We start from the raw sequence: 54,504 nt of genomic DNA, 5'->3' as shown, positions 1-54,504 counted from the left end.
CATAATGTATCTTTAACAAACTGTTTTTCTATGGTAAAAGACAACTTTAAAATCATCCACTGACAGTGAATGAAAGTAACGATACGTTTGTATTTTTTTGCTAAAATATCGGGGAGCCACGGTGGCTAAGTGGGTAAGATGCTGGCTCGCTAGCCTGGAGGTCGCGGGTTCGATCCCTGCATTGGCCGAGAAAGTTCATCGGGATTTTCCGACGTGGTTTTCCCTTGTCAGTCGTGTCTAGTCGTTCGGATAGGACGAAAAAGCCCATGTATACATTGGCGTGCACGTAAAAGATCCCTTGGCATTTGGAATTCGATATAAGAGTAGGCCATAGTGCCGCTGCCCGGGCAAAATTTCCCTCATAGCACACTGTATGGCGTATTCCCGTCTTCATTAGCCCAGTTCGGAGCAGAACAGTAGAACATTAAAGCACCATTTCATTTCCATTCGGGAGTCTACGTCTGCCAATGTACTTTGGCTGTCTACAACCCTGTTAAAACGCAGTAATCAATCTCTACCCTGGATGACCGCCATATTTAAATTTTAATGTTTTATTTTGTTGTACGATTCTACCCCGTTTTATTTATTTACAACACTAAATAATCATTTTCAATGTCATTAAATATGAAAATAGAAGCCGAATAAATACCTCGCAACATGAGTTATATAAACTTTGTGTTTTTGACTGAAATATTCAATGCATAAGAATTAAAATAGCGGTGCACTAGGTTCATGCCCGACCTCCAGCGGTGTTAATTGTATGTAGGCAGCGTAAGATTCGTATGCATATCATAAAACTGGCGATAATTTCGAGAATCTGCATGTATGAATTAGTAGAAAATACATTTAACTGTGCAAAACATAGGCAGTCAAACGTAGCCTTAAAAAATGAATCAACCTTTAAAAGGCCTTATAAATAAATAACAATGACGTCATAATATAGGGTGTGGATATTTACGATCTTATTACTATGTCTCATTCATATAGTATGGAACCCTATAACTACCATTTATAATTTCTACTTTTCGCCTCTTCAGAACACGAAAGTCGAAAAGTCAAAAAGTAGAAGTTACGACAAAATGTGAGGCGACAAGACGGTATACAAGCCAAAATCAACTCGAAATTAAGAAATAACACACCGCGATAATAGCGGCCCCCCGTTTTTTCTTAATTTCTACTTTTCGACTTGCATTTTGGCTTGTATACCGTCTTGTCGACTTTCGACTTAGTCATATTTTTGCATTTATTGATGTCAGTAAGAATGCGCCAACACGCTATACAAGCCAAAATGTAACTCGAAAAGTAGAAATTAGGAAATTAACACACTGCGCTATTAGCGACCTATGATCTGTCGTACTGTCGACATTTGAATACGCGCAATTCCCGTTAACAAAAATGTCTGTATGCGCGTATTCAAATGTGACCTGGGAGGCAGAGACTACAACAACTTCCTAGGCGAAAAGTAGAAAAGTCGAAAAGTCGACAGTACGACAGATCATAGGTCGCTAATAGCGCAGCGTGTTAATAGTTAAGTTGTTGTAGTCTCTGCCTTCCAGGTCACATTTGAATACGCGCAATTCCCGTTAACAAAAATGTCTGTATGCGCGTATTCAAATGTGACCTGGAAGGCAGAGACTACAACAACTTCCTAGGCGAGAAGTAGAAAAGTCGAAAAGTCGACAGTACGACAGATCATAGGTCGCTAATAGCGCAGTGTGTTAATTTCCTAATTTCTACTTTTCGAGTTACATTTTGGCTTGTATAGCGTGTTGGCGCCTTCTTACTGACATCAATAAATACAAAAATATGACTAAGTCGAAAGTCGACAAGACGGTATACAAGCCAAAATGCAAGTCGAAAAGTAGAAATTAAGAAAAAACGGGGGGCCGCTATTATCGCGGTGTGTTATTTCTTAATTTCCTATTTTCGAGTTAATTTTGCTTGTATACCGTCTTGTCGCCTCACATTTTGTCGTAACTTCTACTTTTTGACTTTTCGACTTTCGTGTTCTGAAGAGGCGAAAAGTAGAAATTATGAATGGTAGTTATAGGCTTCCATAATATAGCGATTACAAACCCTGATATTATACAGTACTGACATGGAGCAGTATGTCACTGGCTCACTGAAATAGTCGGGAATAGAGAGAGAGAGAGAGAGAGAGAGAGAGAGAGAGATAGATGGATTTAACGTCCACTCGACGCAAACTAGGTCATTTCGGGACTTACAAATGGTTCAATTTTTTTTCAATAATTCGCTTGCGTCTTTAGCAGTGGGAGGAAACCGGAGGACCCGAAGAAAACCCACGAGTTGGACAGGCGACCCTACTCCTTGTCACGTACAACCGGGGAATCGAAACCCGGCAAGTTGACTCAATGACAGACCGTATGATACAACGCGCGCGCTATCCCCATCGGCCATCCCCGATGGGGATAGCATCTACAGCGTTCCATGTTTTCAAATTTAATAGGACCACTAGACCCCCGTCGTGACCTAGTTGTATTTTCTGTGCCTCGTGAATTGCCACTACAACGCTTCAGATGTGCGATTTACGAGTACACAAGCCTGTCAGAGCCACAGTGGCTAATTGGGTAGGGTAGCACGCTGGCTCGCTAGCCTGGAGGTCGCGTGTTCGCTCCCTGTATTGGCCGAGAAAGTTCATCGGGGTTTTCCGGCGTGGTTTCTCCTTGTCATTGGTGCAGAACGGAGTGTCTGACAAGGGCAGCTGTCTAGCCGTTCGGATGGGACGAAAAACCGAGGACCCGTGTATACATTGACGTGCACGTAAAAGATCCCTTGGCAGCACACTGTATGGCGTATACCCGTCTTCATTAACCCAGTAGGAGCAGAACAGTTGGGCGTTAAACCCCATTTCATTTCATCACACAAGCCTGTCGTTTCATTTATGAAACTGGATCATAGAATAATATTAAAGGGGATAGGCCTATGACGCAAATCTTTGGAACCTTAAAATAGACGAAAGTGGGTCTAAAAGCACACATTAATGTAACATGAATGTTTAAACATTCAGTTATGTTCGGTTAAATACGTGAGCAGTCCAAATTTATCGCCAGTCGTTCACACGCGCTTAGTCTATTCTACACGGGATATTTATTATCATTTTGTCGTTTGTGAATCAGCCATTATCTTGTAAGATATGTTTTCTTTGTTCATTACAAATGGCACCCGAAACCATAGAATACACGACTCGTGTACTGATTTTAAAATAATTATAATGTCTTAAATATTGGATCTCTAGATCCCTTATTTTCACGGCAAGCTAACAACATCACTATTGATTGAAATGAGCCAATATTGAATTTCAATTCGTGTTTTTAAATTTCCAATTGTATGGCAAATAGAGTTGGGGGTTTAACCCCTTTAATACACAATGTCCTCTATTCAGGGCAGTATTTGTTAGAAGGGGATTTTATTAAATTTATTGCCAAAACTCTAATCCTAATTAATATAATGTCAATATAGTATTTTGAACAAGGAAGTTTCTGTTATCTGGTATCCCGTCTAGTTAATCATATTCATTTTCTGACAAGTCACACAAGTATGATCATTTTACAAAATATTACTTCTGCATGGAATTTCCAGAGTTTTATTTGTCAAACTGTATGACCAGTTATTTTTGACGATCTAATCTCCGAACAGGAAGTAATGCATTTCCTTTCGTTCTATATGTACCAGGGTGTTCGATCCCTGCATTGGCCGAGAAAGTTCATCCAGATTATCCGGCGTGGTTTCCCCTTGTCAGTGATGCTGGACGGAGGGCCTGACAAGGACAGCTGTCTAGTCATTCGGATGGGACGAAAAACCGAGATCCCGTGTACACATTGGCGTGCATGTAAAAGATCCATTGGCAGTTGGAATTCGATATAAGAGTAGGCCGTGGTGCCGCTGCCCGTTAAAAATTTCCCTCATAGCACACTGTATGGCGTATGCCCGTCTTCATTAGCCCAGTTTTGGAGCAGAACAGTAGGACACTAAACCCCATTTCATTTCATTTCATTTCATATGTGTACCATGAGTCAAAGATGACGTTATCGCCGACATTTTGAATTGTGGCATCATATCAAATAGCATCTCTCCAAGAATAGAGCTAGATCTATTTGTTAAGGCCAACTCAATTTTCGTCATAAATCAGGTTAGGGCACGTGTAAGCGTTATGGTTAGGTCCAGGTTTAGGTTTGGGGTTGAGATTAACGCTAGCCCTGTTTACATCACGTGACCTTTGACCAAACTTGAAGTTGGTCTTATCAAATAGATCTAACCAAGAATAACAAGACAGTCAAGTGTAAAAAAAAAAAAATTTCATTGTTCCAAAAGTCATGTGACAAATAGTATATGCTATAGATATAGTATATGTCATTAATCACTCTATTATAGCGAGACCTACTCCTTGTCACGTACACCGGGGAATCGAAAACAGTTGACTCAATCACAGACCTTATGATATAGCGCGCATTGCCCCCCCCCCTTCTATTATATCGTCTCTTTATAGTAATGTTGATTATCAGTCAGTTTTCATGCATCCATTCTCCAACCTCGTGGGTTCTCTCCGGATCCACTCTCTCTCTCTCTCTCTCTCTCTCTCTCTCTCTCTCGTGCAATTATTCATTTCATTTTTCAATACCGAATGTACAAGATTAAAAACTGACTTTTAAAATCAGAAAAAAAGGGCTACATAACTTTTTATTTTAAGATTTTGGGCGTGTATGTACTTCAATAAGTATGTTACGATGACATATTAAACATTCTTCTGTGTAATGGTAGAAAGAGGTTATATGAATAGGCTACTTATCTAGAGTAAAATATCATTGAAATTATTATAAGTCGTCTTCTCAATAACCATTTAAAAAGGACAAAGAAAACAGATAAGATATAACATATATAGGAATTGAAAATATCTATTGAAAGTTTGTGAAATTTATTAGAAATAGTTTGGCAAGTGCGTAAGTCTAAAACCCTTTATCTGATAGATCCGTTACCGTACGATAAAACTTAAAGTAGCTAAGTCTCTAACTCAATATCATCCAGAGTCTTCGACATTTAAAACACGAATTGTTTGTCAATTTAAATCAACATTGATGTTGTGATCTTACGGGGAAAAGATGGGCTTTTGATATCCAATATTTAAGAAAAAATAAACATTTTACCATTGGTACACGAGTCGTGTATCATAATGGACTCGCAGAAAGAGGCTAGGCATATTCCACAAGTCATGTCAAACGGTGACCTCATAATCTTATCTGGAGAGCATGCGCAATAAATACTATCGGTGTAGACTGGAATAACCAGACGCTAGAGATTGCCATTCGATTGAGACTTCTGGCGTATTTCGCCAAACATAACTGATTTAAAATTAGGGTAAAAATAGAAACGATTGAATATAAATCAGTTTATATACATTCAGATTACATTATTATATGCATTGCGACCCATTTGTGTCAATTTCTAGGTCCCGAATATTAGCGATTTAGCTCCTTTAAATGAAATGATATGGGGTTTAAAGCCTGACTGCACTGCCCCATACAGACACGTCATACAATATGTTATGAGGGAATTTTTCCTCGGACAGCGGTGCTACGGTGTACTCTTATATCGAATTCCAACTGCCAGGAAATCTTTTACGTGTTTACATCTCGTGACGAAATCTGTAGGTAACCTTGTTAAATAGACAAATCCCTGTATGCAGTATGCCCGTGTTTAGGGTTTAGTGCAAGAAATTGACAAGCCTTGCGCTATATTTATTTATTTAGAAAAAATTTGGAAAAATCAACGAATGGGGGGGGGGGGAGCAAAGAGTGAGTGATGGTGTTTAACGTCTACGCGATACAAATTGGGTCATTTCGAGACTCACATATGGTTCAATTTTTTCAATTATTCGCTTGCGCTTTGGGGTTTTTAACTGTGGGAGGAAACCAGAGAACCCGGAGAAACCACATGAGGTTGGGCAGGCGACCCAACTCCTTGTCATGTACAACCGAGGAATCGAAACCACCCCAGTTGACTCAATGGCAGGCCTTATTATCTAATGCAAACGCACACGCGGTAACCACTCGACACCCCCCCCCCCCCCGCCCCCGTCGACGCATAATGTGTCAATTAAAGTCGTCGATATCTAATTCTATTAACATTGAGATATTTTTGTTTTGTTTAAAATTTCAGCGCTAGTACCGCGGAAATCACCAAATACAGTGCAATCAACCAAACCGAAATCCGGTGTAAGCAAAGCCTCTACGCTGCCATCCAGTTTAACCAAAATTCCGCAAAGTGAACCAGTTATATCAAACCCTAGTTTGTCCGATATCGACTGGAGTACACCATGTTCAGAGGGTGAGAATTTTTTTTTTTTTTTAAATGACGCGATACAAGTGCTCTTTTTTTTTCGTTGTAAAAGCAGCATGCCATCGACGTATTTCGAAGGTGGGGCATGAAATATCGACTTACCTAGTCTAATTAACCTTATAATCAGATTATAAATTCATTTTGTGTACTTACAATACATGGATTTGACATCTGATTTTCTGAGATTTGTCCATCATTACGACACGTACGCGTCATAGTCTACACCGGGGTTTCAGAAGCCAAGCAAATGCTCATGCAAAGTGGTTTGTTCCTGGCAGGCTAGAGGTTCCATATCCGAAAATCACACGTGTTTGTGGCACACAACAGAGGGGTATTTGGGGTGGTGGGGAGGGGGGCATCCCCGAGCTTACTCCAGACAGGCAAATGGGCTTAATTTCTCGCCAAGTGGGCCGAGGTTTTTTTTCCTTGGGAAAATGGGTCGGTTTGCCGGAGTCTCTTATACGTTCAATCAAACCAAAAGTTTGTATTGTCAAGTATTGAGTGAAAATACTCCGTGCTCATGAGGTAACACTTGCGCATCGTAGCTTAGTCCAGATAGGGATTTTTTTTTTTTTTTTTTTTTGCTGAGTAGGCTGTTTTCTCGTACACATTCAATCAAACCAAAAGTTCGCATTGTCAAGTATTGAGTGAAATTACTCCATGCTCGGAAACTCCTGCACACCGTAGCTACATTGTCCAGTACATATAAGTAGAAAGTGAACATCTTACATTACATGTAAATGATGATGATCGCTGGCAGTCTTTTGTACTTTATATTGGAAATACGAATTTTGAGATTACGCGAGCGCATTTTCCATTGTTATTGTGTCGAATTTTGCTTCAAGGAATGGGTGTTCGGTCCCTGCATTGGCCGAGAAAGTTCATCCAGATTTTCCGGCGTGCGTCAGTGATGCAGGACGGAGGGCCTGGCAAGGACAGCTGTCTAGTCCTTCGGATGAGACGAAAAATCGAGATCCCGTGTATACATTGGCATGCACGTAAAAGATCCCTTGGCAGTTGGAATTCGATATAAGAGTAGGCGATAGTGCCGCTGCCCGGGCAAAATTTCCCTCATAGCACACTGTAAGGCGTATGCCCGTCTTCTTTAACCCGGTCCGAGCAAAATAGTAGGACGTTAAACCCCATTTCATTTAATTTCTCTTGAATAACATAACGCTTAAACCAACAAGGCAACACTTTAGATCCTACTAATCATTGTTAGTCATTGTTATCGTTAAGACATTCGTTATTCGTTATTCAATTAATCGATTGCTAATTGTTCCCGGTTATTCGATTATTCATATAATTTTTTTCGATTAATTCATCTGTTGTAGGATATTTTAAAATGGAAGAAGAAAAGGATAAAGGGGTATGTATTATCTCGAACAGTCGTCGTCATTCTATCGCTTACTAACCTCTGTCATCTCTTTAAATATCCGGGGGTGTTGGTTGTATCATAAGGTCTGTCAATAAGTCAAGTAACTTGGTTTTGATTCCGCCATTGCACGTGGCAAGGAGTAAGGTCGCCTGTCCAACTCCGTGGGTTTTCTAAAGGTTTTCCAGTTTCCTCCCACTGCTAAAGACCCTATGCGCAAGCGAATTAATGAACTAAATTTGAACCATATGTTAGTCACAAAATGACCTAATTTGTGTCGAGTGGACGTTAAACCCAATTTCTCTCCCTCTCTCTGCCTCTTTTAATATCCGTTTTGAGGCTGTTGGACCAGTCAATTGGTCTTCGTTCGCCAGTCCTGCAAAACGGATCGTAAACAACCATCTAGGAGAAATAAGTCACTCTTAATTCGCTTATTGACAGAATAACAAAAGCCATTACAATAAAATACTTTAACATATATATTTTAGACTTTTGAGAACGTTCTGATTTTGTCCTTTAATCTAATCTATTTAAAGCCTAGCCGTCATTTTAACAACACTGTCATGGAATTAATTAGTTTTTTCCAGGCACTAAACATGCTGGGGGTTGGATGGCCGAATGGTTAGCACGTGCGCGATGTATCATAAGATCTGTCATTGAGTCAACGGACGTGGTTTCGATTCGACGTTGGTACATGACAAGGCGTAGGGTCGCCTGTCCAACCTCATGGGTTTTCTCCGGGTCCTTCGGTTTTTTCCCACTGCTAAAGACCCCTACGTGCAAGCGAATTATTGAAATAAAATTGAACCATGTCCCGAAATTACCTAGTTTGTGTCGAGTGGACGTTAAACCCCATTTTTCTGGATGATAGAGTCTATGTACGTAGATGACTATAGGCTGGATGTCTGAGACTAACATGTTATTCATTATTTCGTTCCAGGCACTAAAAATTCTAAAGAAAGGCTTAAAAAAGATCAAATCCAGACTACACTCAGACAAACAAGCGGTTACTATTGACAACCCGGAAAATTTTTATGAAGTCAGCGACGGCGACGACGATTACGCCAACGATGACGGCTTCGATCTAGGCCGTGTTGAAAACGAATCGTTTTACGATTATCCAGACCTGTCTAAAATGGATCTGACAAATAAAAAGGGCATATCTAAACCAATAATGGACACCACGACCAAAAAACAATTTTCAGAATATACGGTCGAGGAATTAAGTGATGTATTTAGAACTTGCGGTATGACGAACTTGTCGAAAATTTGCCAAAGAGAATTATTTGATGGTAAATTATTCTCCATGCTATCGAAGCAGGAGCTCCAATCAGATCCTTTAAATCTTAAATCAAAAGATCTTTTCAAATTAGAACAGATTAAAAAGGGCTGGCGACCAAGTCATTCCTAGTCGGTTCTTACCCTAAAGAAAAAGTCAGTCGTAGCCGTTTCTGTGGCTTGAGACAAAGTCATTCGTGGTCGTTTCTGTCTCTAAGAGACAAAGCCTTTCTTATGAGTTTTCTATCAAGCCAATTATGGAAATACAAATGACCTAGATTGTGTTGAGTGAAAGGGATATCCTGTCTCTGTTGTACTTTCAAGAGACCTTGTGTATGTTTGACGATTAGAGACGCCATTTCAGTACCATGAATAGTGGCATAATTTCATTACCATGAATAATGTCATACTTTCAGTATCATGAATAGTGGCATAATTTCAGTATCATGAATAGTGTCATAATTTTAGTACAATGAATAGTGACGTAATTTGTGTACCATGTATAGTGGCATAATTTCATTACAATGAATAGTGGCGTAATTTCAGTACCATGAATAGTGTCATAATTTTAGTACAATGAATAGTGACGTAATTTCTGTACCATGTATAGTGGCATAATTTCATTACAATGAATAGTGGCGTAATTTCAGTACCATGAATAGTGGCATAATTTTATAACAATGAATAGTGGCATAATTTCATTACAATGAATAGTGGCGAAATTTCAGTACCATGAATAATGTCATAATTTCCGTACAATGAATATGGCATAATTTCATTACAATGCATAGTTGTTATAATTTCAGTACTATAATAGTGGTGAAATTTTAGTACCATGAATAATGTCATAATTTCAGTACAATGCATAGTTGTTATAATTTCAGTACTATAATAGTGGCATAATTTCAGTACAATGCATAGTTGTTATAATTTAAGTACTTATAATAGTGGCATAATTTCAGTACAATGCATAGTTGTTATAATTTCAGTACTATAATAGTGGCATAATTTCAGTACAATGAATAGCAAAACTACCAATTGTTATTTGTTATTTATTACATTTCTGTCACATCCAACTACAATTAAGAATATTATCCTACCTGGCGTGGGTACGAATCATCTCTTTTAAATCGAAACGTTAAAAACTGGCCTTGCACGACACTTTAAAACTGAATAGGGTTGAAGTCATTGGCTTAGTGGGTAAGACGATGGCTCGCTACCCTGGAGGTCACGTGTTCGATCCCTGCTTTGGCGGAGAAAGTTCATCGGGATTGTCCGGCGCGGTTTCCTCTTGTCAGTGATGCAGGACGGAGGGCTTGACAAGGATAATTGTAAAAGATCCCTTGGCAGTTGGAATTCGATATAAGAGTAGGCGATAGTGCCGCTTCCCGGGCAAAATTTCCGTTATAGCACAATGTATGGTGTATGCCCGTCCTCATTAGCTCTGTCGGAGCAGAACAGTAGGACGTTAAACCCCATTTCATTTCATAACGGCATGAAGGCGGAGCTAAATCTATGTCGCGTACAACAGCCATAATGCACCCGAATTGCGAATGGCCTGTCATAGTTTGTTCCCAACACAGCTTAATTAACTTTACTAACATTGTCCGCAGATAAACGAAAGTTGTGTCACTACATTGGGCTGGGTATGTTTAATTACTATATTATTAACTTATTACATGCATTGAGTTTGCCAGGCGAAACCAAGGGCGTCTAATAGTAGCTAAACACAGACACATCAGTACATCTCAATACAATGTGTTTAGCTACGTTGCTATGAATAGTGGTGTACAATGAATAACGATATAATTTCATTACAACAAATATCGATGTATTTTCAGGACATTAAATAACGATATAATTTCAGTACAATGAATAGCCATGTAATTTCAGTACAATGAATAGCGATGTAATTTCAGTACAACGAATAGCGATGTAATTTCAGTACAACGAATAGCGATGTAATTTCAGTACAATGAATAGCGATGTAATTTCAGTACAATGAATAGCGATGTAATTTCAGTACAATGAATAGCGATGTAATTTCAGTACAATGAATAGTAATGTAATTTCAGTATTATTATTATTATTATAAGTATAAATAATAAAAAGTAATTTCAGTACAATGAAAGTTGTTTTAATTTCAGTATAACTATCAAAGGGGCATTATGTAAGATTTAGATAAAGATCTGTCCATTCTATACTATTTCAAAATAGATAATGCAAAATGAATATATTGAAAATTTCATTCAAATTACTTTATTTTGAGCGAAGTTATTAATGATTGCATTTTTGATTTGACAAGATGTTTGCATTGATTGTAAGGACAGTACTGGTCAATAGAGTCTAAGCCTCGCTTCTCCATTTTTAAATTAAATCATTAAATGGCCGAACTGTTATAATCTACTTAAAATCGGAGTCATTCGGTGACATCAAGGGTTGATTATGGTTTTGTCATGTTAATAAATGTCTAGTTATTAATTGTTGGACCAAGAACTGGTTGCTAGCCGCTACTTGTCTTGTTCCACACTAATCAGCAGTGAATATTCGCTAGGCCGCTACAATCACTGATAAGGATGGCATCGTTAAACCCCATTTCTCTCTCTCTCTTGCAACGAGGATACCTTCATAATCCGTTGTGCATTAGGAATATTATATAGTATAGGGGTGTCATCCTATAACGCACACTAGGATACTCTTATCCCACAGCAATAGATAACGATACGTTGTCGTCAGGGGGTGGTTTTGTCACTGGAGCGTCTAAAAATTAACGGGAAATATTACTTGTTAAGAGAGAGAGAGAGAGAGAGAGAGAGATGGGGTTTAACGTCCACTCGACACAAACTAGTTCATTTCGGGGGTAACATATGGTTTAATTTTATTTCAATAATTCGCTTGCGCGTAGGGGTCTTTAGCAGTGGCGGGAAACCCGAGGACCCGGAGAAAACCTACGAGGTTGGACAGGCGACCCTACTGCTTGTCTCGTACAACCGGAGATTCGAAACTACTTGTTAAGAACAATTCACATTTATTACGGGTGCTGGTATATAAAGTATGGTGGATGATTGGTATCATGTCGTGATGTCGTGGTATCGCCCTTCATAAGGCGACAAGCTGACATCACGACATTTTAACCCAACATCATGCCGTAATGTCGTGGTATCGCCGTTCATAAGGCGAAAACCGCGTAATATTTTGCCATTTGCGAGGGGGGGGGGGCGCAAAAACTGAAGGGGACGCAAAAAAACCCAAACCATGACACCAATCTCGTCATTGCGTCCCACTCATTTAGACCCTGACATTATATACCCCAACGGCACTAACCCTGATCATCAGTGTTAAAGGGACAATAACACTCTTGCTGGCTTGACAGTTCCAGAAAATAAAAAATAGCCGTATTCTAAGTACTAGATGTTTAAGTGTCCTACCTGTTGTGTAAATTATCCATTACATCCTATTTTACTTGTCGAGAGGGTACGAAAATATTTTTAAATCCAAGTCACATTTGAAAAGGTTTACGTTAGGCTTTTCAATCATTAAGTTGAATTTTTCCAATTTTTTAAATTAGGTGTGTTAAGATGAAGTTTGTATCATCAATTAATTGGAATATTGTAAAATAGTACAATTTGTTGACGAGAATAAAGATTGGGACATATTATTCAGTTACAACAAGAGTGGTATTGAGCCTTTAAGTAACTTTTAATCCTCTTAGTTTCTAAATCTATGATTTCAGGAAACCGACCTTAATGTAGCGGATCTTACTAATTAAATGTTGAGTAAGGGACCTTGATATAAGAACTAAATATCTCAATAATTATACATGAACTCTGCAGGAAAAGGCTTTTCGAGGAGGTGTATATGACAAATAATGAGATATATCCATTTGACAAATTTAAATGTCGTGTCAGTTTTGGGAAAGTTGTAATTATATGACTAGATGGTTATTGCAATTTGTTTAAACATGAAACCACAGAACCGTCTGACAAATTTAAATGTTGTTTCAGTTTTGGAAAAGTTGTAATTATATTAATAGATGGTTATTCCAATTTGTTTAAACATGAAACCACAGTACCGGGTCTGATAAATGAAATGGGGTTTTCCGCGCCAACCGGACTTATGACGACGGGTGAACGCTATTCAGTTGGAAATCCGTTTCCGCCTACTTTCATCGAATTCCAATGACCAAGGCATTTTTAGTGCACCTCGTGAACCACTGTTAAGAGGCCTGAAATGAAATGGGGTTTAACGTCCCACAGTTCAGCACCGACGAGACTAATAAAGACAGATATACGCCATGCGATACGCTGGGGAATATTTGCCCGGACAGAGGCGCTATACGGTATACTCTTTGTGCGAATGGGGAGGGGGTGGCCGAATGGTTAGCGCGTGCGCGCTGTATCATACGGTCTGTCATTGAGTCAAATGGCAGGGGTTTCGATTCCCCGGTTGTACGTGACAAGGAGTAGGGTCGCCTGTCCAACCTCGTGGGTTTTTTCAACGGTTTTCTCCCACTGCTAAAGACCCCTACGCGCAAGCGAATTATTGAAATAAGATTAAACCATGTGTTAGTCCCGAAATGACCTAGTTTGTGTCGAGGGGACGTTAAGTTAAATACTCTCTCTCTCTCCGGTATATGGATGTAGGCACTCGAGGAATCAACACAATTTAGAGGGTCCCAAGAAAATTTAGAGGGTTCTGACAAAATTTAGAGGGTCCCATCTCTCTCTCTCTCTCTCTCTCTCCCTCTCTCTCTCTCTCTCTCTCCCTCCTGTGACAAAATTAGTTCTTTAATCAGGCGAGGATGACAAGACTAGTTTCAGGTTCATACAATACTTTTTATTCTGCTATAAACATATTTACAATGCTCGTACTACAATACTTAAGTTACAGGTGTTTCATCTAGTACCAGTCTTGTTTCCAGCTCGGCTCTCTGGGCTGGCTTTTCCTCGTTCCGTCTCGTGCCGAGCCGAGGCGCCCATGGCCTCCGCTCTCGTGTCCTGTCCGGACCTCTCTCTGGGCCGGATTGTCCATAAAACATTTAGTTTGAATTTATATATTACTGGGCCGGATCGAGGTCCAGCCTTGAATTTAGAAACCACACTCATGTACCGTGACCTGATTGGTCAGTATCAGTCTGGGGTGGGTGGATGCTCGAACGGACAGATAGTTGTTGACCAATCCGCGATGGCCAGGTATAATATTTCTGATTCAATTATGGCCGGAGATTACAGCTTTTCATTATGTAATAAACAGATTAAACTTCATGTACAGGTTGCTTTATCATTCCAAGACCTTGCGTAACTCAGTTAATGACATTCGCACAGCTGTTCGCCGTGTCAAGTCAGTGCCAGCTGTTTTAATGACTTCAGTTAATGACATTCGCACAGCTGTTCGCCGTGTCAAGTCAGTGCCAGCTGTTAATCGTCTTCTGTTAATCTGATAAGATTGCTCATGTAAGGAAGGTGTAAATTGATATTTCCTCAATTGTGTAACAATCCCCTCTTTTTGCGGATACATTCCTCGGTTTTCGTCCGAAGGACTATACGTTGTCACATACCAGACTCTCCTTCCTACACCACTGACGAGGGGGAACCACGCCGGAAAAACCCGATGAACTTTTTCAACCATCGCAGGAATCGAGCACGGGACCACCAGATTATCAAACCAATATCACCCCCGCTTTCCTGCCAAAATCGTGTTTGAGTGATGAAATTCGTGATTATAATTATAAACAACGTATTTATATGTCTGTAAATAATGTATTACAAAAAATGGATTTATATAAGCTCTGGCTTGATTTCAGATCCAATAATTAAATATTGCATCTTTATAATATGTAAATATTAATCGATTAAATATTGTTATGAAAAAGGGAATGTTCGGGCTAACCTTTTCAGGTTTTGCGAATTGGGGAATTTGGGGAATTGCTCCCACTGAATCCTATCCTATTAAGTGAATTGAACGTGTATCGTAGCAGGTTTTGTATTGTGCAGCGCAGTGTCCACGGGTTTGTAACGTCGGTGTTTAATGTAAATGTAATGGTCGGTGTGTAGGCGTTTCCGAGGGTGCGGAAAAAAGGGAGGTCGGTGAGTGACTTTTCGCTGACGTTTTTTACGTTCGGTCGTACACACGCGGGTTCTCCCCCACTAAATCCGCTATTTGGAAAATTTTTGGACATGGTGTTTTATAAAAAGGCGGAAACTGAACGTTAACAATGTCGGGCTCCATGCTGTAAAGAGAAATCCCCACTTATGACGTCATTTAAATGGGATTCCCAAAACTTTTCAGAGATTTTTCTGTACATGTGGTTCTACAAAAAAAAATCCCGCTCGGAAACGCTGCGATTTTCCGCTGGCGAAAACGCGTAGGATGGAAAGTACGTACGTAGCTAAATCTATTTGTTAAGGGAAGCTCAATTTGTATCAAGGTCGCTGCACACAATTATGTTGGCGAGATTGTAGGCTAGAGTAAGCATTGGGGCTAGGTCCAGGGTTAGGGGTAGGGTTGGGATTAGCGCTAGCCCTGTTTACATCTCTTGACCTATGACGAAAAATAGAGCTGGTCTTATCATTTAACACTAACCCATAAAAGATACAGAAATCAGGAGCCTTTGGGAAATCGTTATGACAGAATAGTTTATTCGGTCCACCACATTACCAATTATTCCCGAATGATACATCGTATTTTCCGGCTTTTATAATTAGTAACACTAACGTCATTGATTAGTAATTACAACGTCACAACGACACAGATTGAACTATAAACATCCGGTCACATAATGGAATTCCCCTGTCGTTGTAAAGAGACGTTACGCAATGGGCACATCCACTTACATGATGAAATGGCTTGAAAATAAACATGCATATCGGCTACCAATCTGTGAAATGGACAATATAAGATGTGAGAGAGAGAGAGAGAGAGAGAGATGGGGTTTAACGTCCACTCGACACAAACTAGGTCATTTCGGGACTAACATATGGTTTAATTTTATTTCAATAATTCGCTTGCGCGTAGGGGTCTTTAGCAGTGGGAGGAAACCGGAGGACCCGGAGAAAACCCACGAGGTTGGACAGGCGACCCTACTCCTTGTCACGTACAACCGGGGATTCGAAACCACGCCAGTTGACTCAATGACAGACTTTATGATAATTGTGCACACAGATACGTTTTTCTATACGAATAAGCCTACTAGAAGGCCTACAATATGTATTCTGTAATATATATTTTATACAGTTCCTGTAAGAAATCCACAGCATGACATGGGCCTTAGTAACTGTACGAAATGATGATGTCACATATGTTTGTAGTTTAAAGCCAAATAGAGAGAGAGAGAAATGGGGTTTAACGTCCACTCGACACAAACTAGGTCATTTCGGTATATAGAAGTAGCATCACTATGTGGAATATAAATATAACATCACTATGTGGAATATAAATATAACATCACTATGTGGCATATAAAAATAACATTACTATGTGGTATAAAAATATAACATCACTATGTGGTATATAAATATAACATCACTATGTGGCATATAAAAATAGCATCACAAGTAGCATATAAAAATAACATCACTATGTGGCATATAAAATAGCATCACTATTTGGCATATAAATATAACATCACTATAGATACGGCCTGTCATTTAGTCAACGGGCGTGGTTTCGAATCCCCGGTTGTACGTGACAAGGAGAAGTACGCCTGTCCAACCTCGTGGGTTTTCTCCGGGTTCTCCGGTTTCCTCCCACTGCTAAAGACCCCTACGAGCAATCGAATTATTGAAATAAAATTAAACCAATATAAGTCCCGAAATGACCTAGTTTGTGTGGACGTTAAACACCGTCTCTCTCTCTCTCTCCCTCTCTCTCTCTCTCTCTCCAAGGTCCTGGGTTAGTGATGTACCTTAATATATGGCATAGATAAAAGAGGTTAGGGTTGCAGCAATATAGGATCCCGAACTTTCATACGGGGCCCAACCTGGCCCATCATGTGCAGCCTGATATTGTAATAATTTAATATTTTAAGCACATTTCATTTTCTGGTCGGTGGAAATACCATATATATAATATAACACCCATAAGGTGCCCACATCATATTTCTGGGCAAACCTGACAAACTATAACCTTCCCGTATATACGAACCGTGGGCCTAATATTTTGCATGTAGCCTATGCATGGGGCCCATACGAACGTTTTTTGCATAAATGTCTGGCTAGATCATCCATCGCAGCACATTTAGTGCCCATATATGCGTTCTAAAAAGTGTTTGATATATGGATCTTTAATACAGGCCCCGAAATTATGTATTATAATTTAGAATAAAATGGGAAACCCCGACAAAAGATTCTAATCCTACCCACGCTACTATAGATACCTACATTTGTTCTATTTAGGATCAAGTAACTAACAGTGTATTTTTTTTTATTAATTTATAACAACAATTTTTTTATAAAAACAAAAAACAAAAATTACTTGGCATACTTCCGGGCCCTTAGATAAGTGTTCCAACTGTCCCACTTCCTCCCCTCTCATGTCACGGGCCCTGGGACATGCAGAACTGTGCCATATCTGCCAGCCGTCGTCTGAACAGAGATGTCATCGGACAAACATTGTGGTCTACATCCAGAGCATCCCTTGAGTTATCCATACTATAAATAGTAACACAAACGTCACGTTGAAATTGATTGGATATTGGCTCGACCTTTCTATTTAATAAACATCCGGTAGCCGGGGTTATGGAATTCCCTCCTTGGTTGACAGCATCGTTGTGCAATCCACCCACAACAATTTTAGTGATGAAATTATTACAGCTCTTGATAAAAGATATGCGCAAATACTACTAGACAGCAGCAAGGTAATGTATTTATTTTACTTTATCATTGTTGGGCATGAAAATATAGCATTGATTGAATTGACGTTGATACTTAATTTGCTTAATGCAACAGCAATAGGCCTGTATACAGTCACTCACAGTGTCTCTCAGTAGCCTGAGTAGGCCTGTATAGTGTATATAAGCTTATTCTTTTTCCAAATGAGAGTAACGTACGGTGGCTCAGTGAGTAAAAAGTTGGCTTGGAAGTCCTGTGTTTGATTCATTTGTTTGCAGACTATTGGGATTTTCTGTTCTCCCTTGTTGTCAGTGGTGCAGGAGAGCTAGCTAGGGTTGCCATGGCAAAGGACAATTAATAGTTATTCAGATGGGACAGAAAACTGATCAAGGTCCCGTGTACACAATAGTGTGCTCGTAAAAGAAGCCTTGCCAGTTGGAATTTGATATAAGAGTAGACTGTAGAGCCGCTACCCTTCGTATAGCACACTGGTGTATGCCCATCTTTGTTAGCCCAGTTGGAGCAATTACAGTAAGACGTTAAACCCCACTACATTTCATTTGTTTTTCAAAATTTCAGTATACATGTATTGTACCGTGCTTTTAAAAAATAACATGTCACTGTTCTGTGTCTGTCCTATAGTTTGTCAAATTTTTGTAATTAAACATGCATTATGCAAGAGCTAAATCTGTCTATTGCAGGTCTTTCTTTAGGCCTGAAATTTATCTAAATTATTAATTAGACACTAATTAACCTATCCAGACCATAATCAACTCTCTATTCAGCTTACTGTTTTCGAGACACAAGAGCTGCAGTGACTCAGTCCCGGCTTCGATCCCGGTGTTGGTCAAGAATGTTCCTCAGGCATTTTCTAGTGCTGGCACGATATATCGTTGAATTGATGTATCGCAATTCACCTTCTCCTGATTTGTGTATTGAATCGCGAGATGCTGAATTGTTTTTATACGCCGACATTTTCATTCCACAATTTGTTTGTGGACTCTCTACAGGTCACAATTCTTGTCCGATTTTGACGAAACTTGAAATATAGGTTTATCCCCAAAAGATCTCAGCTGCTTTCGATATTGGCATGTATAGGATTGAAACTTCATGGATTATGGCCCCTGTTTGTACGGAAATCATGTTTTGAGCTTGTGGACACTATAGAGGTCACAATTTTTATCCGATTTTGTTAAAACTTAAAATGTAAGTTTATATCCCAAAGATCTCAGTTCCTTTTGATATTCGCGAATATCGGGCCGTAAATTCCTGAACTATGGCCCTTGATTGTACGGAAAATCAGGTTTTTAGCTTGTGGACCCTATAGAGGTCATAATTTTTATCTGATTTAAAAAAACGTATTATTATATCACCGTTACACCCTAAGGAAGGTTGAGTTCAAATTTCGTGAAAATCAGACCAAAATTGCCGGACAAAACGGCTGCCACTTGTACGCGAATAGTGTAAAAATATGGTTTATCAAGGTTGTGGACCCTGTAGAGGTTGCAATTTTAATTCGATTTTGATGAAACTTGAAATGCATGTTTATAACCTAAAGATCTTGCTTCCTTTCAATATTATGGCATATTCGATCCTAACTTCCTGAATTATGGCCCCTGATTATACGAAAAATCGCCTTTTTTAGCTTGTGGTCTCTCTGAAGATCACCGTTATTATCTGATTTTAAAAATTGTTGAATATATCCCCGTAACACCATAATAAAGGTTGAGTTCAAATTTCCTGAAAATCAAACCAAAACTGTCGGACAAAATGGCCACCACTTGTACGTGAAAGGTGTAAAAATATGGTATATCAAGGTTGTGGACCCTGTAGAGGTCACAATTTTAATCCGATTTTGATGAAACTTGAAATGCATGTTTATAACCCAAAGAGGTTCCTTTCGATATTTGCGCATATCGAATTGTAACTTCATGAATTATGGCCCTTGATTGTAGGAAAAATCACTTTCTTTTTAGCTTGTTCTCTATCCATCTCTCGAAAATGTGGGCGTATCCTGGCCTGGCAGCCGCTGGTTTATGATTCTTTTTTGTTGCTTCAGTAAGTAACATGTCACACTTAATTATCCATGTCAAACATTATCCATAGGTACACAAACATTCTTAAATTGTTTTGTTCCTTATTTTGATCTGTCAAGCCACAAGCCTTGGACAATAATTACAATTTGTGACCCCAATAACATATCAAATTCATTTAGCCTGTTGTTTTCTTGGTAAATATTGACCTGGTTATGAATCGCTATACGTATATATTGTATCGTGACTACAGTCGCAATACCCAATACTAGCATTTTCCAGCATGGATACAGGTACAGCGTCTAGTTGTTGTGATGAAGCGTTAGCAGTTGGAATTCAAAATAAGATTAGGCTGTAGCGCCAATGTCTGGGAAAAAATTACCTCATTATAATATGTACACAACGAAATGACATGCAGACGGCATGATAGGATGCACAAAGTGATAATTATATTATTATTCTATTTTTACAGGTAGATTAGGATCAGCCCCTATTAGGGGTCAAATTAAAACATTTCTAAATAAAATGACAACAGAATCAGAGATGGAGTTAATCTCAGAAATAAAAGAAGAGAAATTTATGAAAAATTTCATCAAAGGAGGAAATGATACCAATCTACAAGAACAGAAGGATGAGGTGAACTGGGTATTTGTATATAGTTATTGTCCAATGCCTTTCTTAGAAAACCATCAAAATGCGTTTGTGTCTGTCTGTCCATCAAAAGAGAGAGAGAGAGAGAGAGAAATGGGGTTTAACGTCCACTCGACACAAACTAGGTCATTTCGGGACTAACATATGATTTAATTTTATTTTAATAATTCGCTTGTGCGTAGGGGTCTTTAACAGTGGGAGGAAACCGGAGGACCCAGAGAAAACTCACGAGGTTGGACAGGCGACCCTACTCCTTGTCACGTACAACCGAGGATTCGAAACCATGCCAGTCGACTCAATGACAGACTTTATGATACAGCGCGCGCACACTAACCATTCAGCCACCCAACCCCCCTTCTGTCCATCAAACATACCTTCTGGAACAAAATGAAATGGGGTTTAACGTCCTACTGTTCTGCTCCTATACTGGGCTAATAAAGACGGGCTTACGCCATACAGTGTGCTATGAGGGAAATTTTGCCAGGACATCGGCATTAGGGCCTACTCTTATTTCAAATTCCAACTGTCAAGGATTCTTGTACGTGCACGTCAATGTGTGCACAGGATCTCAGTTTTTTGTCCCATCCGAATTACTATATCTTGCTTGCCCCTTGCCAGGTCCTCCATCATGTACCATTGACAAACGGGGCCCAAGTCGGGAAATCCCGATGAACTTTCTCGGCCAACACCTGGATCGAACACGAAACCTCCAGGCTAGCGAGCCAACGACTTACTCACTGAGCCACTGTGGCGCCCATCTGGAAATTTTAGAATTCAGATGGTTTTGTTTACATTTTAAGGTGTGACTTTTTGTCCAACCAACAAGTAAATCCAGAAAAACGCTAGATTTGATGGTTGGGGTCATAGGGGAGATGTGGCCTTTAGCCGACTTATTGACTTTTACCGGAAACAAAATATAAAAAATGTGTAACAAATTTCTCACTTTATGATGTTTTTTGTCAACAGGTGTCGGCACTACAATCATTCTATGAAGGCGGAGATACAGAAAGACTGACTGTATTATCTGCCCCTGATGACGAAGGTCAAGGTTTATTCTTTTTACAGGTAGATATAAATTTTTTATGTTGTTGATTACAGAAATGAAATGAAATGGGATTTAACGTCCTACTATTCTGCACCGACTTGGCTAATGAAGACGGGCTTACGCCATATAGTGTGCTATGAGGGAAATTTTGATCGACAGCGGCACTGCGGCCTACTCTTATATCAAATTCCAACTGCCGAGGGATCTTTTCAGTGCACACCAATGTGTACAAAGGACCTAAGTTTTTCGTCCCATCTGAACGACTATACATTATCCCTTGCCAGGTCATCTGCCTTGCATCACCGACAAGGGGGAATCACTCCGGAAAATCTGGACTAGAGAGGGAGAGAGAAATGAGGTTTAACGTCCACTCGACACAAACTAGGTCATTTTGGGACTAACATGGTTTAATTTCTTTTTCAATAATTTGCTTATGCGTAGGGGTCTTTAGCAGTGGGAAGAAACCGGAGAACCCTGAGAAAACCCACGAGGTTGGACAGGCGACCCTACTCCTTGTCACATACAACCGGGGCTTCTAAACCATGCCAGTTGACTAAATGACAGGTCTTATGATACAGCGTGCACGTGCTAAACATTCGGCCATCCAACCCCCCCAAATCTGGACGAACACCTCAGAAAATATAAGTAGTTGTTCTGTATGTGCAAATGTGTACAGGTAGTGCATGTAAAAAAAACCACCTTGCCGTGGGAATTAAAAATTATGAGTATATCGTTAGATGATAATGCTGCTGTCAATCCAAAATTTTCCAGTATACATATAACTTTAGAAAAACAATATTTGTCTCAAACTCGAAGTAAAAGTATTTTGTTAACAACATACATTACAGCTCTATTCTATATCTTTGAGAGTGGTGAGCTAGGTTTTTCAGATGCCTATGGATTTTTTTTAACTTATTTTGTAGACACTGATTTCAATGCAAGAACAAGACAGTCCAATTACCCTGGACATTTTAGTTCCAGCAGATGTCAGTGAATCAGAGGAACCAGAAAATGCAAGGGCAGTAACTCCTCCTCTTCCAGCTTGTGGTGTCAACTTCTCACGGTCAAATTCAGGTATTTTATATCATTAACTTCATGATGCCAAAAAACAGAAAAACATTTTTGGGACTTAAACTTTGAGTCTGCATATAATAGAACATAGGGTTGTTCAACACTATGTTAAAGACCATCTTCAATAGAATGCTTTATCTCGCTTTAACTACGTACATCTTATCAAGGCCTTCACGTAATATCCTGCATATTCCAGCACTAATTTCGATTGGGTACAAGCCCAACTTGTGAGCCTATCAGATTCCTTGATCGTTGCGAATACCAAGTCTCACACTTTTAAGCTAAAATGTCTGAATGTGATAATAGAGTTGCAAAGTTCAAGGTTCGTTCAATATCACGGTTTCCGTGGAGGTCGCTATATCACAACCTCTGTTTGGACGCTACTGCTCACGTGTCTGTAGATAACGTAGCTATAAGTTCGGGAATTGTGAAGTAATCTAGCAACGTCCAGATGTTGTAAAACTCACAGTCGTTGCTTCCGGAACATGGGTAAAGACATTCTTTCATCAATAGAATAGAATAGAAAGCACATTGAATTTTTAAAACGAAAACAATGATATGTGTAGGCAGAATATCGCTCATTATTTTTTGCCCGGTTGGAGCAGAAAAGTAGAATATTAAACCACATTTCATTCATTTATTCCTTGTTTCTTACAGAAAAACCCTAGCCCCTATAGATAAATCAAAAAGAGTGATAGGAAATTCTTCTTTCTTGCATTGGCGATTGAATCAGAAATAACCATATTGATCTCAAAATGACTGAAGTATTATGCCCGAGATAGTTCAGAAAAGTCGGCCAAATCATTTCGTTAACGAGATGTTAAATCAAGTTTCATTCCGAGCTGCTAGTTGTCTCCACTTGGATAATCAGGCATGAAACAGAGGAAGATACTGACTTGTTTTTTATACCATGTGTTGAACTGAGAGAACAAGATTGATGTTGAAATGGGCTTTATCCATCTTTCCTTCACCCTTTCTGTTTCTGGCAGATCTTCCATAAACTCCAAGATATCTTTTTGCAACTTTGTATACATATATGTACCTATTATATTACGTGTGCCTTTTATTAAAGATACAAAATGGGAGGTAAAAACTAGATAATGTAAAGGCAATTTGCTGAAAATTTCATTCAAATTGATCCACTATGAACCGAGAACAAAGCTATTAAATTTCCGCCTAGCCTTGATCATCATTACTAAAGTCAGTACAATAAACAGCACAGTCTCGATTATCCATTTAATCGTTAAATCATGAAGGAAAGTTATGCAGTAAATCGGCTCACAATCCACTAAAGATCGCAGCCCAGCAATGCCATCTAGAGTTGATTATGGTCTGGATAGGTTAATTAATTTCTAATTAATAATTTAGATAACATTTCAGGCCTAAAGAAAGACCTGCAATAGACAAATTTAGCTCTTGCATAATGTATGTTTAATTAGATATTTGTTGGATTTAATAATTGTAGGTTTCCATGGAAATAAATTTTACTTGATTCAAGATTCAATATGTTCTATGGCTTTATAGTAGGCCTATTGTCATTATTATCTTTGGCTGTTGATCATTTTTAACTTTACTGTTTGTTTTCATCCATTTTAGGTCAGAAGTGGATTGGATCATTAAAAATAGACCACTTATCTCCCCTTACACTTCAGATATCACTACCACCATCTTACCCATCCCATGATGCACCAGTATTTACTCTCTCTTCTAATTGGTTGAGTTCTGTTCAACTATCTGCGTTGTGTCGGAAGTTGGACAGTCTGTGGGAAGAAAACAGCAACATGATTATTTTGTTTACGTGGATAGATTGGCTTGAGAATAATATTTTAAGGTTCAGTAGCTTTTTATATTTTTACATAAATGGGTAATGTGTATAATGGGTAATCGATCCGATTTTCAACACTAATAATAAAAGATTATATTATTATATTATTCATTCAGTTTCTCTACTTTCAGTTTTCTGGGTATAAAAGATTATATTATTATTTTAATCAGTCCGTTTCTCTACTTTCAGTTTTCTGGGTATAAAAGATAGTATATTAATGATGCCATTTGATGATGATGAGAACCGCGATCCAAGGGCATTACCAGAATCAGATGATTTTGGTCATAATATTATATCTATTTTACAGTAAGTTGACACTGTCTTGTCATCAGTATGTTTATCTCATAGGTTTTACGTGTAATTAGAAATTCCAGAAAATAAAAAAAAAATCGGATTGCAGTACTTGATTGGATTGATCGATTTGTTTTTTTTATACAGCCACATTTTTATCCGATTTTAAAAAAGTTTAAATGTATCGCCATTACATCCTAAACACGGTTTAGTTGGAAATTCATAAATATTGGATCGAAACTGCCCTACAAAATGGCTGCCCCTTGTACGCAATTAGTGTAAAAGTATGTAATACTTTTGCTGAAACTTAAAATATGTTTATATGCCGAAGAAGTAGGTTCCTTGCATATCGGACCGTAACTTCCTGGATTATGGCGGCTGATTGAACAAAAAATCGCTTTTTTTTTTTAGCTTGTTCTCTGTCCATCTCTTGCACAATGTGGACGTATCATGCATGGCAACCGCTTGTTTGATTAGTTTTATACAATAAAATATTTAGTTCCAAATATTCAGTGTAAGTCAGCTTAGGCCTATTGTCGCACTCCCAAACGGACTTCGACCACTGTTTGTTTCACACGCAGCCATACTGATCAAACATTAAATTTCATTTAATTTCTTTGTTACTTTGTTTCAGATTCAATGAACGACAGATCGAATTTAACTTTTGCAGTAACGATCAAGATTGTGATGTTTGTTTCGATCGTTTGCCAGGAACCCATTTTTTTCGGGTTGGTAAATGTGGTCACCATTATTGTCGAGCCTGCATGACTGAATATTGTGAAATACATGTTAAAGAAGGAACTGTAGAAGAATTAAAGTAAGAAGAAACTGTTAAATTATATGTTTATATCCCAAAGATCTCGGTTCCTTTCAATATTCGCACATATCGGACCTTAATCTGGATTATGGCCCCTGATTGTACGAAAAATCTTACCCACATAATGGTTAAATAGAGAGTGTAAATGTAAGCCCAAACACATTCAAACATACTTATGATCCAAAAATTAATAAAACTGGCAATCGCCATTTGAAGTTTACATTGGGGAATAATGATTTCAATTGTATGCTTTATATTAAAGGTGTCCAGATCGTGAATGTGATATAACTCTACCACCATATATAATACAATCAGTGCTGCCATCTGGTGCCTTTGAAAGATGGGAGAGACTCATGCTGCAGGTAAGTTTCTCAAGTCATTTTAAGGCCCACATTTGTAAGAATAGACTTCTCACTAGGTAAAGCTGATCTACCATTCTTGTAATGAGGCATTTGGATTTTTTTTGTTATGACACATTCTTTCATTCTTGATAAAAGAAAATGAACTAAAATTTAGGAAACAAGCCTCCTTGTTGTGGACCCACATTTGCTAGACAAGAAAAAATATATTTTTATATGAGATCAAACCGAAAGTAGCCATTTCCAACGGGCTATTGACCAAGATTACTTGTTGGGGATGCTCGATTCACAGTCCAGAACGTGCCGAATTGACAGAATTCCAACTGAGTTAGGTGGAATTCATTTCTGTCACAGTTCTGTCAGTCCCGACAATGGAGGTGGTGTGAGTTGAATCATGACGTAAATAAACGGTTTCGGCTGCATGGTTGAGATATTTACTTATATTCAGTCGACGCATACATTATAGCCCGAAATCCACCTTTTCACTCGATTGTCACTATTTTTGGGATTGAAGGAATTCAATTCTGGAACGTTCAATTGAGTACCTCCAGAATATTTCCTAAGGGGGGGGGGGTAACTCTAGTGACAAATTTAGTTGTCAACCATAGAATTGTTTTAGGCCATAGAAAAATGACAGCAATTTAGCAGATTTCACGCATAAGTATTCGCATAAATCTAGACCTCTATATTGTCATAAATAAATGAAATGAAATAAAATGGGGTTTATCGTCCTGCTGACGGGATGTGATAAAATAAACAGAGAAAGAGAGAGAGAAATGGGGTTTAACGTCTACTCGACACAAACTAGGTCATTTCGGGACTAACATATGGTTTAATTTTTTTTATTTACATAATTCGCTTGCGCGTAGGGGTCTTTAGCTGTGGGAGGAAACCGGAGGACCCAGAGAAAACCCACGAGGTTGGACAGGCGACCCTACTCCTTGTCACGTACAACCGGGGATTCGAAACCACGCCAGTCGACTCAATGAAAGACTTTATGATACAACGCGCGCACGCTAACCATTCAGCCATCCAACCCCCCCATAAAATAAACAGCATGAACTTAGCTATTGAAGTCAAGGGTATACGACAACACAGGGGATCACGTGGCTAAGTGGGTAAGATGCTGGCTCGCTATCCTGGAGGTCGGGTCGGGTCCCTGCATTGACCGAGAAAGTTCACCCAGATTTTCCTTCGTGGTTTCCCCTTGTCAGTGATGCAGGATGGAGGGCCTGACAAGGACAGCTGTCTAGTCGTTCGGATGGGACGAAAAACCGAGGTTCCGTGTACACATTGGAATGCATGTAAAAGATCCCTTGGCAGTTGGAATTTGATATAAGAGTAGGCTGTAGCGCCGCTACCCGGGCAAAATTTCCCTCATAGCACACTGTATGGCCTATGTCCGTCTTCATTAGCCCAGTATAGGAGCAGAACAGTAGGACGTTAAACCCCATTTATACGACAACACTGAAACAAGTTTATTATTTTCCATAAGTATGTGTTTTGTTGTTAAGTTTATTATCCTTTAAGATTATTTGTCTAATGTTTGATTAATTGTAGAAAACATTAACTAGCATGAGTGATGTGGTCTGGTGTCCGAGATGTAATGAACCAGTTATTAAGGAAATAGAAGATGATTTAAATCTAGCTCATTGTATCAACTGTTTTTATTCATTCTGTACGGAATGCAATGAATCATGGCACCAGGTAATAATGATAATATTATTCTGTAGAGCAGTGGTTCTCAACCTCTTTTTGCCAACGGCACACCTTGGAACACATGAAAAGATAGCCGCACACCTGGCTAAATAAATATGAAAAATATTTGAATTTTGCAAAATAAAAACATGACAAGTCATAGACACCATACAACCGTAGACACGAACTAGTCATAGACACATAGTGACTCAAACTAAATAAAGAAAAACACAGCTATGAAGTTACCAGTAGACACCAGTGAATACTTAAATTGGGAATGATTTTTCGCATTTTCTTAGTGTACGGTTCAAAATTTCGCGGCACACTTAGAAAGATCTGTGCCGCGGAACACTGGTTGAGAATCCCTGCTGTAGAGAATGTAATGAATAGTTGTTTTTTTTTATAAACAATATTTTTAATCAGATTGTCTGAATAGGATTGGTGGACAGGCTTAGCCTATGTAAATCCCTCTCCCTAAATAGTTGCTTTAGATAATAATCGGCAATACTACATACCAGAAAACAACCGGAAAACACCATTTTATACTGAATACCGGAAAACACCAGAAAAACACTAAATACCGGAAAACACACTAAATACCAGAAAATACCCTAAATAGGTAACCCGGAGATTGGCACCCTCAATAGGGAGCCTGGTCCTCCGTGTGCCTGGGTTAGGGTTAGAGTTAGTTTCCGGTTTATAGTATAGCCCTTTTTCGGGTTCTTATTAAGGGTGGCTTCTGGTATAATTAGGTAGTTTTCCGGTATTTAGTGTTTTTTGGGTGTTTTCCGGTATTCAGTATAACGTGTTGTTTTCCGGTAGTTTTCCGGTAGTTTTCCTGTGTTTTCCGGTGTTTTTCAGTGTTTTCCGGTATATAGTATAGCCCGATAATAATATTCTGTAGAGAATGTAATGAATAGTTTCTTTACAGCATTGAATGTAATGAATTCTGGCATGATGTAATGATAATATTTTTCACTGAATGTAATGAATTCTGGCATGATGTAATGATAATATTCTTTACTGAATGTAATGAATTATGGCATGATGTAATGATAATATTTTTTTACTGAATGTAATGAATTCTGGCATGATGTAATGATAATATTTGGTACTGAATATAATGAATTTGACCTGATGTAATGATAATAATATTGTGTACAGATGTAACAAATCATGGCATCAGGTTAATTTCTTGACAAGTAACAATGTTATGTTAATTTGCGGATTTGATTTGACTTAAATGGTCAGTCTATTTTTATACATTTAATGTTGACCTATATTGATATCACCTCCGTTTTTCAATCCATCCGGGGGATTGGATGGTCGAATGGTTAGCACGTGCGTGCTGTATCATAAGGTCTGTCATTGAGTCAAATGGTGTGGTTTCGAATCCCCGGTTGTACGTGACAAGGAGTAGGGTCGCCTGTCCAACCTCGTGGGTTTTTACCGGGTCCTCCGGTGTCCTCCCACTGCTAAAGACCCCTACGCGCAAGTCCCAAAATGACCTAGTTTGTGTCGAGTGGATGTTAAACCTCATTTCTCTCTCTCTTTCAATCCACATTCTTCTTGACACTCCATAGATAAATAGTTCTTGATATATTTTTATACCCTTGTTTTTCAAATAGGCCGCATTATAGACATGTTCCTGAAGCAACACTGCAAGTTTTCCATCATCTAGCCGTTGCTATATTTGTTTGAAATTCACAAACATTTAGGTTACTTATCTCCCATGTCATACAAAAGCATAATGGAAAAGATCTCTTGACAGTTGGAATTCGATATAAAAGTAGACCGTACCAGGCAAATTTCCCTCATAGCACACTGTATGTCGTATGCCCGTCTTCATTAGCCCAGTATAGGAGCAGAACAGTGGGACATTAAACCCCATTTCATTTCATTTCATTTATGTTGAAGGGTTATTAAAAGTAGGATGTTTTGTAGGTGGTGACTTTGTCTAACAGATTGTTTTGCAACTTTGAATAAACATTACTTTAGAAGAAGCCGATTAAAAATATTGGATTATTTATAAGTAATTCCCTATTTTGACTTTTTGATCTTGTAAACTTAATTTAGGGTATTTTGAAATTCATATTGAAATTCAGATTTTTTGGGATCCTCAAATTTCAAAAATTCTCCACATTTATATTTTGACTTTTATATCTTGTGAATCAGATAAAGTTGATTTTACAGCTAGGTGGGCTTGACAAACCCCTATCTATACTAATGTCCAAAAGAAAGTATACACTGTGCATTTTGTGCTGCATCAACCAAAGTCGTTTTTCCATGGTATACGGTATTTGGGTAGAATGTCAATTTGTTTCACATTTTTATTTTGCTTAGAAATGTTGAGTTTGGACGGAAGAGACAAACTCAGTAATGCTTTATCAAATGTTTTTAATCTAATCAAAACTTAGTCATACTTTTAGTGTGTATACTTTCTTTTGGACATCAGTATATATTCCCAGGTAACAAAATAATAATTATCATTCTAAATCAGCGATTCTCAATAACGGCACACTAAGAAAATGTTAAAAACCATGTGATCCCAATCTTTTAATATTCACTGGTGTCTACTCTTAAGTTCATAGCTGTCTTTATTGTCCCCCGCCTTTCGAAGAAAGCAGGGGACTATTAAAATGGGTTCGTCCGTCTGTCTGTCCGTCTGTCTGTCCGTCTGTCCGTCCGTCTGTCTGTCCGTCTGTCTGTCCGTCACACTTTTTGGGACACAATAACTCTCTTCCTAATTGAGCTAGAATGTTCAAACTTGGTGTATGTGTTTATTAGGTCAATGCCTTGATGGAGTTCGAAGATGAGCATTTTCCGCTTAGGGTAAGCAGAGATAAGCAATTTGATTGGTTGATGCTTTGGGACATGATAACTCTCTTCCTAATTGGGCTAGAATGTTCAAACTTGGTGTATGTGTTGATTAGGTCAATGCCTTGATGGAGTTCGAAGATGAGCATTTTCCGCTTAGGGTAAGCAGAGATAAGCAATTTGATTGGTTGATGCTTTGGGACACGATAACTCTCTTCCTAATTGGGCTAGAATGTTCAAACTTGGTGTATGTGTTTATTAGGTCAATGCCTTGATGGAGTTCGAAGATGAGCATTTTCCGCTTAGGGTAAGCAGAGATAAGCAATTTGATTGGTTAAAACTTTGGGGCACGATAACTCTCTTCCTAATTGAGCTAGAATGTTCAAACTTGGTTTCTGTTGATTAGGTCAATGCCTTGATGGAGTTCGAAGATGAGCATTTTCCGCTTAGGGTAAGCAGAGATAAGCAATTTGATTGGTTGATGCTTTGGGACACGATAACTTTAGTTCTAATTAAGTGAGATTGATGAAACTTGGTGTATAGTTTCATTACAGTAATACCTTGACTAAGTTTGATAATGAGCATTTTCTGCTCAGGGTAAGCAGAGCGATACGCAATTTGATTTTTATATGTGTCCTCTAATTATTTTCCTATTTCAGCGGGGGACATCAGCCTCACTGTTGGCTTGTTTAGTTTGAGTCATTCTATGTGTCTATGACTAGACTCTGTCTATGGTTGTATGCCGTCTATGCCTTGCCATATTTTTATTTTGCAAAATTCAAATATATTTCATATATATTTAGCCAGATGTGCCGCTATTTTTTCATGTGTTCCAAGGTGTACTGTTGACAAATTAATAGATGTCCGAAAATGCTTCCTGTCACAATTTCAGAGAAACATAGATAGACAGACAGAAAGATAGAGATAGATTGGGTTATTGACCACTCGACACAAACTAGACCATTTGTGGACTAACATTTGGTTCAATTATGATTCACAAGCGTACAGGTCTTTAGCAGAGGGAGGAAACCGGAGGACCCAGAGAAAACACATGAAATTGGGCAGGCGATCCTATTCCTTGTAATCACAATTTCCGATGCTGAAAAATATGTTTACAAAAATCAAAATACATGTTTCCGGGGTTTTTTTTATTTCAGTCAAAACCATGTGAAACGGATGAAGATAAACTACAACAATTAGAGAAGAAAGGTGGTGCCCAAAATGCTGCAGCCCAAAAAAAATTTGAAGAATTACGAAAGAAAATAAAAGACGAAATAGAAAACCGTAAAATACTGCAATCTAGGACAAGAAAATGTCCGAAATGTAAAATATTAATTGAAAAAATTGCTGGGTAGGTCAATTTTATAGTCATTAGAGAGTTTAATGTCCACTGACACAACTAGGTCATTTTGGGACTAACATATGGTCTTTAGCAGTGGGAGGAAACCGGAGGATCTGGAGAAAATCAGGAAGGTTGGACAGGCGACCCTATTCCTTGTCACGTACAACCGGAGAATCGAAACCACGCCAGTTGACTCAATGACAGACTTTATGATACAGCGTGCACGCTTTAACGATTCGGCCATCCGAATGTGTTCTAGAACAAAAATCAAATTACCATGACAAGTGGTGTTTCTTAGCTTCCTCAATTTTTTGGTTTCGTATGAAAGATATATAATACAGCATGAACTAAATATACAATATAAATATATACAATATAAAATATACAATATACAATATCAATATACACTATACAATATAAATATACAATTTAAATATACAATATAAATATTGCCAGGTGTAACAAGATGACTTGTCGATGTGGTCAGAGTTTTTGCTGGGCATGTTGTGTTGCTATAAATGGATACGACCATTATAAGACTTGTTCCTTAATGGCACCTTTAAATCCCGGCCCACTGGACAGAGGAACTATACGAATGCCAGCAGAGGTAAGTTGCATAAACATTATTGCACCAAGCCTGGAAATAAGGCACCTGTCACAGGCAATGTCTGGCACAGATTCAGGCTTTGTCAAGCACTACACCTCTGGTGCCTGTCATTTTGTTCGGCACTGATTTGTCTTTTTATTGATATTATTAATACATGTCCGGCACTAAGTTGAAAATGTCAGGTACTTTTTCATTAGTGCCTGACATCTAAAACCGTTATTTCCAGGCCTGTATTGCACACATTCTGTTAATTTTTTTGCCAACCAACCATATGTAACAGTTAGTTAGGAATATATTTCTTAAAGAACTTAGACATGTTTGAATAGAAATGAAAATGAAATGAAATGAAATGAAATGGAGTTTAACGTCCTACTGTTCTGCTCCTAACCTGGGCTAATGAAGACGGGCATACGCCATACAGTGTGCTATGAGGGAAATTTTGCCCGGACAGCGGCACAACGGCCTACTCTTATATCGAATTCCAACTGCCAAGGGATCTTTTACATGCACGCCAATGTGTACACGGGACCTTGGTTTTTCGTCCCATCCGAACGACTAGACAGCTTTCCATGTCCGCCCCTCCGTCCTGCATCACTGACAAGGGAGAACCACGCCGGAAAATCTGGATGCAGGGATCAAACACCCGACCTCCAGGCTAGCAGGCTAGCATCTTACCCACTTAGCCACGTGATCCCCATGTTTGAATAGACTCACAATGTTGTTGTATATTGTCAACATTTTTATCGGTCTAGAGTCCACAATTTCTTATGAACACTCATCAACAGACTACATTTATCATCAGGTCCGGAGTTCACAAAACATTCTCAGACTTAAGTTAAGAATTTACTCAAAATTGTTTTCCTTATTTTAACTAAAATATAGCCCTTTATAAAACTTTTGTTGTTTTAATGTATCAAATACATCAATAAGAATAAGTGCAAAGTTTTGTGTTTCTGGATCAAAGATATTTCTCATAAACAGTGATTGAAAGTTGAGTAAATTCTTAGACTAACATATGGTTTTAATTTTATTTACACAATTCGCTTGCGCGTAGGGGTCTTTAGCAGTGGGAGGAAACCGTAGGACCCTGAGAAAACCCACAAGGTTGGACAGGCGACCCTACTCCTTGCCACGTACAACCGGGGATTCGAAACCACGCCAGTCGACTCAATGACAGACTTTATGATACAGCGCGCACACACTAACCATTCAGCCATCCAACCCCCCGAGTAAATCCTGTTTATGTTGTGTTTCTTGTGTTTTTCAGGGTGCATTATGGATTGAGGTTAACCTGCAACTTAATCCTGATGCACGTAGTAAATTGATAGTCTGTCCCATGTGTAAACAAAATAACTTGAAAAATGGTACCAATAACCATATGAAATGTTGGAATTGTAAAACCAACTTTTGTTTTCTGTGTAAAACGAGAATAACTGGGATGATTACAACTCATTTTAATAGTGCTTCACCCTGTAGACAACATTCTTAGCAAACAGAGAGACAGAGACAGAGAGACAAACAGACAGAGACAGAGAGATTTAACATCCCATTGACACAAACAAGGTCATTTGGGGACTAATATATGGTTCAATTTTATTTCAATAATTCGCTTGCATGTAGGGGTATATAGCAGTGGGAGGAAACCGCATGACCCTGAGAAAACCCACCAGGTTGGACAGGCGACGGGGGAATTGAAACGACAGGGGAATTGAAACCACGCCATTCTATGACAGACCTTATGATCTCTCGTCCACGTATTAAATCATTTCGCCATGTCTCCTCCACCCCCTCCCCCGCTGCAGAAGAGAATTAGAAATCTTTTTTTTTAAGTTAATAAAAATAAATAAGGGCTAAAATGTGTTCTACGGGTAATAAGTATTAAAAACAAAAAAAACTAGGTAAGATATACCATCTTGACATAGACATTGACAAATAATTGTTGGGAAATAAATTTTACCTGGTGAAATCACTAGACAATAAACATATATTTGGAGGAGAACTTTTTATTTTTAGGTAGAAGACATTAATGTTATTGTAATACACAGTGTGTGTGTTCACCATAAATAAAAGAGTCACTTTAAATTCGTAAACACAAATATGGGAACTTTAAATGTAGTTAACCTTTCAACACCTGATATATGTAAATATTTTAACTTTAAATGTAGTTAACCCTTTATATTAACACCTGATATATATATATATATATATATATATCCATGACATTATTTATGAATAGTCCCAAGACAGATGAAAAGTACTTTAAAATGTTAAAATGTTATTAAACCAGTGTTGATATCAGTTTTTTTTGGCATACCTTTTATCTTTTCATCATTTACCGTGAAACTTCACAGTAAATATATGTATATATTTGAACTTTTAAGTGTAGTTTTAACCCTTCACCACCTGATACAGGTAAATAGTTGAACTTTAAATGATATTAACCCTTCAACACCTGATATAGGTAAATATTTAAACTTTAACCCTTTACCACCTGGTGTAAATATTGACCAGACTAGGCTACCTCAGATCCTTGAAAAATGTCGAGACAAGTGATTTTTTCTACATTAAGTTTTGTAGTGCATTTCCAAACTATTGTTCCATAGAACTGTTTTTTTTTTATATTAGATTATTTTTTTAATAGTGCCATAGGTTACCCCCCCCCCCCCCCCAGATACAGTCACTTGATTTGATATTTGTTTATTTGGTGCAATGTCTATTTTCTGTCTTGTCCGCAAGTTTATCTTGTAGATTTTTGTTTTGTGTGTAGTGTGGTCCTCCTGCACTTACTAGTCTGAGAATGCTTTGTGAACTCAGGGGCAAGACCTTATAAATGATGTACCAGTGTTAGTGTATTCCATAGGGTAAGTGAAATAAAATGGGACAGTGTGCTATGAAGGAAATTTTGCTTCGGGCTACACTTACATTGAAATCCAACTGCCAAGGGTTCTTTTACGTGCGTGCTAGTGTGTTCATGGGAACTTGGCTTTTTGTCCCATCTGAATGACTATACGCTGCATTTTGCTTAGCCCTCTGTCCTGCACCAATGGCAGGGGATACACGCCGAAATGAACTTTCTTGGCCAAGACAGGGATAGAAGACGGGAGCTCTAGGTTAGCAGCCAACGTCTTACCCACTGAGTCACCACGGGTCCATAATACACGGTACCAGAACTGATTTTCTTCATTTCTGTGTACAAGGTTCTACAACATCAATAGTAATGCCATAACATTGACCTTCGAGGCCATATTAAATTGATAACAGTGGTTCCTATCCTATGACTTATATCAATAAATGTCAAATATATTCATAAGTAAAAGTCAATTGTTTACTTCATAGGTCAACAGTTTATTGTAAATTATAAACATTTTTAGCAAGTTATAAACATTTTTAGCAAGTTATAAACACATGACACTGTATTAATAAGTATACTCATATTTAAACATACATTATGCAAGAGCTAAATCTGTCTATTGAAGGCCTTTCTTTAGGACTTAAATGTTATATAAACTATTAATTAGACATTTGTGTATTAACATGACAAGATCATAATCAACTCTCGATGCCATCGGATATCTGCGATATTAAGTAGATTAAAATGGTTCAGCCATATTTTGATTTAATTGAAAAAAGGGAGAACCGAGGCTTAGCTTCAAACAACCAGTATAGTGGTTGCAATTAATGCACGCATCTTGCCAAACCTTCAAATGCGAACATCTTGCTCGCAATAAAGTAATTTGAATGAAATTTTCAATATATTCAATTTGCATTATCTATTTTTGAACTATTATTGCAAGAATGGCCAGCTCTTTATCTAAATCATATTTATTTCCTGGAATCTACTGTTATTTAATCATTCAAGATAATGTATTTATAAATCTGACAAAAAAAGGTTGATAAGCATCTTGAACAAAACATTTTTACATAAGTCCATGTACTTTGTATGCTTCATTTAGTAAAATAACACAGCATATGGGATAGATTTATCCTCTGGAAAAATTTCATTATATTTTATACTGTGTAATAATGTCATATTATGTTTTATACCGTGTAATAATATAATATTATGTTTTATACTGTGTTATAATATAATATTATCTTTTATACTGTGTAATAATATAATATTAAGTTTTATAATATTATATTTTATACTGTGTAATAATACAATATTATCTTTTTATGATGCTGTGTAATAATTTCATATGTAATAGCCCGTTCAGCTGCTTAAGTTGAACTGGTTTTAAAAACCCGGCGATCGTTAAACCAGTTTAACTTAAGCGTCTGAACGCAAATGTGGGACAAATAAACCAGTTTAAAAACCCCTGCTCGGGACCTGTCTTCGAGAAGGCTTTTTATTTTAAACTGGTTCATCTTAGCCGTCTGAACGGGTTGGCTTAAAAAACCCAGCTCCAGCTTGCTTTGAGCATGCGCAGTATGCAGTAAGTTACATTCCCATGAAAATATCAGGGTCAGATACAGTGCCAATGTTATCGAAAGCGTGCGAGAACCGAATAAAGAATATGAAGCTACCCATGCGTAGTTAACTCTAACCTCCGACCGAAGAGGTCAGAATAGTTAAACTGGTTTGGCTTATAATACGTGTGAACGCAACACGACGCTGTCTTAAAAACCACAGCGATTATGAACTGGTTTAAGAATAAGCGTCTGAACGGGCTATAAGAATGTCATATTGATGTTTATACAGTGTAATTTCATAGCATGGTTTATACTGTGTAATGATTTCATGTACTATTATGTATTATACTGTGTAATAATGTTATATTACTGTGATAACATACTGTGATATATACACTATGTAGGTAGTATTTATAAATGTTGTGTTTGTTAACAAAATTGAAATACAAATGTTATTAGCTATTGATTGTTATCAAGATATAGAATAAAATTGTTGCAGTCTATTAATTCGGCGCTGACCACCCGACATATTTAATAAATCATGTAATCCATAACATTAGATGAATAGCTTAGAAATGGTTGTTTATCCATGTTGATTTTAGTATTCTAATAAAAATGACCAGGCCCCAAGTTCACACAGCATTCTCAGACTTAAGTTGAGAATTTACTCAAACTTGTTCACCTTATTTTAACTAAAATATAGCCCTTTATAACAATTTTGTTGTTTTAATGTATCAGATACATCAATAAGAAACTATGTGCAAAGTTTTGTGTTTCTGCATCAAAGATATTTCTCATAAACAGTGATTGAAAGTTGAGCAAATTCTCAACTTAAGTCTGAGAATGATTTGTGAACTGGGGCCAGTACACCGTATATCTACCTGGATTATGGCTTCAATAGAAGGCTTGATCTCGCTTTAACTACGTACATCTTATCAAGGCCTTTACGTAATACTAATATCGATTGGGTACAAGTTCAGCTTGTGGGCCTATCAGATTCCTCGATCGTCACGATTACTAAGTCTCGCGCTTTCAAGCTAAAATGTCTACCTGTGATAATCGAGTTGCAAAGTTCAAGGTTCATTCAATGTCAAGGTTTCCGTGGAGGTCGCGATGCCACAATCTCTGATTGGACGCTACTGCTCACGTGTCTGTAGATAACATAGCTATAAGTTCGGGAATTGTGAAGTAAACAAGCAACGTACAGATTCAAAATTCTAAATTTGATAATGTCGTGCTATGTCGTCTAATTTCTAACTTCTATTCATGTAATTTCTAATTTAAGACAATGTATAATCCAATTTTTTTTTTGTTCAACGTAAATTTTAATTCTATTTCATCTTATTTCTATTATTAAGACGAAAAATGTCTTCTTCATGTTTAGCATGAACATCGAACAAATTTAGAATTTTACCCTTCTAGTTCTACCTAGCAACCATCGTTGTGGAGTCGTTTGGTGTCGCCAAATATAAACGACTCGCCCTTCGACTGATTGAACGGTTGGACAGAGTGCTAAAAGTGAAATCCTGAAATGAAATGGGGTTTAACGTCCTACTGTTCTGCTCCAACTGGGCTAATGATACGCTATACAGTGTGCTATGAGATAAATTTGACCTGGACAGCGGAGCTAAGGTCTACTCTTATATCTTATTCCAACTGCCGTGTAGGGACCTTCCAAGAAAATTTTGGAAAATTTTGCCGCTTTCGTGACTTTGGCATTTGAGTTACTAGTAGGTTTCAATGGTAATAATGCGTTTTGGTGACATAAATCGCTTGAATTTCGTAGTTTCATTTTGGATAACAGAAACCATAGGCGTAGGACACAGATTTGTCTATATAGGACACATACAGTTGATATACTAAACTTAGGCTGTTTGTCTACAGTTAGCTCCTATCATACTAAACTTAGGCTGTCTGTCTACAGTTAGCTCCTATCATACTAAACTTAGGCTGTCTGTCTACAGTTGGCTCCGCTTGAGAACAGACACTAAGCTAGTTGACCGACATTTTAAGTCCTAAATCGACGATTTTAGTCACCTTCGAGAATTCATTCTGCTTCCAATCAATGGAATTGAATAGGTTTATTTAGTCTTTGTGTGTGTGCCAGGTGTGAGTAGAAGCGCAGTAGAAAACTATATACTAATTTTAGGATATGGCGGCCATTTAGGACAGAGATCTATTCTCGAAGTATGAATTAAATAGATCTCTGTGTGCAGAATGATAGCGTGACATCAGTAGAAACCAATGTTAAGTTTCAATGTTTGGATCAGCATCTGTTGGGGGTTTTTTTTCAGAATAAAAAGGTACTCTTGATTTTGTATATAGTCTGTTATGTTGTACGAGAGAGAGAGAGATGGGGTTAAACGTCCACTCGACACAAACCCGGTCATTTCGGGACTAACATATGGTTCAATTTTATTTCAATAATTCGCTTGCGCGTAGGGGTCTTTAGCAGTGGGAGGAAATTAGATGACCCGGAGAAAACCCACGACGCTGGACAGGCAACCATACTCCTTGTCACGTACAACCGGGGAATCAAAACCACACCAGCTGACTCAATGACAGACCGTATGATACAACCCGCACGCGCTAATCATTTGGCCATCCGAACCCTCGTTATGTTGTACTTAAATCTTAAGATTTATTTGTGTTATTTCCTTTTCATTACTTAAAATTGATAGATGAATCATTTGTCGGTCTAATTATACTGATGTTACATATACAGTTGAAAGTCTACTCAATGAAGATATTTAACAGCAATTGTTTCTTCCTAATATAATTATACATTATATTATAGTACTAGATATAATCAGCATGGTGGTCTGGAGATTCATTTTAGTCAGTTTTATATTTATTTATTCTATTAAAGGTAGGTTTTGTTCAGTTACGTTTCCATTCGTATAATAATATCTTATTTTTAGAGGAAAATCCAACCATTTTACTAGGACCATCATAGAAGCAATGTGTTCTTGGGTCAATATTTACTCAAAATGTCGTTCGGATGGGACGAAAAACCGAGGTCCCGTGTACCCCGTAAAAGATCCCTTGACAGTTGGAATTCGATATAAGAGTAGGCCATAGTGCCGCTGCCCGGGCAAAATTTCCCTCACAGTACACTGTATGACGTATGCTCCAGTTCGGAGCAGAACAGTAGGACGTTAAACCCCATTTCATTTCATTCACTCAAAATGTATTAGCAGATGGTATAATAATTATATTTGAGAGGTAGAAAGTTAGAGCATATCAATATTTTGTTTTGGTAAAAGAAATCAATTATGGTGGAGGATGGAGGGTGGTTGTCCGACCTCTTATCTAAATTAGCCACCGCTTTATCCTTAAGTACCGCTCTGAGTTACGTATTGTATTATATTGCATCTTGTGTCGTAGAAAGGAATAAATAACCCTGTTATCTTGTATTATTATGAGTATATTCTATGACATTAACGAACAAACGGATGCTTTTTCATCGAGTATGGTGTCTCCTGGACATACAACAACAAAATAAAACATTTTGAAATTACAATTAAACGATAAGAGCCTTATGTTTTAAAGGAGCTAAATGGCTAATATTTGGGACCTAGAAATTGACACAAATGGGTTTCAACGCATATATTAATGTAATATGAATGTATATTAACTGATTTACATTCAATCGTTTCTGTTTTACTCTTAATTTCAAATCAGTTATGTTCGGCGAAATACGCCAGAAGTCTCAATCGAATGATAATCTCTATCGTCTGGTTATTCCAGTCTGCACCGATAGTATTTATTGCGCATGCTCTCCGTTTGAATGACTAGTGGAATATGTCGAGCCTCGTTCTTCTAGTCCCTTGTTACAAATGGCGTTGAAACGCATTATGGTACACAATTCGTGTACCAATGGTAAACTGTTTATTGTGTCTTAAATATTGGATATCAGAAGCCCATCTTTTCCCGGTAAGATCACAACATCAATGTTGATTTAAACTGACAAATAATTCGTGTTTTCAATGTCGAAGGCTTTGGATGATATTGAGTTAGATGCTTAGCCACGATAACCTGAAGCCATCATTTGTCTAATATTAAAGTTGCAATTTCATATTTTTAAGTTATATTTTTAAAATGTATTAAAATAAAGCCTTAAAATAGATGGTGTCTAAAAACAGTCCTACCTTTTTAAAGAATAATCCTATTAATCCTATAATTCACTATTGCCAGTTGAGAAATTGGCAAAAATATCATTTTCAACATCAAATTCAAACGTTTGAAGATAGCTATTCCATGTTGGGGAATAGGAAAACAAGGGAGGTAATTGTGTTATTATTTCCGGGGTCAAGGATTTATAAGTGGGAGAATGATACCTATGATCGTATAATAGTAAGTTGACAACCTACTGAGCAAAAGACATAGAAATAATTATGTTTTGACTTTCTCAGAAAATATAAAATTGTCGCTTTAAAATACGATTAATTATTTTAGCACTAGATGTGTGTGAAGACACCTTTGTTTGTATGACATATAAATCTAACTGTTTCCCCTACCCCTCTGAAGATTGGCAGATCACACATTGTATGAAGCTATGTGGAATATGTACAGGTTAGTGTCAAATATATACCCATCTTATATTATTATTAAAGTTAGAAACTTGCATTTACATACAGATTAGTCCATACTAAACTTAGGCTGTCTGTCTACAGTTAGTTCCGCTTGAGAATAAACACGAAGCTAGTTGACCAACATGTTATTCCTAAATCGACGATTTTAGTCGAAAACATTAAACACACATTATGCAAGAGCCAAATCTGCCTATTGCAGGTCTTTCTTTAGGCCTGAAATGTTATCTAAATTATTCATTAGACATTAATTAACCTATCCAGGCAATAATCAATTCTCGATGTCATCGCTACCTGCGATATTTACTAGATCAGCATCCGATTTGCTGCTCAACTTTCATTCATGAGACTATTTTTTTTATCGTACCAACTTTAGTAATGATGATAGAGGCTAGGCCGAAAATTCAATCGATAAATTCTCGGTTCAGAGTTGATCAATTTGACTGAAATTTTCTGCAAACTGCCTTTACATTATCTAGTTTTTAAAACTATTATAGTGAGAACTGTAAGCTCTTTATCTTATCTCCCATAATGTATCTTTAAGTATACTTCGAGAATTTTGTTAAGCATTTTTCTGCTTCCATTTAATGGAATTGAATAGGTTTAATTAGTCTTTATGTGCATGTCAGATGTGAAACGGAGTAGAACCGCATTACAAAACAATATACTATTGTTTGGATATTGCGGTCATTTAGGGCAGAGACAAATTACAACATATTTTATTCACCAGAATCGGATAGAAGGGTAACTGTTGGAATTCGAACCCATATAGATTAGATTCTAATAATAATTTATGGCACGATTTTTCTTACAAAAATCCCTTTTTCTCTAGTAAAGATATAGGCATTTTGGTAGATATGGGAATCCATACAACGAAATTTAGAAACAGATCTTTCGGAGGATAATGCCATACATTGTAAAGTTGATATCGTTGACTAAGCACCAAATAACTTTCATAAATGAATACAACGACACTAGCAAACCAAATACGTCATTTTATGTACATAATATGTATTAGTTAGTTAAAATTGTTAGTAATCAGGCAGAAGTCATTATCTGACCGGTTGTAGTGGAAGGTCGCGTCAGAGGTCATACGAGCGGCTTTTGACCCTATGACGTCGACATTTGATTAACCAATCAGCGTTGATGTTTCTATTAAAACAAAATTCGAAACTATAAAAAACGAAACGAAATAGATCGAATTCTCCATTATGAATATTTATCTATAGATCGAATTTTCCTTTATGAATATTTATCTATAGATAGAATATTCCTTTAAGAATATGTATCTATAGATAGAAATTTTCCTTTATGAATATTTATCTATAGATAGAAATTTTCTTTTTAATTGTTATGAATAATGGTTTGTTTCCTTTATGAATATTTATCTATAGATAGAATTTTCCTTTATGAATATTTATCTATAGATAGAATTTTCCTTTGTGAATATTCATCTATAGATAGAATATTCCTTTCAGAATATTTATCTATAGATAGAATTTTCCTTTATGAATATTTATCTATAGATAGAATTTTCCTTTATGAATATTTATCTATAGATCGAATTTTCCTTTATAAATATTTATCTATAGATCGAATTTGCCTTCATGAATATTTATCTATAGATAGAATTTTCCTTTATGAATATTTATCTATAGATAGAAATTTTCTTTTTAATTGTTATGAATAATGGTTTGTTTCCTTTATGAATAATTATCTATAGATAGAATTTTCCTTTAAGAATATTTATCTATAGATAGAATTTTCCTTTATGAATATTTATCTATAGATAGAATTTTCCTTTATAAATATTTATCTATAGATAGAATTTTCCTTTATGAATATTTATCTATAGATAGAAATTTTCTTTTTAATTGTTATAAATAATTGTTTGTTTATTTTCATATTTGATTAGATGGTGGATGTAGTGATGGTTATTATGAAGCTTCTAGAACCAGCTGTAAACCATGCAATAACTGTAGAGACAACATCTGTAATAAATCAACTGGTAGATGTAGAGAATGTAATAAAGGATACTACGGCCCAGACTGTGACCAAACTTGTGGTGGTAATTGTTACAATGGCGGGTGTGATAGAGATGGGATTTGTTCTAGTTGTAAAATAGGTTATCACGGTTCAAGCTGTAACCTAACTTGTGGTAGTAATTGTTACAATGGCGGGTGTGATAGAGATGGGATTTGTTCTAGTTGTAAAATAGGTTATCACGGTTCAAGCTGTAACCTAACTTGTGGTAGTAATTGTTACAATGGCGGGTGTGATAGAGATGGGACGTGTTCTAGTTGTAAACCAGGTTATCACGGTTCAAGCTGTAATCTAACTTGCAGTGGGAATTGTTACAATGGCGGGTGTGATAGACATGGGATTTGTTCTAGTTGTAAAATAGGTTATCACGGTTCAAGCTGTAACCTAACTTGTGGTAGTAATTGTTACAATGGCGGGTGTGATAGAGATGGGATTTGTTCTAGTTGTAAAATAGGTTATCACGGTTCAAGCTGTAACCTAACTTGTGGTAGTAATTGTTACAATGGCGGGTGTGATAGAGATGGGACTTGTTCTAGTTGTAAACCAGGTTATCACGGTTCAAGCTGTAACCTAACTTGTGGTAGTAATTGTTACAATGGCGGGTGTGATAGAGATAGGATTTGTTCTAGTTGTAAAATAGGTTATCACGGTTCAAGCTGTAACCTAACTTGTGGTAGTAATTGTTACAATGGTGGGTGTAATAGAAATGGGACTTGTTCTAGTTGTAAAATAGGTTATCACGGTTCAAGCTGTAACCTAACTTGTGGTAGTAATTGTTACAATGGCGGGTGTGATAGAGATGGGATTTGTTCTAGTTGTAAAATAGGTTATCACGGTTCAAGCTGTAACCTAACTTGTGGTAGTAATTGTTACAATGGCAGGTGTGATAGAGATGGGATTTGTTCTAGTTGTAAAATAGGTTATCACGGTTCAAGCTGTAACCTAACTTGTGGTAGTAATTGTTACAATGGCGGGTGTGATAGAGATGGGACTTGTTCTAGTTGTAAACCAGGTTATCACGGTTCAAGCTGTAATCTAACTTGCAGTGGTAATTGTTACAATGGCGGGTGTGATAGAGATGGGATTTGTTCTAGTTGTAATAAAGGGTACCACGGCCCAAGCTGTAATCTAACTTGCAGTGGTAATTGTTACAGTCGAGGGTGTGACAGGGATGGGGCTTGTTCCATTTGTAAAATAGGGTACCACGGTTCAAGCTGTAACCTCAAATGCAGTGATAATTGTTACAATGGCGGGTGTGACAGGGATGGGACTTGTTCCATTTGTAAAATAGGGTATCATGGTCCAAGCTGTAACCTAAAATGCAACGGTAATTGCTACAATGGCGGGTGTGATAGAAATGGGACTTGTTCTAGATGTAAAAAAGGGTATCACGGTCCAAACTGTAATCTAACTTGTAGTGGTAATTGTTACAGCCGAGGGTGTAAAAGGGATGGAACTTGTTCCATTTGTAAAATAGGGTATCACGGTTTAGGCTGTAACCTAACTTGTAGTGGTAATTGTCGGGATGAAGGGTGTAAAAGGGATGGGACTTGTTCTATTTGTACACCAGGGTACCACGGTTCAAACTGTGAGTTAAAATGCAGTGGTAATTGTTACAATGACGGGTGTGAAAGAAATGGGACTTGTTCCAGATGTAAAAAAGGGTATCACGGTTCAAGCTGTAATCTTACTTGTAGTGGTAATTGTTACAATGAAGGGTGTAAAAGGGATGGAACTTGTTCTAGCTGTAAAATCGGGTACTATGGTCCAGGGTGTAAGTTTAAATGTAGTGAAGGGTGTTCTACTGGTAACTGTAGTAAAACAGATGGATCGTGTACATGTAAACCAGGTTACAGTGGTCGACGATGTACAATTAAATGTAACAACAACTGTGAAACATGTGACTCAAGAGGATGTTTTAAATGTAATAAAGGTTGGTTTGGTGATGAATGTCGACAACCATGTTCTGGTAACTGTCTTGCTGGCTGTTACAAAGATGGCGGTAAATGCTTACGCTGTAAAGACAACTTGGTTGGCGAGTTCTGTAATGGAACCTGTAGTGATGGGTGTAAAATGATAGAAAATAAACACATTTGCTCCAGAAACGGTAGATGTTTACATGGTTGCAATGAAGGTCGATATGGTATGGCTTGTGATGCTATTTGTAGTGTTTCCTGTGAAGGTGGATGTAGTCAGGAATCGGGTACGTGTACAACATGTATCGACGGATATCACGGTGAATTGTGTCAAGACAGGTGTAGCAATACGTGTAGTTCCTGTGAACGGTACAGCGGTAATTGTTCAGAATGTGAAGAAGGATATTGGAGTTCAGATTGTGATAACACCTGTTGTGCTACCTGTAAAGGTGGATGTGAACGGTACAGCGGTAAGTGTACACAATGTAAAGAAGGATATTGGAGTTCAAATTGTAACAGTTCTTGTAGTTCTGGATGTAAAGGTGAATGTGAACGGTACAGTGGTAATTGTACAGAATGTAAAGACGGATATTGGGGTTCAAAGTGTGACAAACATTGTAGTTCTGGATGTATGGACCGGTGTGATTATAGAGACGGTGAGTGTACACAATGTAAAGACGGATATTGGGACCCACTGTGTAACAACACTTGTAGTTCTGGATGTATTGACCGGTGTGATCATAGAGATGGTAAATGTACACAATGTAAAGAAGGATATTGGAGTTCAGATTGTGACAACACCTGTAGTTCTACCTGTAAACCAAGAATTAGTTCAACTATACCTGTATGTCATCCGTATAATGGAACATGTGTTGAAGGATGCCAACCTGGCCACACAGGACATAACTGTACCACAGGTTAGTCATGATTGTATAGTTCCATCTCTGTTTCTAACAGACCTAGAATGTTGTGGTGTCCGGATTAACATTTGTATTTCAGTAGTTGCCGAGAAAAGGACAATTTTTTTTTACAATAGTACTTAATATTTGTGCTTATGTTCAATATCTCGCTGTTGAACCTAAAATTACAATAAAACAAAACAGTACTTGCCGAGAAATGAATAATTTTATCAATTTTATACAAGGTTGTGCATATGTTCAATATCTCGCTGTTGAACCTATTTACAATAACACAAACCGACATTTTACATCACACAACTAGTGATCTTTGTTAAAACGCACGTTTTCTTTGCACCCTTTTTTGTTACTTACTAAGTTGGTATTATTTATTTGAAAATGAAATATTTTCTCGTAGTGAAAATTATAAAATTTCACTTTACCAGTGTGAACCCGTAATGTTTAAAACAATGTTTTAGCCATCTTCTAGCCTGGAGGTCGGGTGTTCGATCCCTGCATTGGCCGAGAAAGTTCATCCAGATTTTCCGGCGTGGTTCTCCCTTGTCAGTGATGCAGGACGGAGGGGCTGACAAGGAAAGCTGTCTAGTCGTTCGGATGGGACGAAAAACCGAGGTCCCGTGTACACATTGGCGTGCACGTAAAAGATCCCTTGGCAGTTGGAATTCGATATAAGAGTAGGCCGTAGTGCCGCTGTCCGGGCAAAATTTCCCTCATAGCACACTGTATGGCGTATGCCCGTCTTCATTAGCCCAGGTTAGGAGCAGAACAGTAGGACGTTAAACTCCATTTCATTTCATTTCATTTTTTAGCCATCTTCAAATATGGTGAGGGTGAGGGGCGCAAAGTTGTCATTTACGTTGTAATTCAAAAACCACAGGAGAATATAGGCTTTACCTTTTTAGTTTAGTTGAGTTTAGTTCTAGACCGGTTATCGTTTAGACAATTAGTCAGCGTACTGAACCTTGAGTGTGTTTGAAATATTTAATATCATAGTGTTTTATTGTCAGTGGTGCAAGACGAAGGGCCTGACAAGAACAGCTGCCTAGTCGTACGGGTGGGACGAAAAACCGAGGTATACATTAGCATGCACGTAGAAGATCCCTTGGCAGTTAGAATTCGATATAAGATTAGGCCATAGCGCCGCTGCCCGGGCAAAATTTCCCTTATAGCATACTGTATGGTCGTTCTGTTTGTTTCAAAATTGAAAATATCTATATAACTAATATATCTTGCTTCATACGTAGAATGTGGTGACCGGTTTTTATTGCTGTCAGCTCTCAACGTCTGACAGACGATCCATGGCGCTACAGTCATTATTTCAACATATTCGGAATCGTGTTATTCTTATGGAAAGGATATGTTAACATAATTACTTGCATTATTTAAAACATTTATAAAGCTTTTCCGGTGACCTTTCATTACTTCATGATTTTATCAAATACAATCGTGTTTATTTTAGAAGTAAGCCCACCTGTAGGTCGAGTATTGGTTGGTGTGATTGGTGTGATTGGTGTGATCATTGGTATCATGATACTAGTTACAGGAATGGTTGGCTTGTACTGTTACATAAACAGGTAATTTAAAGCAATATATTTATAACCATTCAGTCAACGAATACCAATATTAAAGGATCTAAATCGCTAAGTATTGTATGTGAAAAAAACCACGGTAGCTTGTGCCTTCAATAGAAGGCCTGATCTCGCTTTAATTCCGTACATCTCATCGAGGCCTTCATGAAATACCCTGCATATTTAGGCACTCATTTCGATTGGCTACTGACCTAGCTGGGGGCCTTATCCCATACCGTTATGGGGACAATTACGGAGATTGAAAATAAAGTCGTTACGGCAATTTTGAGAGGATTTAGACAACCGTTGTCGCGGGGACACCGAAATGTCCCCGTAGTGAGACTATGACCGAATAGTGTTGGCCATTATGTGCATAATACGTTCTCACGGGTACGGTATTACCATATCTCTCTCTCTCTCTCTTTCTCTCTCTCTCTCTCTCTCTCTCTCGAAATGACTGAGTTTGTGTTGAGTGGACGTTAAACCCCTCTCTCTCTCTCTCTCTCTCTCTCTCGAAATGACTTAGTTTGTGTTGAGTGGACGTTAAACCTCTCTCTCTCTCTCTCTCTCTCTCTCTCTCTCTCCCTCTCTCGAAATGACTTAGTTTGTGTTGAGAGGACGTTAACCCCCTCTCTCTTTCTCTCTCTCTCTCGAAATGACTGAGTTTGTGTTGAGTGGACGTTAAACCTCTCTCTCTCTCTCTCGAAATGACTTAGTTTGTGTTGAGTGGACGTTAAACCTCCCCCTCTCTCTCTCTCTCTCTCTCTCTCGAAATGACTTAGTTTGTGTTGAGTGGACGTTAAAATCCCCCCCTCTCTCTCTGTCTCTCTCTCTCTCTCTCTCTCTCCATGTCTCTCTGTATGCCGGGGCTCCTCAGTAAAAATGATCACCCGTTAATTCATTGGCGAAACAGCGACCTATAGGCCTCTTATCATATTCCTGAAGCAATGGCCCGAAAAGTCTCTCACTGGTCATTGCTGGATTGGAAATGAAATGAAATGGGGTTTAACGTCCTACTGTTCTGCTCCTAACCTGGGCTAATGAAGACGGGCATATGTCATACAGTGTGTTATGAAGGAAATTTTGCCAGGACAGCGGCACTATGGCCTACTCTTATATCGAATTCCAACTGCCAAGGGATCTTTTACGTGCACGCCAATGTGTACACGGGACCTCGGTTCTTCGTCCCATCCGAACGACTAGACAGCTTTCCTTGTCAGCCCCTCCGTCCTGCATCACTGACAAGGGAGAACCACGCCGGAAAATCTGGATGAACTTTCTCGGCCAATGCAGGGATCGAACACCCGACCTCCAGGCTAGCGAGCTAGCGTCCTACCCACTTAGGCACGTGATCCCCTTGCTGGATTGGTTTCAGATACTTGATCTTTGGAGGGAGTGTGTCTATTCTTCCTGTACAGCAACCTGGCAGCCCTTTGTTTAATGTAGGGTCTTCCCTAAAACTTTGGACAGTGATTTAGGATATTAAAGGGTTAGCAATATTCTGCTATGCACTGGTTAATTGGGATTAATAAAATCGTGACGTAACGTTATGTAAACATATGTGGTCCAATTTGGAGCTCTATTTAAAGCGTAATGATATTGTTACGCCGTTAGCTATTGGTTGTTAATCAGACTATTGACCAGTCATAATTTGGAACAGAAATTTGCTACCTTTACAGCAGTGTTAAGTGGGATTAGGTATAATCAAACGAAACACTGAGGGGAGTATGAACTCTTATATGTGTCTCCACCGTCTTTATTATCCCGGTCGGAGCAGAACAGTAGGACGTTATACACCATTTCATTAATATGTGTCATATTTGAATTTCAGACACCATCCTGTTAGAGATAAAGAGTCGGCTCATATCCACGACAATATATTTCTAGTTCCTGAAACACCATCGGCCAATACTATTCCAACACAATGTAATGTTGTGTATGAATTGACGTCTAATGATATATCTGCTCCACCAGATAAAACAGGAGAATCTGGTTTAATACACCAAACATTGAAAGATACAGATCATAAAAATTCTGTAGTCTAAAGAACCCATTTTAATTTAATATAATTATGTAACATTGAAAGAAGGCGAATATACAATGTCTTATTTCAACTGGGTTGATGCAATGTCTTATTTCCACTGGGTTGATGCAATGTCTTATTTCAACTGGGTTGACGCAATGTCTTATTTCAACTTGTGACGGTGTATTAACTTTTCGACAGACAAAAATTGTGTCTATTATTTTTAGTTTCGCTATCATGTACGTAAAATGGATAAAATATCTTCGAATGCTTTGTTTGGCATCCCTGCATTCAAACTTGACGCAGCGATCCTTCTACGTCATACATCGAGATTATGATCACTGCCCCAGTTAGACTCCATTTAAAACGCTCACATGATCATTTTGGGGCGAGACTTATCGACTGGACTACTGCTTTGTGTACACAACAGAGTAAAAATAACCCGATGAAGCACATGTATTATGTAAACACGTGTCATTGGCAAAATGTCAACTTCTGCCACTACGTTAAAAGATGTATATAATATGTGCTAGTGGGTAATATTACAATACATTCTTTGCCATTGTAAACTGTCTTTAGAGTTTCAACCTGTTTATCTTTCAAAACAAGGTTAGATACTCCTAAATTTGTTTTCGCAAACAAAACCGCCTCTGTGAAATTATGTTTCATGGGCGCCGCCATATATTTTAATTAGAGGACTATTTTGTGATTCAGCTTTGATTAGTTTGACATCTTTCATACACACAGCGGCTAAATAAACATATTTAATATCTTTCAATATGACAATAGAACAGAAATAAATACTTTTAAAAATTACTAAAAGCATACTCAGTTTTTTCGACTAAAATCGTCGATGTAGGAATTAAAATGTCGGGTAATTAGCTTAGGGCCTGTTCTCAGGCGGAGCTAGCTGTAGACAGGCAGCCTAAGTTTTGGATGCCCTGCATTAACATTACAACGTCTTCAAAAATCCAAAATACTGCCGTCCGTATTATAACCAGGGCCCTGTTTCACGAAATCTTAACTAAAGATAAAATTCAAATTTAAGTAGATACTTCTATTTTAATTGGCTAAGCACTAAAATCAACCTAATATTATCCAATCAAATTACTAAAATTTGGATTTATCTTAGTTAAAATTTCGTGAAACAGGCCCTTGAACGAAACCATATGAGCATATAACACCAGTACTGAAAGATTTACACTGGCTTCCTATCAATCAATTAACGCATTAATTACAAAATACTTTTATTAAAGGCTCAATACCACTCTTGTTGTAACTGAATAATATGTCCCAATCTTTATTCTGGTCAACAAATTGTACTATTTTACAATATTTCAATTAATTGATGATACAAATTTCATCTTAACACACCTAATTTAAAAATTGTGAAAAATTTAACATAATGGTTTGAAACGTCTAACGTAAACCTTTTCAAATGAAACTTCGATTTAAAAATATTTTCGAACCCTCTGGACAAGTAAAATAGGATGTAATGGATAATTTACACAACAGGTAGGACACCTAAACATCTGGTACTTAGATAGAGATATTATTTATTTTCTGGAGCTTTCAAGCCAGCAAGAATGTTATTGTCCCTTTAACTTACAAATGTATACAGCCAAAAATCACCTCTCCTGCCTACCTTAAGAATCTACTTCGCATAAAATCATCACAAAGAGAAACCCGTTCTTCAAACAAAATTCAACTAGAAATTCCGAGATCAAACTACGTGAGATGTGGAGACAGAAAATGAATGAAATGGGGTTTAACGTCCTACTGTTCTGCTCCTATGATAGGCTAATGAAGACGGGAATCCGCCATACAGTGTGCTATGAGGGAAATTTTGCCCGGACAGCGGCACTATCGCCTACTCTTATATCTAATTCCAACTGCCAAGGGATCTTTTACGTGCATTCCAATGTATACACGGGACCTCAGTTTTTCGTCTCATCTGAAGGACTAGACAGATGTCCTTGTCAGGCCCTCCGTCCTGCATCACTGACAAAGAGGAACCACGTCGGAAAATCTGGATGAACTTTCTCGGCCAATGCAGGGATAGAACACCCGACCTCCAGGGCGACCTTTGGTTATAATTCTTTCACGACTAGTGGTCGGAACTAGAAAACCGAACGCGAATGGTCCGGACCATCGACTGTTCAAAGATGGCTGCCCCCAGGGACATGGTGATGTCATTTTACTCTGCTTTAGACCTCGACCATAACCCTGCATTGGCCGAGAAAGTTCATCCAGATTTTCCGGCGTGGTTTTCCCCTTGTCAGTGATGCAGGACGGAGGGCCTGACAAGGACAGCTGTCTAGTCCCGTGTACACATTGGTGTGCACGTAAAAGATCCCTTGGCAGTTGGAATTCGATACAAGAGTAGGCCGTAGCGCCGCTGTCCGGGCAAAATTTCCCTCATAGCACACTGTATGGCGTATGCCCGTCTTCATTAGCCCAGGTTAGGAGCAGAACAGTAGGACGTTAAACTAAACCCCATTTCATTTCATTTCATTTCAAATCCTTACTAAAAACACACCTATTGTGTGCAGATGATGGGAAACTGCACAATGATCAGCAGTGAATTTTCGCTAGGCGGCTACAGTCACTGATAAGGATGCGACTTAATGAGACACAAATATTAACTTTTTTCCTTCGACAAATTAAATTCTAAAACATTATTTTTATGTATTAGAAAAAAAAATAAATAAGTATGACGTATTTGTAGGTAACAATTGCTTCCTATTTTAGTGTAAATGGGTATTGAAATGAGTAAAAGACACAATTCTGCCCGTGCCAGTAACATCTTATGTAAACAATGCACGCGCCAATGAGCCAGTGATTGACGCCGCGTGATGAGACGTCACGTGTTGAAGGTAGTCATCTTTTACAGAGATATTAGAAGACTTTCGTAATCCCCCGTGAAACAGATTGAGGAATCTGCGTGACAGATTAACTCAGTGAGCAAACTTTTGGATACCAAGCGCTATACAAATCCATTATTATTATTATTATTATTATTAGTTCGTGCAGAAACAGAAAAATTCAGTCTGGTGCAATGTAGCCCCGTTTTTGTTGACGTGCCATTAAAGATACATTATGTAAGATTTAGATAAAGAACTAGTCATTCTTGCTATAATTGTTCGAAAGTAGATGATGTAAAATGAATAATTTGAAAATTCCATTCAAATTACTCTATTGCAAGCGAAGATATTACCCTTTGAAAGTTTGACAGACGTGTGCAATAATTTCAAACACCGTACTGGTTGATCGAAGCTAAGTCTCGGTCCTCTATATTTGATTAAATCAAAGTATCGCTGAACCATTCTAATCTATTTAATATCGGAGAAATCTGATGCCATCGAGAGTTTATTAAGGCCCGGATCAGTTAATTAATGTCTAATTAATACTTTAGAAAACATTTCAGGCCTAAAGAAAGACCCGCAATAGATAGATTTAGCTCTTGCATAATGTACGTTTAAATTACAATGACGTCATTATTAATATGACGTCATAATGTATGTTTAAACAACCAGGGGCGGATCCAGAGAGGCATTCCCCCGCCGCACAGCTACATAAAAACAAACTGTAAAACAGCACTTTCTATGAGAAAAGTGTCACAGTCGTGTGCTTTATCGTTTGTCGTCGGATGGTGGCGAGGGAAGACATATGTGATATAACAATTAATGCTTTGCGTCAATGAAATTGGATCATAATGTAGCCCTATTAATTCATAATACAACTTGACGTCAAACGGCGTGTTGGATTTCTCGCTTTAAAAAATTCTGTGTGTATGTATGCCTTCTGTTAAACATACATTATACAAGAGCTAAATCTGCCTATTGCAGGTCTTTCTTTAGTCCTGAAATATTATATAAATTATTAATTAGACATTAATTAACTTATCCAGGCCATAATCAACTATCGATGCCATCGCTAGCCTGCGTTTTTTACTAGATTAAGATCCGATTTGCTGCTCAACTTTCATTCATGATTTAATTACGAAATTGATAATCGAGACTATGTTTTTTATCGTACCGACTTTAGTAATGATGATCGAGGCTAGGCCGAAATTTCAATCGCTAAATTCTCGGTTCAGGGTGGATCAATTTTATTGAAATTTTCAGCAAATTCCCTTTACATTATCTAGTTTTTAACTATTATAGTGAGAAGTATCAGCTCTTCATCGAATCTCGCATAATGTATCTTTAAGTACGACGGGCATAGATTGCCATGAGGAACATTGTGTCCAGACAATGGAGTTTCAATCATCCTCTCTGAAATGAAATGAAATGGGGTTTAACGTCCTACTCTTCTGCTCTGAACTGGGCTAATAAAGACGGGCATGCGCCATACAGTGTGCTATGATGGAACTTTTTCCCGGACAGCGGCACTACGACCTACTCTTATATCATTATATCGAATTCCAACTGCCAAGGGATCTTTTACGTGCATTCCAATGTATACACGGGACCTCGGTTTTTCGTCTCATCCGAAGGACTAGACAGATGTCCTTGTCAGGCCCTCCGTCCTGCATCACTAACAAGGGGGAACCACACTGGAAAATCTGGATGAACTTTCTCGGTTAATGCAGGGATCGAACACCCGGCCTCCAGGCTAGCGAGTCAGCGTCTTACCCAC

At 37.9% G+C, this 54,504-nt stretch overlaps 3 protein-coding genes across 3 annotated transcripts in view; all 3 read left to right on the top strand.

The window, feature by feature from the left end:
* The window catches only part of LOC126817370 (uncharacterized), a 13,247-nt gene extending 2,077 nt beyond the window's left edge, over positions 1 to 11,170 (top strand). The window contains exons 2-4 of the mRNA XM_050544314.2: positions 6,175 to 6,342; positions 7,689 to 7,723; positions 8,670 to 11,170. Coding sequence (XP_050400271.1) covers positions 6,175 to 6,342; positions 7,689 to 7,723; positions 8,670 to 9,140 — 674 coding nt within the window. The 3' untranslated portion in view covers positions 9,141 to 11,170. The remainder of the gene's footprint in view (positions 1 to 6,174; positions 6,343 to 7,688; positions 7,724 to 8,669) is intronic.
* A 6,326-nt stretch (positions 11,171 to 17,496) lies between these two features.
* On the top strand, positions 17,497 to 37,307 carry LOC126817373 (E3 ubiquitin-protein ligase RNF14). The gene is made up of 12 exons (XM_050544317.1): positions 17,497 to 17,861; positions 20,341 to 20,504; positions 21,486 to 21,584; positions 22,488 to 22,638; positions 24,232 to 24,466; positions 24,650 to 24,766; positions 25,386 to 25,568; positions 25,831 to 25,930; positions 27,488 to 27,634; positions 31,600 to 31,793; positions 32,241 to 32,391; positions 33,659 to 37,307. The coding sequence occupies exons 2-12, from the start codon at positions 20,394 to 20,396 to the stop codon at positions 33,878 to 33,880; spliced, it is 1,710 nt and encodes a 569-aa protein (XP_050400274.1). The 5' UTR covers positions 17,497 to 17,861; positions 20,341 to 20,393; the 3' UTR covers positions 33,881 to 37,307.
* A 480-nt stretch (positions 37,308 to 37,787) lies between these two features.
* On the top strand, positions 37,788 to 50,685 carry LOC126817359 (multiple epidermal growth factor-like domains protein 6). Its single transcript, XM_056100656.1, has 5 exons — positions 37,788 to 39,673; positions 41,263 to 41,379; positions 43,312 to 46,272; positions 47,732 to 47,846; positions 49,672 to 50,685. Exons 1-5 carry the CDS (start codon positions 39,619 to 39,621, stop codon positions 49,883 to 49,885), a joined length of 3,462 nt encoding a protein of 1,153 aa, XP_055956631.1. The 5' UTR covers positions 37,788 to 39,618; the 3' UTR covers positions 49,886 to 50,685.
* The last annotated feature ends 3,819 nt before the right edge of the window (positions 50,686 to 54,504 follow it).

The sequence above is a fragment of the Patella vulgata genome, chromosome 4 (genome assembly GCF_932274485.2).
Source record: "Patella vulgata chromosome 4, xgPatVulg1.2, whole genome shotgun sequence".
Taxonomy (NCBI): domain Eukaryota; kingdom Metazoa; phylum Mollusca; class Gastropoda; family Patellidae; genus Patella; species Patella vulgata.
This window is presented reverse-complemented; position numbering and strand designations above follow the sequence as displayed.

Bases quoted from the DNA above. Each gene is read 5' to 3' on its own strand.
- LOC126817359 (XM_056100656.1), top strand. From the start codon at position 39,619: ATGGTGGTCTGGAGATTCATTTTAGTCAGTTTTATATTTATTTATTCT. The intron at 39,674-41,262 runs GTAGGTTTTGTT...TAATTATTTTAG, and splicing joins ATTTATTTATTCTATTAAAG to CACTAGATGTGTGTGAAGAC. The intron at 46,273-47,731 runs GTTAGTCATGAT...TGTTTATTTTAG, and splicing joins AGGACATAACTGTACCACAG to AAGTAAGCCCACCTGTAGGT.
- LOC126817373 (XM_050544317.1), top strand. From the start codon at position 20,394: ATGACAACAGAATCAGAGATGGAGTTAATCTCAGAAATAAAAGAAGAG. The intron at 20,505-21,485 runs GTGAACTGGGTA...TTTTGTCAACAG, and splicing joins TACAAGAACAGAAGGATGAG to GTGTCGGCACTACAATCATT. The intron at 32,392-33,658 runs GTAAGTTGCATA...TGTGTTTTTCAG, and splicing joins CTATACGAATGCCAGCAGAG to GGTGCATTATGGATTGAGGT.